Below are 72,089 nucleotides of genomic sequence, written 5' to 3' on the forward strand. Positions count from 1 at the left end.
GATATTAAGCCTAGTACCCATTAGTTATTTTTCCTGATCCTCTCTTTCCTCTAACCTTCCACCCTCCCATTGGCCCCAGTGTGTGGTTTTCTCCTATATGTATCCATGTGCTCCCATCATTTAGCTCCCACTTGTAAATGAGAACTTGCAACATTCAATTTTCTGTTCCTGCATTAGTTTGCTAAAGATTATGGCCTCCAATTCCATCAGTGTTCTTGCAAAGGACGTGACCATCTTCTTTTTTATGACTGCATAGTATTCCGTAATGTATATGTACCACATTTTCTTTATTTAGTCTATCATTGATGGTCATTTAGATTGATTCCATGTGTTTGTTATTGTAAATAGTGCTCCAGTGAACATATGTGTGCATGTGTCTTTATAACAGAATGATTTTGGGTATATACCCAGCAATGGGATTGATGGATTGAATGGTATTTCTGTCTTTAGGTCTTTGAGTAATCATCACATGGTCTTCGACAATGGTTGAACTAATTTACACTCCCACCAATAGTGTATAAGTTTTCCTTTTCTCCACAATGTTGCCAGCAACTGTTATTTTTTGACTTTTCAATAATAGCCATTTTGGCTCTGTGAGATGGTATCTCATTGTGGTTTTGATTTGCATTTCTCTAAAGATTTGTACTGTTGAGCTTTTTTTTCATATGATTGTGACCATCCACAACCTATATTCACTACTTCTTTTCTTTATTTCTGCTCAGGAAATGTTTTGCTTATAAGCTTTTGAAGTAATATATTCCTATTACTATTAAATTTATCCCTTGGGCAATCAGATATTTCTAAAAAGGGAAATGGACTTACTATTCTTATTAGATACATACTGGATGCCAGATACAAATGAAAAGCAAACAATATAATTAATTCTCCTGTGGATGGGGGTGTGTGTGAACTGTATCTTGTTTTAGACTCATTTTCAAATCACCATGTGTTTTGACATACTCATGTTATTAATAACATTTAGTTCCCTGTCACACATATTTTTACTTATATATAAAATAAAATAGTTTTTAACATTCAATCAAAATTGCCAATTATCTGCATTTAACTAACAATCACCTGACATGGGATATATTAACAGAATGACAACATAGAAATAAAAATGGATGAAAAACAGTGAAATACTGTTTTAAAGATATCTTTCTTTTGACACTGAACCCTGAAATTGTGGCTACTTAACCACAGTAAGAAAAAGCATTTCCAATGATTTTATTCATCATTCCATGTAATAATCATATTATATTAAATTAAATGTTATTTTTTCATTATTCTGATAAATAATCTGGTAAAAAGTATACGTATATTGTTAATAGTATTAAGTTTATCTACTGAGCAAAGCACATTGCCATAAATAATAGACCATTTTGGACAGCTTAATATTTAACTATATAGAGTCATAAAAATATTTCAACTTTTACTGAGCAATAAAAATATTGCTTGCCAAAATTGTTTTCAATTTTTATCAGTGCCATTTTTATAGGTGGATTAGGGAGATGGAAGCTTACATTTCATATATTTGCAAACAAATAGTTCTATACAATATACAAAAAATCATACCCAATGTATCTCATATAGACTATTGTTGCTAGACTTTCTCAAGTCTTAAATGGGATCATGATCCATTTATACTAAGGGAAATTTATATCTTTATATCCTCTATCGCCATCTAGCTCACTGCCTAGGTATTAACTTTTATGCTTATGCATATGTATGTGTGTACGTTTCTGGATGTGCACACAAATTTTTTGCATGTGCACGAAAGAATATCTTAAATACACCCCATGTATATTGAAGTGGTACTATTTTTACAGCGGATGCTGGTTAAATTTCCTTTTCCATTATTATCACTTGAGATCAACAAAATAATGTTTTCATTTTCACAAAAACAGAGGTCGTTCCTGAATATATGAACCCATTTGAACATTCATAATCCTTTGGTCCACACAATTGTATAAATGTCATAACAATGAAATTGGACTGAGATTGCTGCACAAAATCTTGAAGAAACACATAACCATGATGTGTTTTTATAATAAAAGATGTCTCAGCTACATATGGATTTTTCTTCTTTCCTGAATAATAATTAAAATAGATACACTCTTAGATAATTTTTTAAACTACAGAACTACTTTTTAAGATGTTTCATGTGTCTTGTTTAGGGTCATTGAATGCATAGACAAAACTTAATTGGCAGAGATGCATTTATTCTACAGCAAAGAGCAATGACCATCTGCTTGATTTGAGTTCCACGCTAAATTATTAGGCTACTGTTGCAATAAACTAGATAACAAACTACTCAAAATTTAGTTATCTATAATAGTAAGCAATTATCTTTTGTACTCGTGGTCTGTGCAACAATTGGAGCATCACCACATCAGATTTCAGGGAGCTGGACTTGGCTCTGGGCTTTGAGTAGGGTTCAAAAGAATTCCACAGGGTCCATGATCCCCTTGGACAAACACTTCCCAGGGCATATTTTTCTCATAATGGACATAGAGTAAAAAGTGGACAGTGCCTGGCACAGTGGCAGATGCCTGTGGTCTCAGCTACTCTGGAGGCTGAGTGGAGAGAATTACTTGATTCCAGGAGTTTCAGTACAACCTGCAGCCTGGATAACATAATGAGACCGTCAAAAAAACAAAACAAAACAAAAAAACAGATATCAAATCAGACAAGAACCTAACTGCTCATTGGACAAACCACTTCACATGACAAGTCCATAACCCGGGCAGAAGAAATTGTAGTGCACCCTGAAAAATATACAAAAGTGGATGAACATTTGCAGAAAATATTTACATGTATGCACACACAAGCAGGTCTCTGTTTAATGCCTGATACCTGCTACTTTCTAGTAAAAGTTGAATTATTTTATTAAGAAACTTATTTTAGAGCAGTTTTAGTTTTACAGAATCACTGTGAAGATAGAACAGAGAATTCTCATATACTCCATACTCATTCTACCTTATTATTAAATTCCTAGATCACTATGGTATATTTGTCGCAACTAATATTGATCTATTATTATTAAGTAGAGTTCATGCTTTATGATTCCCTCACTTTTTCCCTAATGTCCTTTATCTTTTGCAGAATTCCATCCAAGCTACTACATTACATCCAGTAGTCATGTCTCCTTAGACTCCTCTTGGCTATGACAGTTTTTCAAACATTCTTTGTTTCTGATGACCTTGACAGCTTGGAGGATCACTGTTTAATCTTTTTGTGGAATGTCCCTCAATTGGAATTTTTTCTGAATTTTTTTTTGTTTGTTTTCTGATTAGACTGGAGCGTTGTGTTTTGGGGAGGAAGATCACAAGATAAAGTACCAGTCTCATTACATCATATCAAGGATATGTACCATCAATATGATATACTTTCTATATTAATATTACCATGTGACCTCAGGTCAAGTTGTTCCTAGGAGAAACTGAGGGTTGGGCTGCTATTTCTCATGGCCCAATGATGAGATGCAGATGAACTGGGGAAGAAGAGAGTTTTAATTTCTGTAACCAGTTACGGGGGAAGGCCTGGAAATTATCACCAGACCAACTCAATACTACAAAGTTTTACAGAGCTTGTATACCTTCAGAACTATATGTCTACTTGTAAGTTCATCTAAAGTCATAAGTGATTAACTTCTTTTAATCTACATCTAAGGTCTGAGTCCTGAAGACATTCTTCTGGAGCCTTAGAAAGTTTAGTTAATCTAAATGGGTATAGGTGCTGGGGTAATTACCCTTCTCTTGTCTCCTACCAAATCATAATGATTTGGGGAGTTCCTTTAGACCCGAATGAACTTGTTTGTGGAGGCCTGGGGAGTTTCTTCAGACCCTCAGTAAAACTTGTTTAATCCTAAAAGGGTCCTGTTGAGAATTCCTTCATTATCTTGTCATGCTTCAGAGCCCAGGAAAAGCTTAGGCAAAACTCCTGGTGGGCTCTTTGTTATATTCTAGCCTTTGTATAAGGGTACTGGCTCAATCCTTTTTTTTTTTTTCTGAGACGGAGTCTTGCTCAGTCTCCCAGGCTGGAGTGCAATGGTGCGATCTCAGCTCACTGTAACCTCCACCTCCCAGGTTCATGCAATTCTGCTTCAACCTCCCCAGTAGCTGCGATTACAAGCACCTGCCACTATGCCCGGCTAACTTTTGTATTTTTGTAGAGACTGGGTTTCACCATGTTGGCCAGGCTGGTCTCAAACTCCTGACTTCATGTGATCTGCCTGCCTCAGTCTCCCAGAGTGCTGGGATTACAGGCATGAGCCACCGCGCCTGGCCTCAATCAGCTTTTAATGTTTAATTTAGCTATTCAGTCAGTGCTGGGATGGTTGTAATGGAGGTCTGAATTAGTGAGACATGGCCTGTCACAAAGTTACTCTATTTTTTCTTCATTTTCTTACAGTACTTCTTCAAAGCAAGTCACTATGCATGATCATACTTAAGGATTGGGGAGTTATGCTGCATCTCCTTAAGGACAACATATTTCCAGAGATAACTTTAAATTCTTCTATATGGAAAATTAGTCTTTCTTCATTTGTTTATTTATTTAATAATTTTTATACCAACCTGGATTCAGAAATATGTATTTTCTACTTATATGTTTTTTTAATTTGCATAGATTTAGTGGGTACAAGAGCAGTTTTGTTACATGGATACATTACATAATACTGGGGTTTCGGCTTCTAGTCTACTCACCACCTAAATAGTGAACATTATCCCCAATACTTAATTTTTAAATCCTCACTTCTCTCCTGCTTTGCTCCTTTTTGAGGTCCCCAGCGTCTATTATTTCCTTATTTATTTCCATGGATACCTATTTCTTAGCTCCTACTTGTAAGTAGGAACATGTATTTTAAATTCTGTTTCTGCATTATTTTACTTATGTTAATGGCTTCCAGCTCTATCCACGTTGCTGCAAAAGACATAGTTTTGTTCCTTTTTATGGCTTTATTCCATGGTATATATACCACATTTTCTTTATTTTCTCATTCATTGATGCACACTTAGGTTGATTCCATAACTTTGCCGTTGTGAAAAGAGCTGTAATAAGCATACACTTGCATATATCATTTTTATATAACAGTTTATTTTCCTTTGGTTATATATTCAGTAGTTGGGTTGCTGGGTCAAATGGTAGTTCTGTTTTTAGTTTTTTGAGAAATCTCCATATATTTTTCCATAGAGGTTGTACTAATTTACATTTCCATCAACATTGTGTAGGCATTTCCTTTTCTCTGCACCCTTGCCAACTTCTGTTGGCTTTTTAGTTTTTTAATAGTAGCCATTCTTACTGGTGTGAGATGGTATCTTATTGTGGTTTTAATTTACGTTTCTCGGATGATTTGGGATAGTTAACTTTTTTTTAACTAGTCACTTATAAGTCTTCTTTTGAAAACATTCATTATGTCTTTTGCCCACTTTTCAGTGTTTTTTTTTTTTTTTTTCTCAATGAGTTGTTTAAGTTTGTTGTGGATTCTGGATAGTAATCCTTTGTAAGAAGCATAATTTGTACATATTCTCTTCTATTCTTTAAATTGTCTGTTTACTCTGTTGATTATTATTTTGGCTGTGCAGCTGCTTTTTAGTTTAATTAAATTCATTTTCCTATATTTGTTTTTGTCACATTTGTTTTTAAGTTCTTAGTTATAATTTATTTGCCTTGGTTTTTACAGAGGTTTTAGAATGTCCTGAAGAGGTATTTTCTAGGATTTCTTCTCAGTTTTTATAGTTTTAGGTCTCACATTTGAGTATTTAATTCATCTTCAGTTAATTTTTATATATGATGTGAAATATGGGTCCAGTGTCATTCTTCTGCATGTGGCTAATTTTGCCAGCATCATTTATTAAATAGGGTATACTTTCCCCACTGCTGCACCTCAATGAAATAGAAATATGAGAATAAACTAGACACAAAGCTAGCAGAACAAAAAAGTAACAAAGTTCAGAGTAGAGCTAAATAAAATTGAGAACCAAAAAAATACAAAGGATAAATCAAACAAAAAATAGCATCTTTGAAAAAATAAACAAAAGAAAAATGTGAAGATTCAATTAAGTCCAATTAAAAATGATAAAGGTGACATTTCAAGAAATAGCACTGAAATACAAAAGATTATGAGACTACTAAAAGCATCTCTATGTGTACAAACTAGAAAAACCTAGAAGAAATGGATACATTCCTGGAAAAAGATGAACTTCTAAGATAGAATCAGGAAGACACAGAAACCTTGAACAAGCCAATAATGAGTAATGAAATTGAAGCAGTAGTAAAAGAAAAAATGTTCCAACAACAAAAACCAAAAGGCCTATGACTAGATATATTAACAGCTGAATTTTATGAGATCTACAAAGAAGATCTGGTTGAACTTACTGAATCCAATCTTATTGAAACTATTCTATACTTATATTCTAATATTATATTATTTATTTTGTTACTCAAACTTTTCCCAGAAATTTCAGTCTTCCTTTACTTTTCTATTCTGGTATATCAATGTGTACATGTGTGTCTGCGTGTTTTCAGTTTCTTACTTTGTGACACTGTGGAATGCTCTATACTCATCTTGCAAATTTTCTGTCCTTTCTCCAACAGCCCTGGTTTCTTCTATGGAGGATGGTATTAGAAACCAAGATATGGGCACTATATATGGTTGTTACTACTGGGATTGTGTTGACTTTAACTACCTTTGATTATAAAAACACCAGTATCTCTAAAAAGACATGTAAAGATAAAAAAATTAATGTTTAATGCAAATATATTTATTTTCAACAAGTTGCACTTTCCTTAGAGTCAAAGTAAGCTAACTGCGGTGTAATACACACTTGGAAAAAGTGTAGAGACAGCAAATTTGGGATGTATTTCTAGCTAAAGGGAATCTTTACATATATATGTGTGTATATATATATATGCACATGCATGTATGTGTATATACATGCATATATGTGTATATACTTACATTTATAGAGATGTGTATAAATATGCACTCACATATAAATAAACATAGACAAATATGCCTACGTGTGTGTGTGTGTGTGTGTGTGTATATATATATGAGAGTGATAAAGATAAATCATTTGAATTGTCATTAAAATTTTGCCTAAATTTAGCCATGGTCATTTCTTTATATGACAAAAATATATGGGTCATTTTGATAGGTAAATAATTGTTATTTTTAAAAGGATAATAATAAATATACATGCAAATTTAAATGTATACTTTGATTTCAATTTGGGGAATTAGTTAAAAATTTCTCAGCGATTAAGAATATAGACAATTTTGATAATGGTGGTTGTGCTAATGCTAAAGTATGTAAATTCAACTTTCTAATTTCATCACCAATACACTATATTTTAGATGAACACTTTCTAGTTCCTCTTTTTGTCTTCCCAGACCAAGCCCAGATCCTCATTATAAGCCAAGGGAGTGAAACACACTGATTCCTGGGAATTTACTTCTGAATGATTTTCTTCATTCTAATATTTTATTCTAATGACTCTTGTTTGCTCCTTTGTAACTCTGTTGCCTCTAAAATAAGATTTTTGTAATTCTCCGTATTTCTAGTTGTTATTAGTGAAAGTGATAGCCTACTACAATCCTGCGATCTGTAACAGGAAGTATAAAACTGATAGTACTTGTTCAAACAGTTGTTAATGTGTGCCACACTCCCCTTTACCAAGTAAATCCAATATGGCACATGGAATATGTATGTTACAACTATTTAAAGTGTCATCAGGCATTATTGTCATTGTTGTCAAAGGGATCTGATAAGGACATCACATTATGGTCTTCCTTGAAAAAGTAGGTGAACATCAATTACATATAGGCACAACTTTATGGCAAAAAGAGCAATATACTGAGATTGAGGTACAAAATTGTTTTCTGTTCCTAATTCCACCATTAAGTTGCACTCAACCTTGAGAAAATCACTACATTTCTCTGAAATTCAATTTTCTCATTTTAAAATCTAGGATAATGCTTATCCTGGCAAAAAGTTTGATGATATTTACATGACTGCATAGAAAGGAGACAGCTTGAATAGAATAGCAGAGCCTCAAGGTATTCATTATGCACTTTGCTCCCACAACATTGTGAAATATACTGTCCTACAGGCTTTTTATTTATGTTAGATTACCTTTCTTATTAATATTTGAAACTTGTTATAAATAGAACTAGTAGTTACTCAGTTACCATTCACTGCTATACTATCTGTAATAAGGGAATAATAAAATGATTTAATACAGCAGAAGAAATTAGTTGAATTTTTGTTCCTAACCATGTATCTTGTGAAATTTTAGAGGATATGATACCGATTTATGGATAATAAAGTTATTTAAACAAAACAAGTAGCCTGTGTCTTTATATCTTAAAATAGAGCTATTAACTTGAAGTGGAATCAATGATGAAGGTTTTACTTAGTGCTTTTGAAAATGTATAAATGGCTTTTTCTAACAATGCCTCTCTTACTTTGAATATATAATAAATGAATAATGTAAAAATTATAATTACCACAATATAAGGACAAAAATAACAAAAGTATTAGAAAGGTAGAACATTTTGAAGATAGGTTCCTGAGAGCAGTGGTAGGTTTCTGTGAGTTAGAAATAACTTAAGTTTTACCAACACATTTCCGAATTTTGCCGCAAATCACTATAAACTTTTTGACAAGCCTCATTAATAGTATAAAGTCTGAAGTCTATTGAAAACAAATATTGGAAGCATAGAGTAGTTATATACTGTGTAATAAGAAGTATCATCCAAAAGCCCTTATCTCAACCCTTCATTAAATCATGCAAAGTGAAATTATTTCAAGACCACTCTGTTGGGTGAGCTTTAGATACAGTATAGGATAGACCACTGTACTAATGTACATATGTTATAGATTGTAGAAGATTTGTCAAATTCACTTTTTTCCTGAGTATTTTTATGAGGTTTTGATAAATACAGGATCAAATATAAAGACAGCAGATCTGCCACCATGTTTTAGTCTTCATTGGTGAGTCAAATTTGGGCTAAGAAGAAGGATGAGATGAAACAGTTGGGACAAATGTTTAGCCATGGTTAGTGGAAATTTTTCAGTTCTTCAGCATCTGTTACATTATATAGTACTTGTGAGTTAGGATATTAGAGAAAAATATGAGCTTATTTTTAGAACTTAGGTTTTTATTCCTCAATAATATGAATATTATTTTATCAAATAACAAAAGCATCATTTCAGGCTATGGGCAATATTGAATTTAGGAAAAAAAGACTGTGAGTTTTTATTAGGAAAGACTGGGACCACTGATGGTAGCACATTGAAATTATGTGTGTATATATATACTAAGTGTCAGACTATGTGACAAAATATTGTTAGACATTTGCATTATGGCTTATATTGTAACAATGATAAATAAGTACCTAGAGACTGAAAAATAAGGAAGATGTGATTCTTCCATAGGAAAATTATGCCTAATCATAATTACATACAATTTAATCATGTTAGATGCTATTTCATTTTATTGTTTATTTTTTTCTGTGAAGAAGCTTTTTGTTTGTTGTATTCCTACTTGTCTATTTTTGCTTTCTTTTGCCTATGTCATTTGTGTCATCCATAAAACATCCTTGCCAAGACCAAAGTCAAGCAACATTTTACCTGTGTTTCCTCATAAGAGTTTTATGATTTTGGGACTGATATTTAAGTCTCTAACTTATTTCAAGTAAATGTTTATTTATAGCGTAAGATAAGGGTTAAATTTCATTTATTTGCATGTGGTTTTCCCAATGCTATTTATTGAAGACACTATCAGTTTTCCATTGTGCCCTTATCAGTTTAGTTGTTCATATATGCATGAGCTAATTTTGGGCTTTCTACTCTGTTCTTTTGGTCTATGTGTCAGTTTTTTATGTTAGTGCTATACTGCTTTGATTACAATAGCTGTGTAACATAGTTTGGAATCAGAAAGTATAAAGCATCTAGCTTTGCTTTTTCTTCTCAAGATTGCTTCGGTTATTCAGGGTCTTTTGTGATTTCATACAAATTTTATAATTTTTTTTAATATTTCTGTGAAAAAATGTCATTGGAATTTTGATTGAAATGTGTTGAATCTGCAGATTCCTTTGGGTAATGTCAACATTTTAACAATATTGATTCTTTCAGTTCATGAATACCAATGGTTTTTCCACTTGTTTGTGTCTTCTTCCACTTCTTTCATCGAAGTTTTGCAGTATTCAGTGTTCAGATTTTCCATCCCCTTGGAAAATTTATTCCTAAGTATTTAATTTGTTGTTACACTATTGTAAATAGCATTGTTTTCTTAATTTCTTTTTCATAGTTTCTTATTAGTATATACGACCACAATGGATATTTGAATGTGGATTTTATATCATGTAACTTTACTGAATTCAGTTATTAGTTTTAACAGTTTTATTTTTGATGTACTCTTTAAAATTTTCAATAGATAAGACCATGTCTCTGCAAAGAGAGACAATTTGACTTTTTCCTTTCTAATCTGAAAGTCTTTAATTTATTTTGCTTGCCTAATTGTTCTGGCTATGACTTCCATTACTATTATCAATAAAAATGGTGAGAGTGAGCATTCTTGTTTTGCACCTAGTGTTAGAAGAAAAACTTTCAGCATATCACAATTCAGTATAATATTAGCTGTGGGCTTGTCATATATGCCTTTTATTATGTTGAGGTAGATACCTTATATACCTAATTTGTTGATAGGTTTAATCTTGAAAAAAATGTAGAACTTTTATCATGAAAGGATTTTTGTTTAATGTTTTATATGTGTCCATTGAGAGGATCATGATTTGTATGCTTTATTCTGTTAATGTGATGTATCACATTTATTATATTTTGTAGGTTGAGCCATCCTTGTATGGCAGAGCTAAATCTCACTTGATCATAGTGTACAATCCTTTTAATGTGTTGTTGAATTTTGTTTCCTACTCTTTTATTGAAGAATTTTACATCTACGTTTATCAGGAGTATTAGTCTGTAATTTTTTTCTTGTAATGTCTTAGTCTTGCTTTGTTAACAGGGAAATGCAGGTCTTATAAATTTAGTTGGAAATATTATCTTTATTTATTTTTGGAAAAGTTTGAAATTATTGATACTATTTCTTCTTTAAATGCTTCGAAGAATTTACCTGTGAAACCATTCTGGACTTTTTGTGTTTGCTGGCTTTTCATAACTGCTTCTATCACCTTGCTTGTTATTGGTGTCTTCCGCTTTTCTATTTTTCTTTCTTTCTTTTTTTTTTTTTTTTTTGAGACAGGTTCTCACTCTGTTGCCCAGACTGGAATGCAGTGGTAGGATGTCGGCTCACTGCAATCTCCACCTCCCAGGTTTAATTGATTCTCCTGCCTCAGCCTCCCAAGTGGCTGTTATTACAGGCGCTCACCACCACACCTGGCTAATGTTTATATTTTTAATAGACACAGGGTTTCACCATGTTGGTCAGGCTGGTCTCGAACTCTTAACCTTGTGATCCGCCCTCCTCGGCCTCCCAAAGTGCTGGGATTGCAGGTGTGAGCCACTGCATCCAGTCTATATTTCTTTATGATTCAGTATCAGTAAACTGTATGTTTATACAAAGTTATCTATTTTTTTGAATTTACCAAATTTGTCAGCATATAATTATTTATAATAATTTATTTTTATCATTTCCATTCTGTGTTATCAATTGTAATATTTCTTCTTTATAACTTTATTTACTTGAGTGATCACTCACTTTTTTAATCTAGCTAAATGATTTTCAATTTTGTTTATTATTTCAAAAAACAACTCATTGATCTTTTATCGATATTTTTCTATATTCTCTAATCTGTTTTTTTTTTTTTTTTAATTTATGCTTAAGTCTTTTGTATTTGCTTCTTTCTACTAACTTTAGGCTTAATTTTTTTTTTATCTCTCTCTCTTTTTCTACTTCAAAATATGCAGTCAGGTTTCTTAAGATTTTTCTTTTGTCTTAGTGTAGGTATTTATGGCTCTGCATCTTCCTTTTTTTATTTTTATTTTTTTAATTATACTTTAAGTTCTAGGGTACATGTGCACAATGTGCAGGTTTGTTACATATGTATACTTGTGCCATGTTGGTGTGCTGCACCCATCAACTCGTCAGCACCCATCACCTCATCATTTACATCAGGTATAACTCCCAATGTCATCCCTCCCCCCACCCATAATAGGCCCTGGTGTGTAATGTTCCCCTTCCAGAGTCCAAGTGATCTCATTGTTCAATTCCCACCTATGAGTGAGAACATGCGGTGTTTGGTTTTCTGTTCTTGCGATAGTTTGCTGAGAATGATGGTTTCCAGCTGCATCCATGTCCCTACAAAGGAAATGAACTCATCCTTTTTTATGGCTGCATAGTATTCCATGGTGTATATGTGCCACATTTTCTTAATCCAGTCTGTCACTGATGGACATTTGGGTTGATTCCAAGTCTTTGCTATTGTGAATAGTGCCGCAATGAACATACATGTGCATGTGTCTTTATAGCAGCATGACTTATAATCCTTTGGGTATATCCCCAGTAATGGGATGGCTGGGTCGAATGGTATTTCTAGTTCTAGATCCTTGAGGAATCGCCACACTGTCTTCCACAATGGTTGAAATAGTTGACAGACCCACCAACAGTGTAAAAGTGTTCCTGTTTCTCCACATCCTCTCCAGCACCTGTTGTTTCCTGACTTTTTAATGATCGCCATTCTAACTGGTGTGAGATGGTATCTCATTGTGGTTTTGATTTGCATTTCTCTGATGGCCAGTGATGACGAGCATTTTTTCATGTGTCTGTTGGCTGTATGAATGTCATCTTTTGAGAACTGTCTATTCATATCCTTTGCCCACTTTTTGATGGGGTTGTTTGTTTTTTTCTCATAAATTTGTTTGAGTTCTTTGTAGGTTCTGGATATTACCCTTTGTCAGATGAGTAGATTGCAAAAATTTTCTCCCATTCTGTAGGTTGCCTGTTCACTCTGATGGTAGTTTCTTTTGCTGTGCAGAAGCTCTTTAGTTTAATTAGATCCCATTTGTCAATTATGGCTTTTGTTGCTGTTGCTTTTTGTGTTTTAGACATGAAGTCCTTGCCCATGCCTATTTCCTGAATGGTATTACCTAGGTTTTCTTCTAGGGTTTTTATGGTTTTAAGTCTAACATTTAAGTCTCTAATCCATCTTGAATTAATTTTCATATAAGGAGTAAGGAAAGGATCCAGTTTCAGCTTTCTACTTATGGCTAGCCAATTTTCCCAGCACCATTTATTAAATAGGGAATCCTTTCCTCATTTCTTGTTTTTCTCAGGTTTGTCAAAGATCAGATGGCTGTAGATGTGTGGTATTATTTCTGAGGACTCTGTTCTATTCCATTGGTCTATATCTCTGTTTTGGTACCAGTACCATGCTGTTTTGATTACTTTAGCCCTGTAGTACAGTTTGCATCTTCCTCTTAAAACTGCTTTTGTTGGCTGGGCATAGTGGCTCACACCTGTAATTCCAGCACTTTGGGAGGCCAAGGTGGGCGGATCACCTGAGGGCAGGAGTTTGAAACCAGCCTGGCCAACACAACAAAACCTTTTCTGTATTAAAAATACAAAAATTATACGGGCATGGTTGTCTATACCTGTAGTGTCAGCTACTCAGTAGGCTGAGTTAGGAGAATCACTTGAACCTGGGAGACAGAGGTTGTAGTGAGCCGAGATTGCACCACTGCATTCCAACTAGGGCAACAGAGTTAGACTCTGTCACAAAAACAAAAACAAAAACAAAAATAATTTTCTCTTTTATTCTTTGGTTGTTCAGGAGCATGTTGTTGAATTTAAACATATTTGTGAATTTTCCATTTTTTTCTTCTATTATTCTAATTTCATCTCATTGTGGTTGGAAAAAATACTTTAAATAATTTATATCTCTTAAATTTGTAAAGACTGTTTTGTGGCCCAACATATGGTCTATTCTAAAGAATTTTCTATGTGCACAAGAGAAGAAATAGGAATTTGCTACTCTTGGATGGAATACTCTGTACAAGTCTTTTAGTTCCATTAAGTCTACAATTTTGTCCAAGTCCTCTATTTCCTTATTGATTTTCTGTCTTGGTTATCTATTCATTGTTAAAATGGAGTGCTGAAGTTTCTTACTATTATTATATACTGCTATCTATTTCTCTCTTCAGCTCAATTAATATTTGTTTATTTAAGGTCTTCAATTTTGGATGCATATATATTTATAATTGTTATAGCCTCTTGATGAATTGACCCCTTTATCAATATATAATGATCTTATTTCTCTTGAAAAATTATTCCATTTATATTTACAGTAAGTATTGATAGTTAAGGACTCAGTATTATTATTTTGTTAAATATTTTCTGTTTTGTGGGTTCTTTCTTTCTTTCTCTCCTGGTGCCTGCCTTTGTGATTTGATGGGATTTTCAAAATAGTATGTTTTGATTCCCTTCTCTTTGTCTTTTTTATATCAACAATATATTTTTCCACTGTGGTTGCCATCTGGTGCCTGGTCTTGGAAGGTATCCTTCATGGATAAGGAGAAACAACAATACTTTCTCTTCAACTTTAACTATTTCCTTTATTATTTCTTGTAAGGCAGGTCTGGTGGTGATGAATTCCCCAAGCCTTTGCTTGTCAGGAAAAGTGCTTATCTTTCTTTCATTTCTGAAGGACAGCTTTTTCTGGTGTAATATTCATGCTTTTCTATTTACTGCTTTTCAACACTTTGAATATATTATTTTTTTCTCTTCTGGCCTGCATCATTTCTGATGACAGGTCTTATAATGAGATTCCTTTCTATGTAACATTCGCTTTTTCTCTTCCTGCTTTCACATTTTTCTTTGTCTTTTACTTTTGAGAGTATGATTATAATGTGACTTACTGAAGATCTGTTTCTGTTTAATCTATTTGGTATTCTTATGAATGCTGGTTTTTCTTTTCATACTTGGGGAGTTTTCTGTTATGATTCTTTGGAATAAGCTTCCTGCCCTTTCTCTATCTCTACTACTTCAGGAATCTCATATTGCACATGTTGGTTTACTTTGTAGTGACTCAAAAGTCTCATAGGCTTTCTGCATACTTTATCATTCTATTTTTTTCTCCTCTGGGTAAATTCAAATGATCTCTCTTTTTGTTTGCTTATTCTCTTTACTTGAATGAGTCTGCTGTTGCTGTTGAAATGGAAGTTTTCTTTTCAGTCTTTGTGTTCTTCAGCTCCAGAAGTTCTGTGTAGTTCTTTGTTATGTTTTTAAATCTCCTTATTGAACTTCTCATTTTGTTTCTGTATTATATTCCTGAGTTAATTTAGTTGTATACCTCTCTTCTCTTATACCTAATTGAACTTCCTTAAGAAGATTATTTTGAATTCTTTCTCAGGCATTTTGTAGATCTTCATTTTGTTAAGGTTGGCTACTGATGCCTTATTTTGTTCCTTCAGTGTTGTTATGTTTCCACGATTATGCATAATCCTTATTATTTTTATAGGTGTTTGTGGATTTGAAGAACTAAACACATCTTCCAATATTAACAGACTAGATTTGGTAAATAAAACACTTAACAATTAGCCCCTCCAGAGATTATGGAAAGTCAATTCAGGGGATTCTAAGGTTGTTATGGTGCTAGAATCCTGAGAAGGGCTGACTTAGTGCCTGGGGACTTAAGAGTGTGCCTTGGGCCTGTGTCTGCAGGGGCCACCCTAGTGCCTGGAGTTATGGAGGTGGGCCTCGAGCTAGGGGCCACAGTGCTTTGCTTGGTATCAGATGGTCTTGGAACCTAGGGCCACAGGGACCAGCATGAAGCCTGGGATTATGGATGCCAGCTTGATCCAGGGGCCAGTCTATTGCAATGAACACTGAGACAGGTCTGATGCAAGGGCTTGCAGTGGCTTCAGCTGCTAACTTCAATCTATTTCCCCCACATGGAAGATAACTCTCTTCCTGCTCTACCAAATGGGCTTGGGGAAAGTGTGACATGAATAATGTAAAACTGTTTTTCCTATCATCTTCAAGACATCTCTTCCTATTTCTGTGTTCCACTCAGGTACTGTAATCTCTCACCTGAATTTCTCAGCTCCTGTGAAGCTATTTTTGCAAACCGGTATTTATTCAAATTGATATTTTCATGAAGACATGAGTGCTGAAACTCCTATTCCTCCATCTTGATGATTTTACTCACTGCCTAAAATTTTACACTGGATTCTGTTGCTTAATTCAAAGTTTAGACTGATCTTTAAAATATCAGACATATCAAATTTTGAAAATGTCCTAAGGTTTATAAGAATAGGCTCAAAATATATTTTAATACATGTATACTCTGAAATATAAGAAAACGCAAAATGTTTAAGATCCATGAATGACTTGGTCAAATGATGTGAAGAACATTGTTGGCAAGGGTAAAAAGAAAATAATAATAAATGAAAACAATGAGTAGTCTTACACTGAATAAGGTTAAAGTCATTTATAAGATGTATTTGCTTTCAAGAAATTCACTTCAGGAATCATGAACTTGAAAGTGCCCTGAAAGGTTCTGATTTTGTGAGGTTCAAGAGTAATAACCAAAAGAAAAATGTGTATGTATGACAAAACCTCTCAGAGCTTATCACAATGGAACTAGCAAAAGACTCAAACAGTTTCAGTCAGCAATTCCTCAAGATGCTCAAGGAAAACTTAATGTTACGAAAAAGGTCCAGTGCCTTGTGGTTGCACTTGAAATACTGTTTTTGCCTTTCAGTTGCATTAAGCAAGTAACCCTAAGGTCTGCAAAAGTAGCTAGAGTCAGAATTTAGATACAGACAGAGACAAGAGGATATAGAAACCAAGGCATAGAAGAGGGAGAGAATGAGAAAGAATGAGAGGACGTCATACTTCGTTGTCCAGTGTCATAGCCGTTAGCCACATGATGTTATTTAAAATGTAATTAACTGAAATAAAATTTTAAAAATTCAGCTCTTCAGCCTTGCTAGCCACATTTTCAGTGTTTAAGAGTCACACATGACTAGTTGTCATTATACTGAATAATGCTGATGAAGTATATTTACATTGTTGCAGCGAGTTCTGGTAGAAAAAGCTGATTTAGAAAATAAGAGAGAAAGAAAGAAACCAGAGGGGACGTAATCACGGGCTTAAACTGATAGATGAGTGAAATAACAAGAGTTAGTGAGAGTAAGAGGTAGACATTAGAGAGATCAATTTTTGTTTTATTTTTATTTTATTTTAATAGTTCGGGGGTACAGGTGGTTCTGGTTACATGGATAAGTTCCTAAGTGGTGATTTCTGAAATTTTGTTGTACCTGAGCAGCAAACACTGTATCCAACAGGCAATCTTTTATCCCTCACCCCACCTCTCACCCTTCAATTTTTCAAAGACTTTCTTGTGTAACTTACAGAAAAAAATTAAAGTAAGATGCAATGTAGGAACAATAAATAGGTACAGAAAAAGTGTGAAAGCCTAAAAAGATCTGACCTGTTTGGTTTGTGGTTTAAAAAAAAATCCATGACCATCACCCCAGCATGCACAATATTCAGTCTTTAAAAACTAAGGACTGAAAAGGTCAGGGATATTATAAATTAAGCTTCCAAATCGTTTTTAATTGCATCCATTTGACTTTTAGAAAACACAAAAACTTTACAATTTCAGAATCCCTCTCTTCATTTGTAGATAAAATAGAGCTACTATCTTATCGGGCAGAAAACAATGGGTGTTTTTTTTAAAAAAATAAGAGAGACACTATAAGAAAAGCAAAACCAAAATTATTAATACATTAAATTTTTGCTATAATTTGATATCCTGACACTTTTCAAACTTTTCTCTGAAAAAAGGAATATAAATTGTATATGGAAAGTTAATTATTTTTTAAACAAAATGTATTTTAAAGATTAAGAAACATAATTCAGAAATGAAAGACAATCATCTAAATGTTATGTAGGAAAACTACAATATTTAAAAGAATAATAATTCAGTTAAATTCCTAACTAGGAAATTTATCAAATAGGATATTTTGGGCAGGAAATTTAAAGGGAATTTCTTCAGTTTTTAGATTACATTTTGCTTATTATTTAACTTGACATTTATACATTTGCAACTTCTGTATTTTATATTTATATATTATATATTTTCATATTTAGGGATATGAAATAGGAAATCAGATTATATATACAGGAATTTAAATGTAATGTAATCAATATTTGTTGCCTGCTGTTTTGAATAGTTATTTACCTACATGTTCACCAAGGATTACACTGGGAGCTCATTTGATTTTTATATTGAAAAACCTCTGAAAGAGGGATTACATGAGAAAAACACACTCTACAATGAGGACAAATATGGAAATATCGAGTCTCCTTGGAGGAAAAGAAGTGCAGAGTCTCTGTGAATGGGCTTTATAGTGGAAAATTTAAATTAAGGAGGAAACTTTAAGATACTGGATTCAAGAGAAACAATATGCATAAAAAATAGGTTATTGTTGCCAAGTAAAGGAACTGACAATGGTCAATTATCATCCTTTCATCCTTTCTTTCTTCTCATCCTTTGTTTTGAAAGAGTAGTTTATATTTACATTCTGTGTCTTTCAATTTGCTCCTTAAATTAGTAGAATAAAATTGGATTAAAATTCTATTGACATGACCATATAAAATAATGTACAAAATAACCATATTAAGATAATCTACTGAATTATTTTTATTTTCAAAATTCTTAAGAAAGTTCTTATTTTAATCCCCAAAACTTTTCAATTCTTATGTAAATGGTTTGACATCAGCAAAACTTTTCACTTTTCAGTTCTTTGATAACTTGGAAACTTTGTGACCATGAAATAATTTCAAGAGCGTTCTGACTTTTTTTGTTTGTTTATTTGTTTGTTTGTTTTTGAGATGGAGTCTCGCTCTTCCTCCCAGACTGGAGTGCAGTGGCGCGCTCTCGGCTCGCTGCACCCTCTGCCTACCAGGTTCAAGAGATTCTCCTGCTTCAGCCTCCTGAGTAGCAAGGATTACAGACACGCGCCAGCAGGCCCGGCCAATTTTTGTATTTTTAGTAGAGATGGAGTTTCACCATGTTGGTCAGGCTGCTCTCAAACTCCTGATCTTGTGATCCGCCCACCTCGGCCCCTCAAAGTGCTGGGATTTCAGGAGTGAGCCATCGCACCTGGCTGACTTTTTCTTCTTAGACGTTTTCAAGCATTCCTCTTCATGTTTCTTAAATACTAGGGTTCCCTAGCATTCCCTTTTCTAGCCATTAACTGGTTGTTTCATTCAATTTGCCCGTGTCCCTTGTAATTTATTGCTGATGTCAATTACATTTCCAAATATACTTCCTGGGTAAAACAATCCTTGAGATTCTGACATGTTTTTCAACTCCTAGATTTCTCTACCTAGATAGAAAAATTTAGAACTCACCACATCATTTCTTTTCTCATATACTTAATTTTCTTGTTCTTTCTCATTTATACCACTGTCTCTTCTCCTTTTCTCCCCGTCATGTCTCTAATTGGTACTGATGTCTCTCATTTGTGTGTCTGTATTAACGGAACTGCATATTTGTGGAATTATCTGTAATCTTACTCTAATGTTCAACATATTGTATTGTACCATCATCTTAAATGCCTGTGACTTCCAGTAAGCTCCCTAAAATAAAGAAGTCATATTATTTTTTAATTGTAGAGGAATTTGTGATGAGTTGAACCACAAAAGTACATTGAGATTATTTAGAAGATGCCCATGTAATTTTTCAATAAATCATTTGGTTTCCTTCACAGTGGTAAAATTAATTCTGTTAAATAAATTATGAGACTGAGCTGGATGATGATTTATGATTCCTGGGCTTCTTTCAAATGGCTTTGATCATGCAAAGAAATATTATATTTTTAACTATCTCAGTCTATGATTAAACTGAAATCATGAAGGATTAGATATTTAGAGTGGAAGCAGAATACTGACAGACAGAGAAAGCAAGTAAGAATAGCAGAATAACTTTGTTTAATATTTGATAAACATGTTAATTAAAAGCAGAAATGACTCAACATAATTAAACAATATGAAGCAAGATTTATTTTGAACCACTTTGACAATCTTAGATCTAAGTTTAGGCTTTTTGAGAATGAAATGCAATGACATTTACATCATTATGAAAAGAGTATAGTCTACTTTAAACCTCAATTACCAGAAAACTAAAATAACTTGAGATAAAATGTCATCCTTCAAGACCATATTAATGTATCTAAGTGCTTAGTAACAAATATAATCACCATGTCTGTGTGAAATTTTGATAGTTTTTGCTAAATGCTGCTTTCATGGTATCTATATCATGCTCAGACCTAGAAGATTTTCTATAAAATTTGAACATTCATACTATCATTTATGGTTCAATCACAGTTAATTGAGTATGCTCTTTCCCAAGCGTGAACTAGGGCTGCAAATATAAATAAGGTCAAGGAGCCTAGAGTGATATAGCCAAATGACAGAAAATATGATACGTTTGGATGTAAGTAAAAAGAAATTGCATTTTTTTTTTCTTGTGATAGAGTCTCACTCTGTTGCCCAGGGTGGAGTGCAGTGGCATGATCTCTGTTCACTGTAACCTCTGCCTCCCAGGTTCAAGCAATTCTCCTGTCTCAGCCTCCGGAGTAGCTGGTATTACAGGTGCCCACCACTATGCCTGGCTAATTTTTGTATATTTGTGGAGACGTGGTTTCACCATGTTGGCTAGGCTGGTCTCAAACTCCTGATCTCAAGTGATCTGTCCCCTTTGGTCTCCCAAAGTGCTGGGATTACAGGCGTGAGCCACTGCGCCTGGCCAGAAATTGCTAATTTTTATAGAGGTACAGAGAAGTCTTGCTTCAATCCACTTGCAAATTGGAGAGAAACAGATTTAGGAATTGGACAAAACATGCAGGTAAGTATGAAGGTCGAGATAAGAGCACGGGGCAGATGGCTTTTGTTTTTATCTGGACTCTGATTTCTCAATTCTAGAAGATGGATACCAATAGGATCACTCTAATTTTTTTTTAAGAATGTAGAGTTTATATATATATATATATATATATATATATATATATATATATATATATATAGTGTGTGTGTGTGTGTGTGTGTCACACAGAAGTATTCTGGCACATTATTAGCACTCTATAAACACTGTTGTTATTGTTACTTATCTGTGACATTATTTATTCTCATACTAACAAGCAGTATCCCTTACATTAGTATCATGCATTATATTTTGTTTGCTGAAGATGCACAGAATAATTAGCGTTTAATGTTGAGATGATGGACTTTTTTATTGTATAAGTTCGTGCTCTCAAAGAGAAAAATCCTAGGAGAAAATAAGTAAAATATAAAAATATACAAAAGTGCTCTCATATATTTAATTATAGATGATTCTAAGCATATTACATGACAAAATCAATACAAGCAATTAACATAATAGATTTTTAATGTTTTGTAGACATTTCACCCAAATATTTCTCAAAACTAAGCACTAGTTCTTACTGAGTTTCTAAGACAGAGAGCGGAACAGCAGTAGATAGTTACCTTGAAATGAACATAGACTTTGCATTCCAGTTTTCCTTCTCCCATCATAGTAGACTAATAAAACTTCATGAGTCTTTGGAGGGTTTTGTTTGTTTGTTTAGTTAAATGTGATTAGTGACACCAACATACAGTTTCCCTCTGGTTATCAGGTAAGAATAAAATAAGTTAAAAGACTGTGGCAGTATAGTTTAAATAAAATTTTAAATGATAAATTAAGGCACTTTGAAGTACAGCTATAAGACAAATTGGTACCAACTACCTAGTATTTTATGTACTCTGTGGGTGGCAACACATCCCATTTTGTTTATCTACTAAATACTGTAAAATAAAGTAGTATGTTTTGAAAATGATTTTCTGCAGATACCTTATTATGGATTTTAGCTGCTGAAGATTTCTCTGAAAATTCTCTGGTTTGGTATGAATATGGTATTTCCACATCGGGAATAAGATTCTTCCAAGTGTATAGCTACTCCATAAAACAATAACTGCAGAGGTTACAGCAACAGCTTCTGAAAACACAATTTAAACTACTCAACCTGAAAATACACATGTATTTCAAATAAGTCAATTTTGGTAGGAAAAAAAAAAAAGAGGATCAAGTGCCATGTTTACATGTATTTGAACATTGGTGCCTTTGGGATCAATCTACTACTACCTTTCATATGATACTGTAATATTTGCTCCCTACAAACAGGAGGGGAAGCTGCCATCACAAATTGTCTAATGCACTGTGCTTTATGCAATCAACTTCATTTTTTTGACACCAGATATGCAATGCCACATTATCCCTTTCAAAGTTCAAGCTTGAAGCCAGGCATGGTGGCTCATGCCTGTAGAATTATAATCCTAGCACTTTGGGAGGCCAAGGTGGGTGGATCACCTGAGGTCAGGAGTTCAAGACCAGTCTAGCCAACATGGTGAAACCACGTCTCCACTAAAAACACAAAAATTAGCTAGGTGTGGTGTCGCACACCTATAATCCCAACTACTTGGAAGGCTGAGGCAGGAGAATCTCTTGAACCCGGGAGACCAAGGTTCCAATGAGCTGAGATCAGGCCACTGCACTCCATCCTGAGCGACAGAGCCAGACTCCACCAAAATAAAATAAAATAAAATAAAATAATTGTTCAAGCTTGAAGAAGAGTGATGAAAACAAGTTAAGGGGAAGGGGACATGAGGACATCTTGGTCAAAGAATACATAATTATAGTTAGATAAGATTAATTTTTAAAAAGACAGAATAGACAAATACATAGCAACAGAAAGTTGATAAGTGATTGCCCTGGTCCAGTTTATAGTGAGGACATAAATAAGAAATGACTATTAATGGTTGTGGAGTTTCTTTGTCAGGTATTAATGCTCTAAAACTGTAGTAATGGTTGTACAACTTTTTGATCATGCTAAAAATCACTGGATTATACACTTTAAAGGGGTAAATTTTATGATACGTAAATTACATCTTAATTGTAGATTAAGTTGTTTAAAAATATTTTTTCTGCATTTACCTTGCACCTTTTTATTTTGTTTTCTAACACAGGAATAAATATTTATGAATACCTAATATGCTATCTTTTAAAAATATTTATAATAGTTCCTGGATCAACATCTTGGTATTTTAATTTTAAAAAAAAGGGAATTCTGTTACTTTGATATATTTCAGATCTATTAAAACAAATAATATAATAATTAATAAAATGAAATTAATTGTGAAAGCTAACACCTAATGAAGATAGATAATTAAATTTGTATGTTCATGTATGTAGACAATATATAGTATAGGCTTATTACCAAAGTTACTATAGACAATACTAATATATATATATACACACGCACACACACACACACACACACATATATATATATTTATCCTCATTTACTTTTAAATGAAAAGAGGATAACAATGTTAAAGACTAATTTTTAAACTTATTTAACAAGTTTTTTTTTTTTTTTTTACGTATTTATTCCCTTTATTTCTCTTAAAAATTCTTAGTAGGAAAATGAAAATAATTTTTATTCACTAAGGTATCCATTTTGTAAAATTAAAAACACTGATGGCTAGTCATTCATTAATGTAGTTTTCCACATTAATAAAAGGTCTAAGGAAACATTGAAAAGGTACCTTGCAATGAAAACAAAATCTATAATCACGGTTGAATGACAAAGTATATTTACATTTTCAAATTTTTTTCCTGTAAAAACTCCCTTTCCCCATGCAATTTTGGAAACTTTCTTTTTTATCTTAATTATAACTTTATGGTTTAATATTTGCCTGTCCACATTAGAATAGGGTGACACTACCACTTGCTCACAAATTATTGATGCAGAGGTGAGAAACAGGCACAGCATATACCATTAAATATTTAAGTAATTGAATTAGCACTTTAAGATGACCCTTATTATTTGTGCCCTTTAATACAGTGGAGATTTCAATTCAGGAGTTATTGATGTGGGCCAATGTGGATTTAAAAATGAAATTGATTTCCAACAGGTGAAACAAAGTATATGAAATAATAGATGTACACAAATAGAGTTTGAAAGATTTTTAAAATATGCTTTTAGTTGAACACTTTTTGGGTTTCCTTAGTTATTCCATAACTTTTATTATACCTTTTTGTTTTTTAATAAAAAGTAGTAAACATAATTTGAAAATTTCATAGAAAATTACACAATACAGGTCTTAAAGCATGGTCAAATGGATTAATATAATTAGTTAATACAGATGTTTCTCCTAGGATTCTTATAGTTTGAGGTTTTACATTTAAGTCTTAATTCATCTTGAATTTATTTTTGTATAAGATGATAGGTAGGACTGCAGTTTCATTATACTGCATATAGATAGTCAGTTATCACAGCATCATTTATTGTATAGGATTTCTTTCCCTATTGCTTAATTTGATGATCAAATGGCTGTATACGTGCAGCTTTATTTCTGAATTATCTTCTCTTTGATTGATCTCTATGTATACGTTTGCACCAGAACCATGCTCTTTTGGTTACTGTAGCCTTGTAATATAGTTTAAAGTCAAGAAATGTGATGTATCTGGCTTGATTCTTGTTAGGATTGCTTTGACTATTTGGGCTCCTTCTGATTCCATATAAATTTTAAAATAGTTATTATTTTTTTCCTAATTCTGTGAAAAATGACATTGGTAATTTGATAGGCATAATGTTGAATCTGTAAATGTATCTAGGCAGTACCATCTCACACTAGTTAGAATGGTTTTGGTTAAAAAGTCAAAAAATAGGCGGGGCGTGGTGGCTCACTCTTGTAATCCCAGCACTTTGGGAGGCTGAGGCGGGTGGATCACGAGGTCAGGAGATCGAGACCAAACTGGCTAACACGATGAAACTCCATCTCTACTAAAAACCTAAAAAAATTAGCCAGGCGTGGTGGCCGGTGCCTGTAATCCCAGCTAATCAGGAGGCTGAGGCAGGAAAATGGCATGAACCCAGGAGGTGGAGCTTGCAGCGAGCCGAGATCATGCCGCTGCACTCCAGCCAGGGCAACAGAGCAAGACTACATCTAAAAACAAACAAACAAACAAAGTCAAAAAATAACAAATGTTGGCAAAGCTGCGGAGAAAAGAGAACACTAATACACTGTTGGTTGGAATGTAAATTAGTTTAACTACTATGAACAGCAGTTTGAAGATTTCTCAAATAACTTAAATCAGAACTACCATTCAATCCAGCAATCCCATTACTGGGTATATACCCAAAGGAAAATAATTATTCTAGCCAAAAGTCACATTCACTTGAATGTTCATCACAACACTATTCACAATAGAAAAGACACGTAATCAACACAGGTGCCCATCAAGGGTGGATGGAATAAAGAAAATATGGTATCTATATACCATGGACAACTACTCAGCCATTAAAAATAATGAAAATCATACCCTTTGCAGCAATATGTATGTAGCTGGATACCATTATTTTAAGCAAATTAACATAGAAACAGAAAACCTTAAATACTTAATGTTCTCGCTTATGAGTGGAAGCTAAACATTGGGTACACATGGACATAAAGACGGGAACAATAGTCCACTGAGGACTCTTAGAAGGATGAGTAAGAGAGGGAGGCAAGGGCTTAAAAACTACGTATTGAGTACTATGCTCACTACCTGGATGATGGATTTAGTTGTACTCCAAATTTCAGCATCACACTATATATCTTTGTAAAAACTTCCACATGTACTCTGGTTCTAAAATGAAAGTTGAAAAATAAAATAAAATATGTCTCTATATGTGCTATAATATCACATTATCTAACCTCTATGTAACTAGTATCCCAGAAGAATATATTTAAAAAAAGAAGAAGACAATCATTGGAAGATATAAGGAATGGGAATATTCCCAGTAGATGAAATATATTAATTATATATACACGAACTTTAGTAAAACTCCAAGCAATTTATAATATACAAATAGATGTACTATTTGTGTAATATACAAATAGATGTACTATTTGTGTAATATACAAATAGATGTACTATTTGTGTAATATACAAATAGATGTACTATTTGTGTAATATACAAATAGATGTACTATTTGTGTAATATACAAATAGATGTACTATTTGTGTAATATACAAATAGATGTACTATTTGTGTAATATACAAATAGATGTACTATTTGTGTAATATACAAATAGATGTACTATTTGTGTAATATACAAATAGATGTACTATTTGTGTAATATACAAATAGATGTACTATTTGTGTAATATACAAATAGATGTACTATTTGTGTAATATACAAATAGATGTACTATTTGTATATTATAAATTAAGTGATTTAAACCAAAGAAAAAGAGAAAATCTCAAGGGGCAATAAAAGAGTACTCAGTACATGTGCATGTGTCTTTTTGTAGTGGTACAACAAAATAAATGACTAGTGACTTCTGATCAGGAAAAAAAATAAAGATGAAAAGAAAATAGAATTTCAAAATGGCAGAAAGAAAATAAATCAGAATTTCAACCTAAAATTTTATATTCAGAAAAGGTATTGCTTTAAATTTCAGCAGGTTTCAAAAATATTTCCAATCAAAACCTCACAGTATTTCATCCAATAAATTTATGACAAAAATTAGTTAAAAAGTTCCTCAAGATGAAGGGAAAAACTAACAACCAGATGTACACTATGTAAGTAAAAGCTCCATTAAAAGAATATACCTACAAAAATGTAAAAACACAATTTTTTAGTATTCTTTCATATGTAGAGTTGTAAAATTATTAATGGCTTAATATTATTTTAAATTAAGTAAAATAGAGAGTTTATATTGCAAAAGAAAGTAAAATATAAAACAACAAGTACACAAAACTTGGAAGAAAATAAACCTGTTTTACTCATCTAAAGTTGCTAAAATGATTATGAAATAGAATAACATTTGCATATTAAAATGCATAGCATAACGAAAAGAAACATAAATAGTTAAATCAATATATGGTATATTCACAACAAAGAAAACAGTGAAGACAAATAAAGAAAAACATTTTAAAAAATCAGATAAATGAAATCCAAATGGCAAGATGAAAGACTTAAATCAGACATATCAATTCTTAATTGTATATGTTTGAATTAAGCTTTTCAACTGAAAGGCAAAGATGCCAGACATAATGAACAAGTAAGGCCATATTATATATTGCTTACAAGAAACACAATTTAAATACATAGATATACTCAAGCTGAAACTAATATATTGGGAAATGACATAGTATGTGAACACTAACCTAAAGTGGCCCAGAGTGGCTATATTAATACCTATGTGGTATAACTTCCACAGGAAAGGAGCTTCCTTAACCTAACAGAGGGCACCTTAGGGCATCTAAGACTGTATTTATGATTAAAAAAATGAATGCTTTCACTTTGAGCTCAGCAGCAAGACAAGCCTATCTGCCTTCACCTTTTCCATTAAATGTTGTGTGAGAAAATATGTGAAATATATATTATATCTGATTCTTTTTAACAGACACAGTGTTCTTTAAGTCTATAAAGTAATATTTATTTTACATGCATAAGTTAATTATATCAAGTTGCTTCTTTTTTTTCCCAATTACTTTAGTTTCTGTTTTTGTAGTAGTTTTCTTCCTGGTGCTCTTGATCTATTCTCTCGTGTACAAGACAGGGGTACTAAAACAACAAGTTCAAGTAAATGCATGTGGGGATACTTGCTCATTGCGTTCTTTACTGTAGGATGATGATGATCTTTCTGCCACTTATCATTGTGAAAATCACTGCTGATGATATTTTTCTTTTTTTTTTTTAATTTGATGTTGGGTTTGTCATACATTTTAGAGAAGATAATGCCCATTTCTCATCACTCATTTAAATAAAATGTTAACAATTAGACCATCAAATAGTAGAAATATTTGGCTAGCCCTTAATCTCCCTGTGAACAGGATGTTCTCCCAACATTCAGGTTTTCATCTCAGGCCAGATAATTTTTGTTTGATGCTCTCTAGAGTATAATCCTATCTTCTCTAAAGGAAGTGTTTGGTTGCATGAGTGAGTTATTTAGTGTTGATTTGTGCGATTTTGGTGCATTGATCACCCGAGAAGAATACACTGTCCCAATTTGTAGTCTTTTATCCCTCACCCTCCTCCCACCCTTTCTTCCAAGTCCCCAGAATCCATCGTATGATTCTTATGCCTTCTCATCCTCTTAGTTTAGCTCCCACTTATAGTAACAACATACAATGTTTAGTTTTCCATTTCTGAATTACTTCACTTAAAATAATGGTCTTCAGTTCCATCCAAGTTGCTGCAGATGCCATTATTTCATTCCTTTTCATAACGGAATAGTATTCCTATCTTCTTTCAAGCAGAGAAACTGCTATCTCCTGCATGCATGGAGTAAAGAGAAAGAGAAAGCGTTAGGTAGAATTTATTCTAAATTAGGCCTTTAACTAGCCCTTCTGGTTTTAAGGTTACCTTCCTTCACCTTTCAAAGTTTACTGTCACCAATTACTATGGTTTCTGGAAAATGTATTGGGGTATATTAACTACCATCTTGGCTTTTCCACTGACAAACTAAGATACGTCTTCTCAAGTTCATTGCATTTCGTGAAAAGACACTCTGTTATCTCTTCAATCCTTTTAACGAGACTTAGGCTATGCGCAAGTGTGCTTGTGTGTGTTAATGTTTTTTTTCTTTTTGTCATTCTAAAATGTTATGCTCTTGGCATAACATTGGCGTTGACTTTGAGTTTAAGGCCAATAGCTTGAGGTCTCCTGGTACATTTGACTGTTGACTTTCACTTACTATGAATGTTGTAATTTTTTTATTTTGAGCTTATGATCTCATCTTAATATGGCATCTTTTGATTTTCCCCTTTGTAAATCCTACATGAACTAACACGTTCCTCCGGATAATTTTTTCATTTGATTCGTAGACCCCCCCAAGGGTTTTCACCACACCAGGATCATTTTTTAATTGCCAGCTTCTCAGCTTGTGGTATCCCCACATTGTGAGGACAGTGTAAGTCTGTGTTCAAACACGTCAAAGTTGCAGGGCTATTCTTTTGCTTTCTGTTGAGAATTTCTTCCCACACACATGGCCAGGTAAATTTCATTTTATCTGGTGAGAGATTCAATTCATTCTTTTATCACTAATACTAGAGGTCTTTGCTGGTACCAATTCTTTAGGATTTTTGTAGGCATGAAAGCTCACTACTCTAACCATTACTATTTCAATAACTTCACATGGCTACTGCTTTATTAACTTATTTACCTCTCTGTCTAGGTCTCAGAATATTCTTCACTTCTGGCATCTACAATGATCCAACATTTTTTGTAAAGTACAGTGCAATTTGTTTAAATTAAAAATTTATCCAGAACATTTAGTTTTTTTTCAGAAAAAATAAATAACTGTAATTATATTACTCTAGTTCACTACACATTATAAGCAGTATTACAAAGAGATAACTGTGTATTTGTGTTTCTCATTAGTGATACATGTTCCTCAAGAAAAATGACTTTCAAAGGCCGACCACAATGTGTTTTTGTATGTGTGTGTGCATGTGTGTGTCTTTCCTTTTTCAATATCCTTTTTGAAAATCTCAGTTTTCAGTGCTATCATATTTGTTCATGTGCTAGTCAGTCCTTGAAACTTACACTTGCATTGGTTGTTAGTTCGCTGCACTAGGTAGATTTTCTCGGTCATTAAAATAAACTCTTCATGATTTTGCTGTATCTTCTCACCTGTCTTCCAAGTGGATATCTTCTCAAGTGTCTTACATTATATCTTTTTGTTTGACATGGTAGTCCCAGTATGTCGCCAAGCAAATTATTTGCAATAAACCAAAAAAACAGATGGTGGCTTTTCCTACCTTCATGCATCTCTTTAGAAATACATTATTAGTGGTATGGTTGACTTGTGAGGCAGTCTTTCCAGTTGATGGTGCGGCTGGTTCAGAGTGACACTTTGAAGCTACTCAAGAATCTGAATGTGACATCCATGGCAGGTCAATGTTTCACAGAAGGAGAGATTTTGTGTTCAGCTTCGCTCTATTGACTTCTTGTTCAATTTGTCCTTTCTTGCCATAAGCCATGATTCAGAAATAGATGCTGGCTTTTTCTATTATAAAAGTATCTACCACTTGCCAGATAATGTACCTCATGACAGGGTTGCATTAGAATACATTTGTGTATTTGAAGACATTGCCTGATTCTTAACAGAAAACACTAGCGTGCCCACATTTTTCTTGCAGGTGATATATATTGTAAAACATGTCAATTCAATTATATTCAAGTACGTATGCGCACAAGTATGCATAATTGTACAAATACACACATATACAAATTTTATGCATACGTAAATGTGTGTGTGTGTGTGTGTGTTGAGTATCTGTAATCCAAAAACCTAAAATTCAAAATGCTCCAAAATCCAAAACTTTTTGAGAGCTGATATAATGCTCATTGGAGCATTTTGGATTTCAGATTTTTGCATTATGGATATTGAATATTGTAAGTGTTTAATATCCAGTGAAAAAGAATATCCAAAATTTAAAACACTTCTGGTCTCAAGTATTTAGGATAAGGGATACTCAAACTATATATAAACTGTATGTTTGTGTGCATGTGTGTGTGCATCTACATTTACTATTTTGGTGAACTCATGTAATTTTATGGTATTAAATATCATCTTTATGTGGACATTTTAAAATTTATATTGCAAGCAGTATTTTACCTTCTAAACATGAGTCACACATTTCTAACTTACCATTTAATAGCTATTTTCAGCTCTTCAATCACTATTTGGTAAAAATCTCAAATTTCCCACCTTCAAAAATCACTGGTTTTCTTTCTTCTCATTTTCCCATCTTCCAGTCTTCCCCCATTTCAATTGATCCCAGCTTCTATTGATCAGTTGAAAAACCTTGCAGTTATCTTTAACTCTTGCCTTTCTCTCATATTCCATAGCCAACCTGTCATGATCTTTTATTTGTATTTCTTCAAAATATGTGTAAAATCTAAAATTTCCCAACACTTCCACTTCTAGAACAAGACACTCATTCTGTCTCAGCTGAATTATCGTAATAGCTCCCTTCAGTGCCCTTCTTGTTTTTGCTTTTTCATGCTTTCCTCACTCTAGTCATAGTAAACTTTTAACGTAAGTCAGATGATACACTACTCTGCTCAAAATCCACAGCTTCCCATTTCACTCCGCAAAATAATACTTACAAAAATTTCTATGGTGTCGGCAATATTATTATCACAGTTTTACAAATAGAGTATCTAAAGGACAAAGAAAATCAGTTTGTGGATCCAGATTACTTGGCTAAGCATGGTAGCATAGGATTTGAATCCAAGCAGTCTTTTTCCAGTATCTGTGCTTTAACTGTAACAATATCTTGTATCCTGGCAGTAAGAGACCAGAGGCTCTGCCTGACTTGCACCCACTCTCTCCTCTAGCTCCCAGTGGTCTATCTTACTTTACTTCCTTTTCGTCTATTGCTTGTTCTGTCAAATTGAACTTGTCTATATTTCCCAGATAGTTCAGGCACAATTCTGCATCGAGTTCTCTGTACTGGGTTTTCTCTTCTGCTATGATGTTCTTCTACCAGAAATCCATTTGGTTCACATTCTGAACACATACCACTACTAAAATAATATTTAAGAGTAGTATCTTCTCATTGAGACCTAGCCTCACTTCCTTATTGAAAATTTTAACATCCCCTCCCATAGCCTCAGACTACTCTAATCTGCCTTACACAGTTCAGTGATTGTCCACCAACCCACCATCTTCTAATAGAATATTAATTTTACTTCCAAATTAATTACATTTAGTTAATTTTGGTGTCAAACAGAACAAAAAATAAAGAAGAAAAATACAATTAGTATTGCACCAAAAATCAAACACCGCATGTTCTCACTCATAAGTGGGAGTTGAACAATGAGAACACACGGACACAGGGAGGGGAATGTCACACACTGGGGCCTTATCGGTGGGAGGGAGCCTAGGAGAAGGATAGCTTTAGGAGAAATACCTAATGTAGATGGTGGGTTGATGGGTGCAGCAAATGACCATGGCACTTGTATACCTATGTAACAAACCTGCACGTTCTGCACATATATCTCATAACTTAAAGTATAATAAAAAAAAGAAAAAAAGAAATAGAATAATAAAAGTTAAATTATATATATTCTAATCACTCTTTAAATTTATATACAGGCTTTTCCTCTGACTTTATTGTAAAATAGTTAATAACATTTTCAAATTGTAGTAAGTGCAAATGAATTTAAATTTGTAAAGAAAAGTTAATAATTGAGGTCAGAATTTCTAATTTTTTAAGGCTGACTTTAGGGACAAAATAAACTAAATCTAATGAAGCATGCTAAAATTGGTGCTTTATCATTTCCAGCATCACTGTGCTTTTTCCTTCAAGCAATTTTCACCATATATAACTCTTTTTATAAATAGATATAAAGGTATTTTGAAAAAAAGCTAATAGCAAATATTTATTAAGCACTTGCTAAATCTAAATCTAAATATGTTAATACAGGATTTCATTTATGAATACAAATATTCATGAGGTTCTATTATATCCTATATTTTATAAATAAGAAATTTAGTTTACAGAGTTTAAATGGCTCAATTGAGTTTACCCAATTAGTGACTCATCCAGAATATAAATTCAGTGTTTCCTCCCAATGGAGAAAGTTTCATTGCCCACTGAAACCCAAAATTTTCTTTCCTAATTCTTAGTATTCAGAAATATAAAAACTATTTATACATATAAATTAGTTTTAGAATATTTATTGCCATGGCTAGTATCATTTCACAATACCCATTTTTATTAATAAATTACATGTCCTCTTAAACTATGACCATAACTCTAGTCTGCTTATTACTTTTTCTATCAGTTTAACTTCTTCTCAGGAAATCAAATATGTTTCCAGGTACACATATTATTTCTAAAAGGGACATATAAGGTGGGATAGGTTACTTTTACAGGCATACCCATAATTATAGAAATATAATTCCTGCTTTTTCTTACACATTTTCTATCCCTTCAATTCTTATAAGATTGAGTGTTGCCCATGTATATATTTCATGGTCTCTGATTTTCAAGGATGTATTTTCAACTATCTGTATCTTCCTAAAGTACATTCACCTGTGGTGAATTAAAGTTTGTAACACAGAGCAACTTTTAGCTTCCACAGCATTTCTTGAAAGCTACTACAAATCAATTTATAATGAACATATTTATGGAAAGACTAATATCCTACAAATAAATTACCAGCATAAAAGAAATTTTCTATTCTTTACATATATAATTTATTAATACTAAGACATTTTACATTTGAATTTACTGTCCAATGTCTGTGTAAATTTAAGGCTTAAAAAATTCAAGAAAAAATACAAACGAGATTGAAGATTAACATGTTTCAACTATTTTTTTCTACTTCTTTGCCTGATTGGAACATTATTTGATATACAACCTGGATATATCATCAAAACATGTCACTTCACTTCAGGAAGAAAATGTTTATATGGTTTATGTTATGTTAAAATGTATCTTCGCAAATGTAAATTATTAGAGCATTAAAATGATTCTTTGAAATATTTATGCAAATGCATATGAAAATAAACTGTAATATCATTTAAAGCCTATTATTGGGAAAATGAATTGGATTAAAGGTTGATGGGTGATTTTTATAGGAAATGATATTCAGAACCAAGTCGATATAAGACAAGGAGTAGTGACAACTACTACTAAAAGTACAAATAATTGTTAATTTTTAATTGTGAAAAATGAAGAACAACAGTTAATAACAAATACTGAATTAGCAGTATAACTGGTTAAATTCAACTGACTTATTATTTGCTCATCTGTAACATGGAGATAATAATACCTGCCTGGCCTTCCTCACTGAGATTTTATAACAGTAAAAGGGTTGACAAATATGAAAAAATAATACAAACTACAGTCACTGAAATATCAAAATCCTTGATCTATTTATGCTGGCCTTTCTGTTGTGGCTTACTCCTGTATTACCAATCTCACTATTAAACACATTTATTAAACATAGGCTGCTATTGAAAATGAATTTATTGGCCAGGTGTAGTGGCTCATGCCCATAATCCCAGCACTTTTGGAGGCCGAGGCGGGTGGATCACCTGGGGTCAGGAGTTCAAGACCAGCCTGGCCAACATGGCAAAACCCCGTCTCTACTAAAAACATAAAAATTATCCGGGAGTTGTGGCACATGCCTGTAATGCCAGCTATTCAGGGGGCTGAGGCAGGAGAATTGCTTGAACCTGGGAGGCCAAGTTTGCAGTGAGCTGAGATGAAGCTACTACACTCCAGCCTGCGCAACAGAGCCAGACTCAGTTTAAAAAAAATAAAATAAAATAGAAGTTCAAACTTGAAGAAGAGTTATGAAAACAAGTTAAGGGGAAAGGGACATGAGGACACAAACCAAACTCCCAGGAGAATTGCCTGAACCCGGGAAGCGGAGGTTGCGATGAGCTGAGATTTTGCCATTGCACTCCAGCCTGGGTGACAAGAGCAAAGATCCTTCTTAAAAAAACTGAATTTATTATATTCTGTTACTAAAACAAACTGTAACCTTGTATACCTTCTTGCCTATGTGCCAATTTCCCTTCTCGAAGTTGCTTCTTTGTTGGTGATGGTCTCTATTCTATTCACTACACAAGGAGACTATTCTGCACCAATCAGTGTATAAGCAGGAGAAATGAAAACCCTCTGGACATTTTAAGCATAGAAGGATTTGGTCAACAACCTATTTGGAAGCCCTGAAGTTGCAAAAGAGAGAAAACATATTTCACAGATATGTAGAAGCTGCGATCACCCTAGCCCACAAGCCTTTACTTGCAGCTTTGTGTGGCCGGAGCCTTTCCTGTTGCCACTGCTGATAAGGATGTTGGAGCCCACAGATTCCTGGAGGTGCCAAAATCTGCTGTTGATGTTTCTATCACAGTCAGAGCAAGAAATGATCTGTTTTCTTTTATCTTCCCTTCCAAATTTCCATCAGGAGACTCCTAGTCACAGCAACTAAGTAGAAATCAGCTGTCAAGGATGTCTCCAAAATATAACTTCTAGGTTCTTAGCTCTGTGTAAAACTGTTAAGATCTAGAGAGGGTTGGAATGTAACTTGGAAAAAAACATATAGTATCTGACAGAGTGTTTGCACTGGTTTTCTAGGTCTGCCATAATGAAGGACTATAAACTCTGAGGCTTAAACAACTAAAATATATTATTGCACAATTCTGGAGACTAGTAGTTCAAAATTAAGGTATTGGCAGAATTGGTTTCCTCTGAGGACTATGAAAGAAAGGTTTGGTCTAGGCCTCTCTCCTTGGCTTACAGATGACTGACTTCCCCCTATGTCTCTTCACTAACTGTTCTGTCAATATATGTCTGTCCAAGTTTTTCCTTCTTATATGAACACAAGTCATATTGGATTAGGGGCCACCCTAATAACCTCATTTAACTTGATTATGTCTGTAAAGTTTCTATCTGAAAATAAGGCCATCTTTTGAGATATGGGGGTTAGGGTTTTATGCATATGAATTTGAGAGGAACACAATTCAACCCATATCAGTGTCCTGATGTACCAAGTGGATACACGAATCAAAGTCCATTTGAGAGTTTATCCAACTTCCCTAGCATGTTTTATTCTCTGCTACTCTAGAAGAAATCTTGTTTTCCTACTTTTTTTTTTTAACTTTGTCTTGTTGAACACTGTGGGCCACATTAGAAAAATTTAATATATGTCAGTTGATCTGTCATTATAGATGATTGAACTGAACATTTAATGTTACCTTCATGACTTCCAAAACTTACATTTCAAAAATCTTCAGCATTGTTTTCCTATATCATTTTATTAATATGCTTAACATACATCTATTGATACCCTATGCATCAGACATGATCTTAAAAAGGCATTGAGATTATACATGGAATATACAAATTCAATTAAATGTTATTACTTCAAAAAGTTTATAGTCAATAGATAAACAAAGAGTTCTAAATTTAAATTCTTAGCACAGCTTAATAATTACACTATAGATGAATGTAATGCTCTGTGGATAGAACAAAGCTAACCAGGGGCTCATCTTTCTACAGTACTCATTTCCACTCACACATATGAATCGTACTTTTTATCCCACCACAAATGCATCCACACTACTCTCTTCCTATGGACGATGTATCCCTCAATCCTTAAGTTATTCTTTTCTTTATCTCTAAAAGCTAACGCATACTAAATTCCCCACCAGAGAGCCTAGAGGTTTCTTTCTATGTTACTTTCCTCTCTTTCCCTCTCCACTCATTTGTTCTGCTTCATCCTCTCTCGTTTTACTCACTTTCTATACCACTTCATTTTATATATTAATAGCAATTCAGTCAGTTTTTCTGTAATGCAAAATCCATGTGTATAGAAATCAATGTGCTATCAAAAATAATGTCATAAAACCATGAGGTTTTGGGAAAATGGGATTTAAGGGCACAATACCCAACAACTTTGTCAGTGATACATTTAAAAAAGCAAATTATTGTAACATAATAAAAATAGCAGAATGGTTCCACACATATTAAATAGTTAAGAAGTACATTTTTAAAAACACAAGAAATATAACTATAGACCTAAAAAAAATACTTGAAATTTGCTTGTGGATGTGAAAAGTGGAAGAATTGAAATGGGTGAGTCATTTTGGGGTGGTGGAAGGAAGTTTATCCGAAATTGGATAGACAGTTGTAACAGCAGAAGTGGGTGGCTCATAACACACACTGCTATGGTAAATAGTATATGTTTGATGTATACATGTGCTTGTATATTCCTATGAGTCACCTAGATGAAGTTTTCTGTTTTCACCTAGGGTATCTCTTGAATTTGCAGATAAGTAAACATGATTTCACTTTATGCTCCAGTTGTTCCCTAGTACATCCATTACATTTGAATAAAATCTCATTCTCAAAAATAGTGTGTGATAGCAGAACTTACTGTCTTCTTTCTATAACTTGTGTAATAAATGGAATGCTGACACAAACATAATTCAGATGATAACATTATTAACTTGGACACTTACTGATATAGTTTGGCTGTGTTTCCACCCAATCTCATCTTAAATTGCAACTCCCACAGTTCCCACGTGTCATGGGAGGAACCCAGTGGGAGGTGATTGAATGATGGGGGTGGGTGTTTTTTCTGCTCTTCACATGAAAGTGAGTAAGTCTCATGAGACTTGATGATTTCGAAAATGGGAATTTCCATGAACAAGCTCTTTTCTCTTTGCCTGCCCCAGCCATGTAGGATGTGACTTGCTACTCCTTGCCTTCCGTCATGATTTTGAGAACTTCCCAGCCATGTGAAATTGTAGTCCATTAAACTCCATTTCCTGTGTAAATTACCCAGTCTTGGGTATGTCTTTATCAGCAGCACACTTCCTAACATAAAGGCTAACCCGCATGAGAGAGAAGACCAAATGGGTAACTTGGATGACAACGTGGGAGATGGGAGATTTGATTTTGATAACATGAAAAAGAGGGTATCCCTTCACTGTTTTGGCAGGGCTTTCATAAATCTTGGCCAAGTGTATTTTCTGAATGAATCCTGGATTTTTAATAAAATCATGTATTTTTTCACTTAGTTTTTATTTTTTGAAATATTTTTGATTTATGAAAGTGTTGCAAGGATAATACTGAGTATTGACTTACACTTTTCCTAAGAAATTAACATTGAGACAATCTACGAAAAAAATTAGAAACTTCATTTAGGATTTCTCCAGTTTCTTCACCAATGATCTTTTTCTGTTCTAGGATCGAATCCATGATGTATTCTATTTTTTGACAATTTCTACATCTGTTCTTGTCTTTCACAACTGCATTTTGAGGAGTACTGATGAGGAAATGTGTAGACTGTTCTCCAGTGTGGATTTTTCCAATGTTTTTGCTTGAATAGACTGAGGGTATGGATTCTTAGGAAGAAATATCAAGGTAAAGTATTATTCTGATTGAATGATTATTATCAGATGTGTGGTACTGACACAACTTATTGCTAATGATATTAACTTTGATTACCTGTTTAAGGCAATATCTGTCTGTTTTCTTCACTGTAAGGTTACTATGTTTCTCTTCCCATACTCTGTTATTTGGAAGTTAGTCACTAAGACCAATCTACACTGAAGGAGGGGGAATTAAGCTATAACTCTTCACTGAAGGAGTATCACATAATTTGAAGACATATGTTAAACCAACACAGTAATATCATTAACTGTAGTAATTTATCAGAGAAGCTGCAGCAATTACTACTGTGTTGTTTTGGTAATTTGCTATTTTCTAAATTTCTTTAACATTTGCTACTTAAAATTATTTTAAGAAATATACATTCTCGTCTACTTAACAGTGTAGTTTTTATTAATGTAAACTCATAAATATCCCTTTTATTCTTTGAGTTATAATCAAATAAATACTTCTAAGTTACTTATTCTATTGCTTAAATTATTTTTCCAGATTTGTGGCCTTTCCAAACTCAAGATAGGACTTAAATTGCAATGAATTGGAAAATATCTTTCATTTTCTAATTATTAGCTAGGATTCCTATGTTACCTGAAAAAAGAAAAAAAAAACCCTTATTTCTAATATTTAGAAAACTCTTTTTGTATATATTTCTTCAAAACTAGATTACCTACATTAAAAACTTAGTAGGGTATCATTCACAACCTATATAAATATTCCTCAGGTGACATTGAAATAACAGAAAGTAGACACCACGCATATTATTCCATAAGTCATGAAAAATTTAAAATGTGGGCATACTACAATATACAGAGAGACATAAAATAGTCAAGTGAAAAAAGAACCTTAAAAACATAATAATTTATACAAATATTTACAACAAGATTGTGCATTTGTGTGTGTGTCTATGTTGTGCTCTATCTTTTTTATGGATTTGTCCACTGTATTTAATTTTATTTAATTGACTGGTTTAAACTTACTGATAATGATTATAAGAGGGTCGTTTTTAATGTTTTTAATGTCAGCGAAATGAGGAGGAATAAACTTTTTACTCGTGAAATTGAGATTTTGTGATTTACTTTTTCAGTTCCTCCCATTTTTTGATTCCAGCTCCAATTTTATTGAGTTTCATAAAGTTAATTTCTGCTGTTTATTGTTTTATTGTACAACTTGCTGTTTTCAAATTTTTAAAATTGTCTTCTTACAATTATTGTTTCCATTTTCCTATGTCCCCAGGATTTAAATTGCTGATTATTTGCCTAAATTTATGACACAGTCATTAGCATAATTTATTTCAAATTATACCTTTTCTATAATGTACATATTAAATAATAAGCTTGTGGAATAATTACAACAATGTGTGTTAGGGTAAAATAAAGGGTGTTTCTGGTTTCTGTGTGTTATTTCAAGTGCCTGGGAAAGACTACATTTGTCTGGTTAGTTGATGTAAACATAGACCTTAAGGCAATATAACAAAATAAAATTTAAATTTTTGAACTTCTTTGGGTTGCTCTAAAAAAAAGATATTTAAAAAGATAGAGGGATGGAGATATGGAGTCCCAAAATTTAGAGTGGAGTTAGACCATAAAAGTTATTCATTTATCCTCTACCATTATCAGGGACCAAAAATGTATAAATACATATTTATATAAATATATAAATGATACATCTATAAATATTTAATTATATATTATATTTAACTTAATAAATATATATCTAAATAAATGAATATATATATAATATCTGCCATAATAAATATATACATATATTAATAAATATATAATTATACAAAAGTTATGAGTGGTCTTGATATTATTGAACAATATAATGGCTATGATCCATAGGCTGGAAATAGCAATGGAACTGAAACTGGGCTCTTGGTAATAAATAAATATTCTGAGATTTCCTCAACCTTTAAACTCAACAATCCTTCAGTAAATTAAATCTTCAGTCACTTCTTTGAATGTATTTGCTGTTTTAATCTGGTAACCTTATATTTCAAGCTGAGTACAATAAGATATACTGCTTAAATATAAGTCCACTGAATGATATATTTGATGCCCTCTGAAGATTTTAACAAGCTGGGTTATAAATTGGTAGCACAATATTTCTGACTAATTGGAATAAATTAAGTGAAGCTTTTTTGTTTATCAAACTTGAATTGTTGTTTTCCCTTCATTAGTCAACTAGTATAAAATAATTTCTATTGTGGCAAATGTTTACCAAAAGTCACAGCAGGAAAGTAAAGAGTCTGCTTATGCAGCATACATACATCTTCAGATGCCTGGGCTTAGCCATTTTTGCACACCTTTAATTTGCATTAAAACTAATAGTACTTAATTTAATTACTGGGTGGCTCAAGGTAAGTTTGAAATTGATACAATGAATTTCATGTTTACTTAAGGTTCACATTGCTTACCCATAGAAAACCAGGTACTAAAACCCAAGAAAAGACAAGGTATTGACCTAAAATGAGTCTTTATTTACAATTTTATGGATTGTCGTGGGCTCAATACCATGTGTAATTTTTCATAAACAAATGGATATTGTGTATCCATAACCATTAGGTCCATATAGTCAAATGCTTTCACCACTGTGAGAGAAGTCAGAATTTATTCTCATCCTCTGAATGCATTCAGAGCTGGACCTGTCTTTCCCATACTCAACAAATGGGTAAAAGAAGTAAATCTAAATAGGATATATTTTTCTTCAAAATGTAATTGTCCCACTCAAGTTTAGTGTAATCAGTGCCAGAACAGATAAAGTACACCATTCTGTTCATCAATTAAAAAGTAATATTTCAAGCCTTGACCACTGGATGCCCAAGAAACTTTAAAGATCTAGTGGGCTATTTATTCAGAGAAGCATCTCTGTCTTTTGTGACACTTGTTTTCGCCATAGCCTTACAAACGTAGAACAGCTGGACAGTTGCTCTCCAGGTTGTCCAGTGATGATGTCATCAAAATTTTGAAGAGATGAATATTATCTGAGATGGTGAAAGGTTTTTTTTTTTTTTTTTCCTGGAAACTCAGTTTTGGAACAGAAATGAAGTGGTGATGCATTCTCTAAGAGTAGAGTAAACTGTAGCTGTTCTTATTCGGCCATCTTGGTACCAAAAAATAAAAATAAAATAAAGAGTAGAGTAAAATATGTACTTACACTACTGCCTTACAAAAACATTTCCTTCTCTCATTAGTAATTTTTATGACGAGAGGAAAAATCTGATCTCATCAATGGATATACAAGATACAAGCAACCTTATTAATTTTCTCCGTTAGGGAGACCACATCTGGACAGCAGCTGTAATGAGATTCACCACCCAATTAAACTGATGATTGTTTACTGTCATTCTCCAAGTCCCATCTGTCTATTGAGCCAATTGAAGTAGATAATTAAGTGAGGATGTGTTAGCAACCATTGCTTTTATGTCTTTCAAGGTTTTAATAGGGACAAATCTCTGCAGTTCTACCAAGAATAATATATTTGAGGGGTGTGAGTTGTGTGTGTGATGGTGATGGTGGTGTTTGTTTTGATTTGTTTTTATCTTTGTTATAGTGAACAGACTGTTGGGGTTTCCCCTTGATTGTTCTTCCAAAACATTAATACATTCCAAAATGAAATATATATATATAAAATATGTGTTTAAATTTTATAAAATCCTAAGAAATTAAAATGAGGGTATATGTAGTTTACTTTGAAGCATAGATCAAAACTGTAATTATTTCTTAACAACTTCCATAATTTTTCATACTTACTTGTAGGTTAAAAAAAATGTCTTTTGTTCATGAGAATTTATAATAGCTTAGATTCAGGTCTACTATTTCCTGAAAGTATTAGTGTTTTTTTGTTTTTATTTTTTCCCATATCCAGTGATGTTGATAATGCCAAGATTCCATTGGTGATGACTAAGAAAAATAATATCAATATATATTTGTAGTATAATATGATTGTGTGTTTTTTCTTCAGGAATGTCAAAACTATAATTTTCTCAATTGACTTTAGGTGCTTTGATTTACATAGGTCTTGGAGTTGGCTTAGGAGTCACAGAAGTATTATGGTGGCTCAAGATACGTTTTGTAAACCTGAAGATTTGAGATCACATAAGCCAAATCGAAACTTAATTGGCATTCGTAACTTTTGGTTCCAGAGACTTCATGATCAACTATGAGTGACCGAACATTTCCCATGTAGACTATTTTGACCATGCTGACTCTGCTGACTCTTTGGTTACTGTATTCACTTCACCTCTAGAAATTAATTCTTACTAATGGATGTCTGCCACTGTAAGATCCTTCTATCCTCTGAAATAGGGAGAACATTTTAACTTCAGTAGTTTAAACTAGTGTCATAAACTATAGCATTCAAAATGAGATAGGATATGCTAAAGTAATATACAAACCAAAAATCCCAGTGACTAACCAAAAAAGTTTTTCTTACTCATTTTACATATCCAGTATAAGTCAGTAATAGAACCAGAGACACCCAGAGACCAAGGATGAATTTATCTGTCTGCACACATAGTTCACAATGCCTGAGTGAGTTGTGCTTTGGCCTTTAAACTTCCACTCATATTTAATTGAATAAGGATTTTGCTCAAGTGCCATTTGATGATCTGTTTCATGACCATGATCAACTTTAAGAGAACTTGGAAGTACAATCCTCTAGAGTTTCTGGAAATAGCAGAACTATAATATTTGAGAAAAATATTTTTTAATGTATAAAAAATTGGCAGGGTAGGCTAGCAAGCAAGAGATCTAGAAAAAAGTTGATTTGCAGTCTCAAGACTAAAGGCAATCTGCAGGCAGAATTATTTCCTTCAGGGATCTCACTCTTTTAATATAATCAGCTGACTGGATGAGCCCTACCATATTTTGGAAAATAATCTGCTTTACTCAAAAATTACTGATTTTCATGTTAATCTCATCTAAAAAAATACTTTCAGAGCAATATTTAGACTGGTATTTGAATATATATCTCGTATGGCCTAGCCAAGTTGACACATTAAATTAAGCTTTGGAATACCATTTTAAATTTTTTAATACAATTTCATCATTTATTTCAGATTCAGGGGGTATGTGTGAATGCTGGTCACATAAGTATATCACATGATGCTGAGGTTTGGGATACAAATGATCCTGTCACCCAGATAGTGAACATGGTACACAGCAGTTTATTTTTAAACCATTGCCTTCCTATTTTCCGACCCTTTCTGTTAGTCCCAAGTGTCTGTTGTTTTGCTATCCTTATTTCCACTCGTACCCAATGTTTATTCCCCACTTATAAGTGAGAACATTTGGTATTTGGCTTTTTGTTCCTGTGTTAATTTGCTTAGGATCCTGGTCTCCAGCTGCATCCCTATTGCTGCACAGGACATTATTTTGTTATTTTTAATGGCTACATAGTATTTCACAGCATAGGAACCACATTTTTTATTCAGTCCACCACTGATGGGCATGTAGATTGATTCCATGTCCCTTCTATTGTGAATAGTGCTGGAATGAACATAAGAATGATGAGTGTATGTGACATTTTGGTGGAAAAACAATTTTTGGTGGGCATATACCTAGTAATGGTATTGTCAGGTCAAATGGTAGTTCTGTTTTAAGTTATCTGAGGAATCTCCAAACTGCTTTCCACAGTGTCTGAACTAATTTACATTCTCATCAACAGTGTGTTTAGTATTTCCTTTTCTCTGTAGCCTTGACATCATCTACTGTTTTTTAAAATCTTTAAATGATAGCCATTCCAACTGGAGAGACGTAATATTTGCATTTATCTGATGATTAGCAATAAAGAGCATTATTTCATGTATGTTGGCTGCTTGTATGTCTTCTTTTGAGAAGTGTGTGTTCATGTCTTCTGTCCATTTTTTAATGCAGTTATTTGTTTTTTGCTTGTGGAATTGTTGAAATTCTTTATACATTCTGGATATTATACCTTTGTCAGATGTATAGTTTGCAAATATTTCCTTTTATTCTGTAGATTGTTTACTCTGTTGATGGTTTATTTTGCTGTGCAGTAGCTCTTTAGTTTAATTAGGTCACAATTGTGTTTTTTTTCCAATTGCTTTAGAAGACATTGTCATATTTTTTTTCCCCGAGGCTACTGTCCAGAAAGGTGTTTCCTGGGTTTTCTTCTAGGATTCTTACAGTTTGAGGTCTTACAAATTAAATTTTTAATCCATCTTGAGTTATATTCACATATGATAAACAATAGGAATCCAGTTTCATTCTTCTGCATATGACTAGCCAGCTATCCCGTCACCATTTATTGACTAGGGGGCTCTTTCTCCATTGCTTAATTTTGTTGTCTTGGCTGAAAATTAGATGGCTGTAGGTATGCAGCTTTTGACAATAATATGCTGTCATGCTTTACATCTTTTATGGCTACTTCAACTTACAAAATGTCGTAAATACATATATAATATTTACTTTAAGGGAAGTCAACAGTTTAGACAAATAGCATTGTAAAGGACTACAGAAGGGTAGAAAGTTTTCATATTTGTTTTATTCCATTATATGTTGTCAGTTTTTACCTCCTTTTGGTTCAGAATTCTTTAAAAGTATCTAATTAGCATAGGTATTTTCATTAGAAGTAAAAAAAAAAAAATGCCAACAAAATTAGGAGATGTAATTAATCTAACTTCAGAGCAACAGGGAACATAATGCAATTTGAATTCACCTTAATATATGCTACTCTTTTCTCCAATTTCTTACTCCTGGAAAACAATTCTGGTGTATGTGTCGGTGTTTGTGTGAGTGTGTGTGTGTTTAACATACCCTTTTGTTAATCATGTAATTAATTGTCTTTTAGATTACATTTTACTAACACATGCTGAAAGCACAACAGCAATGCCAAATAGAGTTATCTTTTTTTCTTTGTAATTTTGTTAAATACTGCAATATTGATGCTAGATTTTAACATGGTTTGTGACTTATCACTTACCATAAATTAAGACTTGTTAAGCAATAAAAAATAAGCACACAGTGTTTTCCTTTACAAACTACTAGCTTTTTCTGAATAGAGAAAAACATTTAAACAATATATGACTAAAATTTAAAATACAATGAACTATTTTACTACTGCTACATATTTTTGAGGCTAAGCCTATTCTCAATAAATACATTTCTTCTTAATGTTATACCTTCAACTTACTGAATTCAAAAAAAGGAAGAGTTTACATATTTAAGAGAAGTGAGAAACTCTGAAAATTATGAATAATTAAGTAAAACTACAGTAAAATCTTATAATTATGTAGGTGTGCTATTTGAGCTTTTAGGATTAGCTTTATTTTCATAAGAAATATAAACTTTTCAGAATTATTGAATGTTATTTTATTTATCTGTTTAAACCAATTTAAAAACAATATTTTGCTCAATGTAATATTATGATTAAATAATTCCTATGTAGACTTTCCTTCTGGGGAAATGGTGCTCTGGAAGAACCACTCTATCTCTCTTGTCGTATCTCTGCCTTGACTCTTGGAGCCCAAGCTAAAGCTGCCCACACTCTCCCAGAGAAGTGGTGCCTTGAAAGGGTTACTCCATATTCCCTTCCCAGTCACTGTTACGCTTTGCCCCTAGGGAGTTGAACTGAACTGAACTTGGATATGGCATCCTGATATGAGGCCTTTGCAGAACTGCTCCAAGACCTTCTCCCCATCATGCTGTACCCTGCCCAACTGTGCTGGAACTGAAATAACACCAGCCATCCCAGGAGAATGGTGCCTTAGAGGTGTTGTGCTTATGGCAGTCTGTGCCTGAGCAAAAGTGATACCCTGTCTCCTGGGAAAACAGTACCTAGGATACTCAGAACAGTCATGCCTCACTGATGCCTAAGTTGAACCACTTCTCTGCCTCCCAGGAAAAGGTGTGTTGGCTGCCCAGAGCAGCCATGGACCCCAGAACCTAAGATAAAGTGGAGCCTTGAATATCAGGGAAATGCTGGTTGGGCCACCCAGAGAACAGTCACATCTTCTGGGCATGAGTCAAAAAGGAACATTGCCCACGGAGGAAATGGTGCCTTGCTAAGCTAAGTAGCTACACATCCCAGGACTGAGCTGACATAGTACCCTATATTTCAGAAAAACAGAGCAGTGGCTGAGCTGAGATACTCTGTCTGACAGCCCAAACTACTCTAGTACCATGCTTCTGTGAAGTGGGAATAGCCATCTAGAATCTGAGCTGAGTCACCCCTCTCTGTGGGGAGTGGAGTCATCACTGTACTGTTTCTTATCCCTCCCCTGCCCCCAGTGTCCAGACAGAAGCTGTGCTCCATTATTCTGGGATACTTTCTTCCAACGAATCTGACTTCACAGAGTCTGGGATACAACTCAACCCCACCATCCCAGGGTCTAGAGTCACCACTCTATGTGCCTTAACTCCTGGAACCTGAATTGCCCCTGAGTCCATTGGCTCTGGTTCCTGAGTTGCATTCATACCCTGCACTACAGGCCCAAACCTCCAGAGCACCTCTTCTTTCCTGGAGTCAGACTAGTCCTGTGCCCTACACTCAAGGATCACAGCTACAACTCAGCCTCCCTGGGCCTGAGCTGCAAGAAGATTTCTCAGAGTCACAGATTCTGGCTCTGTGTGCAATGTACATCCACTCTACCACAGAAAGAAAACCTGCCAAGAACCAAGTGACACAATAGGTTTGTGAGACTCTGAACCTAGGATCCTGATCCCACAGCTGCTCCAAGCACCTGTACATGGAACGACTGCAGCTACTTTTAGGTCATGTCAGACCTGACACCAAGAGGAATCTTTTCAGCTAAATCTCCCAATTGTGTAAAAAATTGTATAGGTTTCAAAAGTTCTTGCAATTTAAGACAATAGCAGCTTAGGTCCACTGCTGCAAACTTCTGCAACCTAGGCCACTTACATACCCACAGCTATTGCTGACACTTCACACAGCTGAAGAAACTTAATGGAGATTATGTCCCTGCATCTATCCAGAAGCAGTCACCACACCCATCCTAACGAGCCTCCTAAGATTCAAAAGCAGATGAAAGTAATTCTCTATAAAAGTCACCATAGAAAGTTTGGAAAAGGCAATTGTTTCACCAGAGGAACAGACATCAATGCGGAAATACAACAAACATTAAAAAATTAAAAAAACAAAACACTACAAAAGCAACACAAGAACTCTATAGTTACACACCACAATGAAAAGGAAATATGAGTTGCCAATAACAAAACTCAAAGTAGACCAGGTGTGATGGCTCACACCTGTAATCTCAGCATTTTGGGAGGCTGAGATGGGAGGATCACTTGAGTCTAGGAGTTCAAAACCAGCCGAGGAAGATTAGAGAGACCCATTCTCTACAAAAATTTTTTTTAAATAGCTGCATGTGGTGGTTCACATTTGTTTTCCAAACTACTCAAGAATCTCAGGGAGGAGGATTGCTTGGGCCCAGGAGGTTGAGACTTCAGTGAGCTATGGTCACCCCACTTCACTGCAGCCTGTGTGAAAGAGAAAGACCCCATCTCAAAAAATAAAGAGTAATTCAAAATAATAATCTTATAGGAACTAAACAAAATACAAGGAAATACGGACACTTAGTTCATCATAATCAGAAAACTAATTCACAACATGAATAAGAAATTTAACGAGGAAATAGATATTGTAAAAAACAAACAGGAAAATGGCAGCTAGAGAAGTCAATTAAGAAAATGAAAAGAGAAGGAAAGCTTCAACAGCTGACTTGATGAAGCAAAAGGATTTCTGAACATTCAGATACAGGAAGCTCAAAAGTTCTCAAATAGATTAAATCCAAAAAATTCTTCTACAAGGAATACTATAGTTGAATTGTCAAAAGTCAAAATCAAAGATGGATTTTTTAAAATCAAGATAAAAGCATCAAGTGACATACAGTAATTCCCATTAGACTAACATCAGAATTATCAATATAAGTTTTTCAAGCCAGGCAAAAATGAGAAGCTATATTCAAAGCACTGAAGGAAAAAAAAAAATACTAGCCATGAATACTATACCGAGGACATCTATACTTCAGAAATGAAGGAGAATAAAGTCTTTCTCAGAGAAGCAAAAACAGGTAATTTATCCCCACTAGACCAGTCTTAGAAGAAATGCTCAAAGAAGTCTTAAATCTGGATGTGAGAAAATAAAAATCACCATCACAAAAACATACAAAACTATAAAACTCACTGGTAAAGCAGATACACAAAAAAAGAGAGAAAAGAATCAAACCTTATCAACATCTATACTTCAGATATGAGGGAGAATAAAATCTTTCTCAGACAAAAAAGAGGTAATTTATCCCCACTAGACCAGCTTTACAAGAAATGCTCAAAGAAGTCCTACATCTGGATGTGAGAAAATAAAAATCACCATCACAAAAAAACACAAAACTATAAAACTCATGGTAAAGCAGGTACACAAAGAGAAAGAGAAAAGAATCAAACCTTACCAATACAGAAAGCCACCAAGCCACAAAGAAAAATAAGACAGAAAGGGCCAAAGATATACAAGACAATAAGAAGATAATTAACAAAAGGACAAAAATAAATCCTAACTTATCAATAATAATCTTAAATGTAATTAAATTAAATATCCCACTTAAAATATACAGACTAGATAAACAGATAAATAAATAAAATTACCCAACTACATCAGTCTATGTAGTACACATATATAGATTGAGTGAAATTATAGAAAAATTATTCCACAAAACAGAATCCAAGAATGAGCAGAATTAGTTAAACTTATCTAAGATAAAATAGACTTTAAGTAAAAGACAGTAAGAAGGGACAATGAAGGTCTTTATATAATCAAAAAGGGATTAATGCCTCAAGATGATATAACAATTATAAATATATATGCACCTAAGAGCAGAACACCTAGGTACATAATCCAAATATTATTAAATATAAAGGGAGAGAGACTCCAATACAATAACAGTGGGAGACTTCAACCAACTTCGCACTCTCAGCATCGGACACATCATCCAGACAAAATTAACAAACATTAGACTTAAACTGCACTTTAGAACAAATGAACCTAAGAGCCAGTCATGAAACTTTTCATCCAACAGTTGCAGAATACATATTATTTTCATAAATACATGAAACATTTTCCACATGTTCAGCCATAAAACTAATTTTAACTGAGAAATGAAATTATACCGTGGCTTTTCTGATCACTATTGAATAAAGCCAGAAATAAATAACAAGAGAAACTTTTAAAAGTGTGTGAATTCATGAAAATTAAACATCACACTCCTGAATGATCAACAGCTCAAAGAAGAAATTAAAAAGAGAAGTTGAAAATTTCTTCAAACAAATAAAAATATAAAGTCAACATATCAAAAACCATGAGATACAGTAAAAGCAGCATTAATAGGGAAGTTTATAGCAATCAATGCCTACATCAAGAAAAGTCGAAAGATTTCAAATAAACAAGCTAATGATATATCTCAATAAACTAGAAAAGCAAGAACAAACCAGCTGAAAAAAGTAGTAGAAGAAATAAATCATAATAATTGGATCAAAAATTAAAGAAATGGAGACTGAAAACACAATACACATTATCAATTAAACAAAAAGTTGTTTTTAAAAGATAAAGAAAATTAAGAAACCATTACCTAAACTAAATAAGAAAAAAAATATACCCTAATAAGCAATCAGAAACAAAAAGAGACAATACAACTTATTTCATAGAGATAGGAAGACTTATTAGAGTCTATTATGACTAACTGTATACAAGCAAATTGGAAAATCTAGTAGAAATGGATACATTTCTAAGCACATACTATCCACTGAATTTCAACTAAGAAGAAATATGAAACCATAACAGATCTATTATAAGTAACAAGATTGAATCAGTAATGCAAATGTTCCTATCAAGGAAAAACCCAGGACCCAACAGCTCAGCTCCTGAATTTTACCCAGCATCGAAAGAAGAACGCATATCAATTCTTCTCAAATTCTTCCAGAAAACTGAGAAGAAGTGAATTTTTCTAAACTTCTTCTACAAACCCAACCATGCTCAAACACTAAAACCAGATAAGGACTCAAATGCGCATATGCACACACAATCCATAACACAACTATCAGTCAATTTCTCAAATAAATATAAATGCAAAAATATTCAACAAAATATTAGCAAACAAGATCCAGCATCACAATAAAATTTACCACAATCAAGTGGGATTTATTCCATGGATACAAGAATGTTTATAAATACACAAATGAATAAAAGTATTGTGATGGGATATATCACATCAATGAAATGAGGGATAAATACCATATGATCATCTCAAAAGATTTAGAAAAATCATTGGATACAGTTCAACATTTATTTGTGATAAACTCTCAAAATATAGATATAGAAGGTATATGCCTCAATACAATAAAAGACATATAGGGCAAATACATAGCTAACTTTATGCAGAATGGGTAAAAGCTGAAAGCTTTTTCTCTAAGAACTGAAAAAAGACAAGTATGCCCACTCACACCAATCACTAAACAGTACTAGAAGTTCCAGTCAAAGCAATTAGGCAAGTTAAAGAAATAAAGGTAATTCAATTTGAAAAGGAGGAAGCTTATTTTTTTTTTCTGTTTGTAAATGACATAATATTATATATAGAAAACCCTAAAAGGTCCACTGAAAAAACTTTTAAACTTACAAATTCAGTAAAGTTAAGAGACACAAAATCAGCATACAAAAATTATTAGGGCTGGGCGTGGTGGTTCACACCTGTAATCCCAGCACTTTGGGAGGCTGAGGTGGGAAGATCACAAGGTTAGAAATTCAAGACCAGTCTGGCCAACATAGTGAAACCTCATCTCTACTAAAAAATACAAAAATTAGTCAGGCATGGTGGTACATGCCTGTAGACCCAGCTACTCAGGAGGCTGAGGCAGGAGTATGACTGGAAGCCAGGAGGTGGAGGCTGTAGTGAGCTGAGATCGCACCACTGCACTCCAGTCTGGGCAACAGAGTGAGACTCAATCTCAAACAAACAAACAAAAATCACTAATATTTCTTTAATGACAAATTTGCAGAAATAGAAATGAAAAGCAATCCCATTTATAATACGAACAGAAAATACAATACTTAGAAATAAGTTTAACTCAGTAGGTGAAAGATTTCTACAAGATATACTATAAAACACTGATTCAAGGAATTGAAGATCACACAAAAAAATTGAAAGATATCCCATATTTATAGATTGGAAGAAGCAATATTGTAAAACTGACCATACTACCTAAAGTAATCTACAGATTCAGTGCAATCTCTATAGCAATGACAATCTTACAAAAAATAACAAAAACATTTCAAAATGTATATAAAACAACAAAAAAACCTGAATATCCACAGCAATACTGAACAAAAAGAACAAAGCTGAAAGCATCACACTACCTGACTTCAAAATATACTACAAAGCTATGGTAACCTAAGCAGCATGGTACTAGCATAAAAACAGGCGCATAGACCAATAGAACAGAATAGAGAACCCAGAAATACATGCGTATGTTTGCAGCCAATTGATTTTTGACAAAGGTACCAAGAATATTTATTTGAGAAAGCTCAGTATGTTCAATAAATGGTTCTGGAAAAATTGAATATCTATATGCAGAAGAATGAAACTACATCACTATCTCTCAGCATTTAAAAAGCCCAATATGGATTAAATTTTTGAATGTAAAACTCAAAACTGTGAAACCACTAGTAAGAAAACACAGGGGAAATGATTGAAAATACTAGTCTGGGCAAAGTTTTTATGAAGAATACCTCAAAAGTATAGACAACAAAATAAAAAATAGACAAATTATATCACGTCAAATTAAAAAGCTTTTACAGACGGGCATGGTGGCTCATGCCTGTAACCCCAGCACTTTGGTAGGCCAAGGCGGGCAGATCACAAGGTCAGGAGATGGAGACCCAACCTGGCTAACCTAGTGAAACTCCTTCTCCACTAAAAGTGCAAAAAATTAGCCTGACATGGTGGCACGTGCCTGTAATCCCAGCTACTCAGGAGGCTGAGGCAGGAGAATCGCTTGAGCCCGGGAAGCAGAGGTTGCAGTGAGCCGAGATTGCATCACTGCACTCCAGCCTAGACGACAGAGCAAGACTCCATCTCAAAAATAGACTTAAATAAAATAAAAATAAAAAGCTTTTCTACAACAGAGTCAATAGCCAATAGAGTGAAGACAATTAGCAGATAGGGAGAAAATCTTTGCAAACTATTCATCCGAAAAGGATTAATATCCAGAATATACAACAGTGTCAAACAACCCAACTGCAAAAAACAAATAACCTGATTTTTTTTAAGGAGAAAACTAGTTCAATAAATATTTCTCAAATGACATACAAATATCCAACACATGTATGGAAAACTGCTCAACATCATTAATTAATAGGGAAATGAAAATCCAATACACAATGAGATTTTATTTCACAACAATTAGAGTGGCTATTATCAAGGAGTCAAAAAATAACAAATGTTGGAAAGGATGCAGAGAAAGGGAAACTCTTATTTGCTGTTGGTGGGAATCTAAATTAGTACAGCCATTATGATAAGCAGTATGAAAGTTCTTTAAGACACTAAAAATAGAGCTCTCATATGACCCAGCAATCCTTCATTTGGTTATATATCCAAAGGAAGTAAAACCAATATGCCAAAGAGATACCTATACTTTCATGTTTATTACAGCACTATTCATAATAACCAAAATATAGAATCAAACTAGGTATCCATCAATAGATAAATGAATAAAGAAAATGTGGCATATACTCATACTGGAATACTATTCAGCCATATTAAAAATGAATTTCTGTCATTGTGACATCATTGATGAATTTGTAGAACATTATATGAAATAAAATAGACCATGCACAGAAAGACAAACACTGCTAATCTATTCCATAGATGGAAGCTAAATAAGTTGATCTCATAGAAGTAGAGAGTAGAACAGTGGTTACTAGATAGTGGGATGGGCATAGTTACTCAGAGTTTGGTGATGGAATACAAAATTATAATTAACTAGGAAGAATAAGTTTAAGTGTTCTGTGGCACTGTAGGTTGCCTTTAATCAGTAATTAATTACATATTTTCATATAGATAAAAGCAGATTTTGAATGTTCCCAGCATAAATAAATAATAAACGTTTTAGGTGAAAGGAATGTTAATTGCTTTGATTTGGCCATCAAAAATTGTATACATTTATCAATATTTTACATTGTGCCTAATAGATAAAAGTTTATGTGTCAATCAAAAATAATAAAAGCAGAAAAAGTAGATTTACTATTACATAACATACAACTCACAAAAATTTTTACATTATACCATGATAAAATAATTGACCAATTCTGTCAATGTGAAAAAATAGAAATCTAAACCTAATAGAGATTAACTGAAATTATCTATCAGTAGAAAACAATATTATTGCATAACATCATGTTAAGATTATATAATTCATATGTAATTCTTGTGGATTTGCACAAATTAGTTATATTTCAAAATTAAAGTGTAGTAGGAATAATAATGACCTCCTTGTAAGATCTACATGCAAAAGCCTGTATTTTGTGAATACTTTCACTTGTATGGCAAAGGTGATTAAGATTATAGATGAGTTTAAGTTTGATAATTCATTGACCTTGAAATACAGATATTATCCTGGATTTTTTAGTGGGCACTATATAATTATAAGGATCCTTAAAAGTGAAATTAGGGAGCAGAAGCAGAGACTCAAAGGAAAATTTGACAATGGAAAAAGCACAACAAAAATACCAGGGGTTAGGTCTAGGTCCTGTTGCTAACTGCACAGAAGGCCAATCACTGAGACAATGAGTATTGCCAGGGAAGAAGATCTTTATTTGTATGACATCCACAGGGAGACAGGGATTCATTCTCAAATCTGTGTCCCTAATTTACTAAATTTGGAGGTTCATATAGCAGGGAAGAAATGTAGTTACATGTGGATAGAAAGAAATTAGAGAGAGATAAGGAAAATAAGTTGTCTGTTTGGTCATCTGGTTAGTTTCAATTCCTTGATACTATCTGGAATGCCCAAGGGTCAGTTTTTCAAGAAAGTGACTCAGATAAGAAAAATACAAGTTTTAAGCTTTAGAACTAGAGAGGTCAAATTCTATGTTTTGTTTGTTTGTTTGTTTTTAAACTGTACATATCAGTTCTACCGTGGAAATGGGTAGAGAGTGATGTAATATTGCTGGCTTTAAAAATAAAGGAGAGGAAGGGCTCTGGAACCTGTATAATACAAGCAGGCAGATTTTTTTTTTTTTTTTTTCAAAAACTCCTTAAAAAGAAATACAGCCCTGCAAACTCTGACTTTAGCCAATGAAAACCACATCAGATGTGTGATCTATAATGCTGTAAGGTAACACATTTTCATGTTTTTTAAACTGCTACATTTGTGAAAATTCACTATGGCAGTATTAGAAAACAAACGTGAATTTAAAGTAAATTTAAATTTTTAAACATATTGTAAAAAAGCAGGCTTAAAGTGCATTCAAAACCTTTTCTTGCTATCTCCTTTATGAATGTAGGATGGAAAGTAAGAGGATAGTGGAAGAATCTTACTTGGGATTTCTGAAGCATCAGATATCAAGATGTTCCAGGAATTCAAAGTTAGAAAATACACAAATGACTAAAATTTTGGTGACATGACACGTAAAAAGTACACAATCATAGTTTGAGAAACTGTTTTTCTATTAAAGAATATCTGTTATGCTGAGGAGTAGAAGGAGGAGACATTTCTCAGTCTTCCTAATCTCATAGGAAAAAAACTTACATTTCACAATCTAAATTATTCACAATCATTTAATATTGAGATGGACTGTATTATGGTTTGGCTCTGTTTCACCACCCAAATCTCATCTCTATTATAATCTCTACATGTTGAGAGAGGGACCTAGTGGAGGTGATTGGATCATTGGGTCAGATTTTCTCTTTGCTGTTCTTGTGATAGTGAGTGAGTTCTTTTGAGATCTTGTTTGATAGGTGTCTGGTGCTTCCGCCCCCGCCACCGCCCCCCCCCCGCTACCCCCCCCGCCACCCCCCCACTCTTTCCCCTGCTGCCATGTAAGTAAGATGTGCCTTGCTTCCCCTTTGCTTTATGCCATGACTGTAAGTTTCCTGAGGCCTCCCAAGCCATAGGAAACTCTGAGTCAATTAAACCTCAGTGCTTTATAAATTACCCAGTCTCACATAGTATATTTACAGCAATGTGAGATTGGATTAATAAAAAAGAATTGGCACTAATGTGTCCAATTCTTGGTGTCACTGACTTCCAGAATGAAGCCGCAGACCCTCGCCCTGAGTATTACAGCTCTTAAAGATGGTGTGTCCGGAGTTTGTTCCTTCAGAAGTTCAGATGCGTCTTGAGCGTCTTCCTTTTTGTGGGTTCATGGTCTCATTGTCAGGAGGGAAGCTGCAGACTTTCGTGGTGAGTATTACAGCTCTTAAAGGCAGCGTGGACCCAAAAGGTGAGCAGCAGCAAGATTTATTGCAAAGAGTGAAAGAACAAAGTTTCCACGGTGTGGAAGGAGACCCAAGCTGGTTGCCGCTGGCTGGCTGGGCAGCCTACTTTTATTCCCTTATCTGGCCCCATCCACATCCTGCTAATTGGTCCATTTTACAGAGAGTTGATTGGTCCACTTTACAGATAGCTGCTTGGTCCACTTTACAGAGAGCTGATTGGTCCATTTTGACAGAATGCTGATTGGTGCATTTACAATCTTCAAGCTAGACACATAGTCCCAGAGTGCTAGTTAGCTAGATACAGAGTTAACTAGATACAGAGTGCCAATTGGTGTATTTACAAACCTTGAGCTAGACACAGAGTACTGATTGGTGTATTTACAAACCCCGAGCTAGACACAGAGTGCTGATTGGTGCGTTTAGACTCCTTGAGCTAGACACAGAGTCACAAAGTGCTAGTCCTCCAAGTCTCCACTAGGTTAGCTAGATACAGAGTACTGATTGGTGTATTTACTAACCCTGAGCTAGACACAGAGTACTGATTGGCGTATTTATAAACCCTGAGCTAGACACAGAGTGCTGCTTGGTGCACATAGGATCCTCCAGCTAGTTATAAAAGTTCTCCAAGTCCCCATCCAGTTCAGGAGCCCAGCTGGCTTCACCCAGTGGAACCTGCACCAGGGCTGCCTGTGGAGCTGCCCCTGAGGAGCTGCCCCGGAGTCCCCAGTCCCCAGTCCCCAGCTGGCCTGCACTCCTCAGCCCTTGGGCTGTCTATTGGACGATTGGACTGGCTGCCACGGAGCAGGGGGTGGCGCCCGTGGGGGAGGCTTAGGCCACAGGGGAGCCCACCGCAGAGGGGGAGCTCAGACATGGCAAGCTGCAGGTCCCAAGCCCTGCCCCGCCAGGAGACAGCTAAGGCCCCCTGAGAATTTTGAGTGCAGCAGCGCTGGCCAGCCGGCACTGCTGGGGGACCCAGTGCAACCTCCGCAGCTGCTGGCCTGAGTGCTAAGCCCCTCACTTCCCTGGGTAGGCGGCGCCGGCTAGTCACTCGGTGTGCCGGGCCGCAGAGCCCACGCCGGTGCCTGCCTGAACTCACACTGGCCGGCGAGCGCCCTGCGCAGCCCCAGTTCCGGCCTGTGCCTCTCCCTCCACGGCTCCCGGCAAGCAGAGGGAGGTGGTGGGCTGAAGGGCTGTTTAAGCTCCGCCAGAGTGGACGCTGAGGCAGAGGAGGCGCTGAGAGTGAGGGCTGCTAGCACATTGTCACCTCTCACTGGGAGTGGGGCACTGCTATAAAGATAGCCTGAAAATATGGAAACAGCTTTGGAACTGGGTAACAGGCAGAGGTAAGAACAATTTTGAGGACTCAGAAGAAGACAGAAAAATGTGAGAAAGTTTGGAACTTCCTAAAGACTTGTTGAATGGTTTTGATCAAAATATTGATAGTGATATAAACAATGAAGTCCAGGCTGAGGTTGTCTCAGATAGAGATGAGAAACTTATTGGGAACTGTAGTAAAGGTCACTCATGCTATGCTTCAGCAAAGAGACTGGTGGCATTTTGCCCCTATCCTAGAGAACTGTGGAACTTTAAACTTGAGAGAGATGGTTTAGGGTATCTGGCTGAAGAAATTTCTAAGCAGCAAAGCATTTAATATGTGTCCTAGTTTATTCTGAAAATGTTCAGTTATATGCATTCTAAAAGAGATGTTCTGAAATTGGGATTTATGTTTAAAAAATAAGCAGAGCATAAAGGTTTAGAAAATTTGCAGCCTGACCATACAGTAGAAATGAAAAACCCATTTTCCAGTGAGGAATTCAAGCTGACTGCTGAAATTTCCCTAAGTAACAAGGAACTGAATGTTAATAGCCATAACAATGGGGAAAATGTCCCCAGGGCATGTCACAGACCTTCATGGTAGCCCCTCTCATCAGATGCCAGGAGCCCTAGGCGGGAAAAATGGCTTTGTAGGCTGGACCCAGGGCCCTATTGCTCTGTGCAGCATCAGGACAACTTATACAAACTTATACAACTTATACAAACTAGCATCATACAACTTATACAAAAATTAATTCAAGTTGGATTAAAGACTTAAACATAAGACCTAAAACCATAAAAACCTAGAAGAAAACCTAGGCAATACCATTCAGGATATAGGCATGTGCAAAGCCTTCATGACTAAAACTCCAAAAGCAAGGCAACAAAAGCCAAAATAGACAAATGGGATCTAATTAAACTAAAGAGCTTCTGCACAGCAAAATAAACTACCATCAAAATGAACAGGCAACCCACAGAATGGGAGAAAATTTTTGCAATCTACCCATCTCACAAAGGGCTAATATCCAGAATCTACAAAAACCTTAAACAAATTTACAACAACAAAAGAAACAAACAATCCCATCGAAAAGTGGGCAAAGGATATGAACAGATATTTCTCAAAAGAAGACATTTATGTAGCCAAAAGTCACGTGAAAAAATTCCCATCATCAGTGGTCATCAGAGAAGTGCAAATCAAAACCACAGTGATATACCATCTCATGCCAGTTAGAATGACAATCATTAAAAAGTCAGGAAACAACAGATGCTGGAGAGGTTGTGGAGAAATAGGAACACTTTTACACTGGTGGTGAGAGTGTAAATTAGTTCAACTATCGTAGAAAGCAATGTGATGATTCCTCAAGGATCTAGAACTAGAAATACCATTTGACCCAGTGATCCCATTACTGGGTATATACTCAAAGGATTATAAATCATGCTACTATGAAGACACAGGCACATGTATGTTTATTGTGGCACTATTCACAATAGCAAAGACGTGGAACCAATCCAGATGTCCATCAATTACAGACTGGATTAAGAAAATATGGCACATATACACCACGGATTACCATGCAGCCATAAAAAAGGATGAGTTCATGTCCTTTGCAGGGACATGGATGAAGCTGGAAACCATTATTCTCAGCAAATGATCACAAGGACAGAAAATCAAACACCACATGTTTTCACTCATAAGTGGAAATTGAACAATGAGTACCCTTGGACACAGGGCGGGGAACATCACACACCAGGGCCTCTTGGGAGGTGGGCTGGGGTGGTATAGAATTAGGAGAAAGTCCTAATATAAATGGCAAGTTGATGGGAGCAGCAAACCAACATGGCACATGTATATGTATGTAACAAATCTGCATGTCGTGCACATGTACCCTAGAACTTAAGAAAGAAAGAAAACAGAAAGAAAGAAATAAGAATTATAAATGAAAAAAAAATCGGACTCACTATTCTTGTATCAGGTAAAACAGACTATAAACCAACAACAATTAAAAAAAATAAAAAAAAGAAAAGATCAAGCAAAGTATTATATAATGAGAAAGGATTCAATTCAACAAGAAAGAGCTTCTGCACAGCAAAAGAAACTACCATCAGAGTGAAAAGGGAACCTACAGAATGGAAGAAAATTTTTGCAATCTACTCATCTGACAAAGGGCTAATATCCAGAACCTATAAAGAACTCAATCAAATTAACAAGAAAAAAACAAACAACCTCATCAAAAAGTGGGCAAAGGATATGAACAGACACTTCTCAAAAGAAGACATTCATACAGCCAACAGACTCATGAAAAAATGCTCATCATCACTCGCCATCAGAGAAATGCAAATCAAAACCACAATGAGATACCATCTCACACCAGTTAGAATGGCAATCATTAAAAAGTCAGGAAACAACAGGTGCTGGAGAGGATGTGGAGAAATAGGAACACTTTTACATTGTTGCTGGAACTCTAAACTAGTTCAACCATTGTGGAAGACTGTGTGGCGATTCCTCAAGGATCTAGAACTAGAAATACCATTTGACCCAGCCATCCCATTACTGGGGATATACCCAAAGGATTATAAGTCATGCTGCTATAAGGACACATGTGCACGTATGTTTATTGCAGCACTATTCATAATAGCAAAGACTTGGAATCAACCCAAATGTCCATCAGTGACAGACTGGATTAAGAAAATGTGGCACATATACACCATGGGATACTATGCAGCCATAAAAAAAGATGAGTTTGTGTCCTTTGTAGGGACATTGATGCAGCTGGAAACCATCATTCTCAGCAAACTATCACAAGAACAGAAAACCAGATACTGCATGTTCTCACTCATAGGTGGGAACTGAACAATGAGATCACTTGGACACAGGAAGGGGAACATCACACACCAGGTCCTATTGTGGGGAGGGGGTAGGAGGGAGGGAAAGCATTAGGAGATATACCTAATGTAAATGTCGAGTTAATGGGTGCAGCACACCAACATAGCACATGTATACATCTGTAACAAACCTGCACGTTATGCACATGTACCCTAGAACTTAAAGTATAATTAAAAAAAAAAAAAAAGAAAGAAAGACAGAAAACCTGTCTTAAACATAAACATAGCCAACACTGGAGCACCTAGAGTTATACACCAATTACTACTAGACTTAAAAAGGAAAAAAAAGAAAAAAAAATATGTAGACAGCCTAACAATGAAAGTGGGAGACTTCAACACCAGAGAGCATGAGATAGATCATCTAGGTAGAAAACTAACAAATTTTAGACTTAAATTTGGCACTTGACCAATTGGACCTACTAAACATCTGTACAATATTTCAGCCAACAATCACAGAACATATATAATTCTCATCTACACATGGAACAAACTCTAAGATTAACCATATGTTTGGTCATAAAGCAAATCTCAGTAAAATTTTTAAGAATTGAAATATCAAGCATCTTCTCAGACCACAGTGAAAAAAAAATAGAAATCAATATCAAGAAGAACTCTAAAAACAGACACATACATGGAAACTAAACAACTTTCTCCAAAATAATTTTTGGTAAACAACAACAGCAACAAAATATGATTGCATAAATTTAAACATTTTTTGAAACAAATGAAAATAATGACACAATAGAGCAAAACCTCTGGGATGTGCAAAATCAGTGTTAAGATGAAAGTTTAGAGTGCTAAGCTATGTAAGGAAGATTAAAATATATCAAGCTACCAACCAAATTTTGCACCTAATAGAACTAGATAAACAATAACCAATTAAACCCAAATGTAGCAGAAGAAAAATAATCAATTTCAGAACAGAACTAGATAAAATTGAGAAAAAGAAAACCATTCATTGGATATCTGAAATGACAACATGGTTTTTTTGAAAGGATAAACAAGATTAATAGACCATTAGCTAGATTAACAACAACAAATAAAGAGAAAATCCAAATAAGTACAATCAGAAATGACAAAGGTGACATTAGAAATGACCTCATAAAAATACAAAAGATACTCAGAGACTATTATGTGCATCTCTGTGGGCACAAAGTAGAAAACCTAGAGGAAACAGGTAAATTCTAAGAAACATACACCCTCCCAAGATTAAAGGAGGAAGTAATAGAAACCTTGAACAGACCAAAAATGACTTACAAAATTAAATCATTAATAAGTATCTCCCAAGCGAAAAGAACACCAGACCAGATGGATTCTCAGCCAAGTACTACTAGATGAACAAAGACATGGTAGTACCAAAAACACTGAAACTATTCCAAAGAAATTGAGGACGAAAGATTTCTTTCTAACCCATTACACTAAAGCAGTATTATCCTAATACCCAAATCTGGGAAAGACAAAATAAAAAAGGAAAACTACAGGCCAATATCTCTGATGAGCATAGAAACAGAAATCCTCATAAAGTTCTAGTAAATTGAATCAAAAAGTTAATTGACCACAATCAAGTGGACTTTATTTCTGAGATGCAAGTATGATTCATCATACAAAAATAAACAAATATAAAAGTAAAATAAATTCACCACATTATATATATAATTAAAACAAAACTGTGTCAGAATCTCATTGGGCTAGAAAAAGCATTTGATAAAACCCAATATTCCTTCATGATTAAAGAAACTCTCAACAAACAAGGCATCAAAGAAACATACCTCAAAATAAGAATCATCTATTACTCACATAAGTAATTGACAAACTCATGGCCAGCATCATATCGAATGGGCAATAGTTGGAAGCATTCTCCCAAAGAACTGGAACAAGATGAGGATGTCCATTCTTACCACTCCCATTCAACATAGTACTGGAAGTCCTAGCCAGTACAATTAGGCAAGAGAAAGAAATAATGGGCATCCAAATGGAAAAAAGAAAGTCAAATTACCTTTTCTCCCTGAAGATGAAACAGAAGAACCTTAGTGTAAAGTCTGTCTTGTATGCTCTGTTTGCACAGTTCTGACACTCCAAAAACGGTCGGTCAAACTTCCATTGTCTTTGTAATGTAAGTTTTATATTGCAATTGCTTAAGACACTCTTTCAGTAAAATGAGGTATTTATTTTTACTACCTTGACTTGCTACTCATTTGCTGAATTAAAATGAATGGCCAACCTGGGAACCTGAAGTAAAGCAAATTCATGTTGCTTTCATTCTGTTGACTTGATTCACTAGCAGAAAATACAAACTGGGGAATAAAATATAAGGAAGCGAAGAAAAAGCAGCAGATATGGGACACACAATTACTGCCTAAATCTGCCAAAAGGGAATGTGAGTTGACAAGAAAAAATTAGCTTCCGGAAAGATTTTTCTTTTTGGTTTCTCATTGTTTGTTACTTAACTTTAGGAATGGTCAACTCCTAAGAAAATAAAAAGTAGGAAAACAAAATCTGGTGAGTCAAGTGAATTTGACAAAGCACTGGCTTTATTCTCTGTTCCTCACCAGCTCTGGAAATTAGCATGACACAAACAAAAGGTAAATCATTAGAGATTCATCCTATCTGATCTCTACATACTCTTAAAAGAAAAGAGAAAGAAAGAAAAATAAATGTTCTACAACTGTTGAAAAAACCCAAACAGGGAATTTGGATTACTTTAAGCTTGATATAATTTTATGGTCTTACCCTTCAAAATCTTTCACAAATTTAGAAAACTATCCATTTTTTTTTTCTGAAAATATCAGCTATGCATCAATAAACATTTTCAACCAGAAGAGATACTGAATATTCCCTCAAATTTAATGAGTAGTTTAATCAGTCTTTCAGGATTGAGTCTTTCCTTGATTTCCAAGTGACATTGATATCTTTTTCAAGCAATGTTCTGAAGTTGCAGTTAGGATTAAATACCTATATAGAAATTATTGACCATTATTAGATTTAAAATGTATACAACATGCAAATTTTACTTACAATGATTCAAAAATATACACTAATGAATTAGAAGTAAATGTATAAACATAAAGTCATACATTAAATGTTAGCTAAAATAACAAGATGAAAAAGCTTTACCTAGAGATATATGTATGCATATGTATAAATTATTACTATTTTATATGATTCAAATTTAATTGTCTTCTTAGAATTATATCTATAAATTAAATTAAGTATGCTCTCATGTTATTGTATTAATATTACATTATCATATAAATTGTGTTGTAATAATAATCGTACATTTGCTGTGACCTTGAAATTCAGGTGTATTAATTTCTTAAAACATTTGTGAGCCTTGTAATAAAACACCAGGTTATTGAGTGGGCTAACTATAATTATACTTCTGGTAGCATAACTATAATTAAAAGTTTTAACATGTAGTCCCCCAATGTCCCTGAAAAATAGATAATTGATGAGTGTAAGTACAGCAATATAATTAGTGAAAGGAATTTTTATACTTATAACTCAGTGTTTGAAATACAGCATAAAATGATCTTCATTTTGAACTTCACAGCTTTTAAATAATAATTGGAAACATATTATATTGTAGGATAATAGTCATTTTCTGAATTCTTCCTAGTTTTTCATTACCATTCTTGTATTATATTTGAAATATGAATTTAAAATGTCTTTGTTCCCATGAGGAAAAAAATTTAGGTATTTAGAAAATTATACTTTATTTTATCACATCTAAGACATTTTCATTGTTTAGATACATGGATATGGAAAATAATGTTTACTTAAGTAATCAGAAAATACCACTTATTTGTTCCATTTCAAATTTCAAACTTCAAATTTCATTGTAAAGATCAGGCGGTGAGTTTAGGAATTGATCATTAGTTGTGCAAAATTTTGTCTTGCAATTCTTTTCCAAAATTTTTGCACCATAAGTAAAATTTTATTTTGACAACAGGCTACTATACATCTGGTCTCTCTTGAAATGAATTTGTTTCAAAAGGTCGTAAGGTCTATTCAATTAGAAAATCAAGTATAACATGTTAATTAAGAACATGGACTCTGGGAGCCAGACTTCCTGGGTTTGAATCTTTCTTCCAAAGCATACAGGTAGTCTGGGATTATCTGACATTAATTTTCTCATCAATAAAATGGGGAAAACATATGTACACCATAGAGTTGATGGGAAGATTGAATGATTTCATATATAACCATGGTAAGCACTATATAAATGTTTATATTTATATTATGATTACTCTCTAAATAAGTGTGTGTAGATGATGACCGATAATAGTATAGAATGATTAGCAAAGTATACAAAACTTTGCTTTCTTCAAATTTGCAAACAGAACCATTAAAGAAATGTGATTATCTGAATTTGTATTTGGCCTAACTAGACAGATGGTAAGATATTATTAGCATGCACTGATGGATTTATCTTATGCTCTGTAATAGAACGGCTTTGGAAAATGGAAACACTCACCATAATGACTTTTTCAAATCCTTTCCATGCAAAGTTAGTTTTTCTACCATGTGAGGCATATCTCCTTTTCTGCCTAGCTTTATGACTAGTCCATCTTTTATTTCTGTAAAAACTGCTCCCTCGTTTCTTTATTGATTTTTTATTTATTGTTCAATAAATGCACATATTCTTTCATATGCCTGTATTTCACCCTTTCTTTATTGTGTCTATTCTACCCAATAAATATAACAGTGGCTCCACAGATCTAAGTGTTATCTCATGTGAATTATGACAAATTCTCTGCATCCAGCTCAGATTAGTTTTCTGAGCTACACTTTCACAAATCAAACTGCCTGTAAATATTACTGAGGAGTTTTTTCTTAAATTTTACATATTGTGTTTCATATTATCAGGTCAGAATAATTTTGCAAATGAAAGTCAAATAAGTTCCTGATGATTTTAGACATTTTTTAATGATTAGAGTGGCTATGTTTAGCTACACAAAAAGTAACTGTAGGTAAATTTTTTAGGGAATTGGCGTATTAGGCAATGTAGTCAACACATAATTATGGTAACGTGGCTGGTCAGAAAACCGTATTGCCTAATGCCGTCACCAAGACTTCTGATTGTTTTGTTGATGAAGAGTTATAAAGCCTAGTATTAATGGAATTAAGATTGGCCACCAAAAGGAGGAGCTTAATGCTGCAACATAACATTGGCATATTATTCTTTGTCATTCATAATTCAGCAAAGAGCACATAAGTTAACTGGTAAAAATTTATTATTCAATATTGAAAAATATTCCTATTCAATCACTAATTTGAAATATTTTATGAAAAGTAAATGGGTAAACCTATAGATGCTCCTCCTTGTGTGAAAAATGTAATATTTCATGAAGTAAAATTTTTCACTCTAGTGAGCTCATTAGAAAGATATTTTTACATTATGCACATGGCCATCATCACTTGTATTTAACCTACCTTCAGCAATTGGAGACTAGAACCTGAAGAAGTTTTTGATAGCTATGCAGATGCTGCCTACATTGAATTGTGTGTGTGTTTATGCATGTGGTGGGTTTTGAAAGAGAAAGATACAAAAAGCAGCCTCTCGGTGGCCTGAAGCTCATTTCACAGATAATGAATTTTGCAACTGAAGGAAAAGCAAGTAGCAAACTATTGACATTTAGGTTTGTAGGTTTGAGTTTAGGCATTTAGGTTTGAAAAATTATTTCGTTTCTGACCCATTGCTAGGTCCATGGTTAACATCCTTATAACAAAAGACAGACAAACAACAGTAAAGCACACACATTTATTTAATATACGTTTTACACTACATGGAGCCTTTAGAACTGAAAACGCAAAAGAAATAGGGAAGTCTATGTATTTCATGCTATATTTATTTTTAAAAGTAGATAATTGTGTAGAAGTTTGATTGGATAAAAAAAAGTATGATTAGTGATTAACTTGGGGGACTTAGGTCTGTTTCTTCAGATTCTTCTCTGTTTTCTGATGTTTTTGATAAGAACATTCCTTTCATTCATGTGTAGGGTGGATACCTCTGAAATGAGGATCTTGTGAAGTGTTTTTCAGAAAGATCAGAAAAAGTCTTTCTAGGTTTTATGACCTGGCTCAGAGAGAAGGGTAAGGGGAAAATAAGAATGACATTCTTGATTCTGCTATTTTTTCAAATACCACACACACACACACACACATACCTTTTTATGTTGTGATATGGCATGAGTTACACCTAGGGGATCAGAGCTTTTAGGTAAGACAGTATATGGCTTGTTATGGTTTAAATATTTGTCCTTTCAAAAACTCATGTTGAAATTTAACCACTAAAGCAACAGAGTATTGGGAGGTAGGGCCTAATGGAATGTGTTTAGGTTATGAAGGCTCTGCTTTAATGAATAGATTAATGCCATTATAAAAAGGGCTTTCAAGAGTGGGCTCTCTGCTCTTCTCCCGTCTGCTATGTGATGACACACATAAAAAGGCCTTCACCATATGCCAGCACCTTGCTATAGGACCTCCCAACCTCCAGAACTATGAGAAAATTAATTTCTGTTCATTATGAATTACCCAATCTCAGGTATTCTGTTATAGTAGCACAAAATGGACTCAGACACTGATATAACCAATGATTTCTCAAATGTGACATAGCTTCTCCATAACCGTATGAAAATGACACTATTTTTTTCTGCGAGCATGTTTTTAAAAATTTTCTTTAAAGTATACATCCTCCAAGCTCATAGTTTTGATAGTACACCTTTCCAATCTTTATAGAATATTGAATTAATAGAACTTTTAGAAGGTCACATGAGACAAAATATAATGGTTTGCTTTATTCTACAGAATGAAACTGCATGAAAAAATTCAGGACACTTTAGCTTCATATTTGAATTCCAATTTTCACTGTTACAATTCTATGAAATATGTGCTCATTACTGAACAATATTATTGCTCAAAAGACATCTTTGCATTTTAAGAGGAAACCTGTTATGCAAAGATGCCCAGACATTTCTACATAATTTATATCTGCATCAGAAGCAGTAGGTCACCTTTTTTGAATAGTGTCCACCAAACAAAATAACTTGGGAAAGTCTCTTGTAGGTTACATTAGTACTATCTGACCTACATACCTAAAAGCAGTGGTTAATAGCTAGCTTTAGAAAGCTTATTTAATTTTTCAATTTAAATGCCTAGATAATGCTGGGGGCAGTATAGATATATAAACAACTTGTTATTGGCCTCAAGAGGTGTTATTATTGCTTAGGATGAGCAATTATTAAAGATATCTCCTGGGGATGTGCGATGTGACAGCACTCACACTGACAATGTTCAGAAGCAGCCTGCCAGATGGTCAGAACCTGCAGTGGTGGAATGAATGAGGATAGTAGGAAGGGACCTGGAGCAAAACAGCTTTTGTGTACCAATCTGATGGCAGCAGCATTTGGAAATTTGAGGGACTCATTCCCCGGATTTGAGAAAATGACATAAACGCTACAAATTTACATGAAAAATAGTTAGACACAAGGAGAAGTTAGACTAATTTCATGACTCAGTCCTTCCCTGTTAACATCTTCTATGGCCTAATACATTGGGCTGTTTTTACTTCACTATGACACACCATACAAGTTACAGTAACATTTTATATTTTCCTTTAAGAAGTGAATTATTCATTGCCCTGGGCCAAAATAAGTTGGATATTGCTCTGGCCATAATTTTAGCTGTTCTTGAAGTCGCTCCTGTTATAGGAATATTTTGCTATCTTCACTGTCCCCCTGTGTTCTCTGCAGTATGTGGTGCTCAAGACCATTTATTTCACTACCCAACCAGCATGTCATTGGTGAATAAGTATATATGGAAGGCGGCGTGAGTTACTAATGAATGTTAGAAAAAAGGGAGACAACATTGTCTGTTGTGTTTATATAACTCATTTTAAATGTTACTTTAGAGAAGCATGACGAGTGGTGGGCAAAGAGATATTTAAGAGAAACTCCATAGACCATTCGTTTGAGCAAATATATGCAATTGAATTAAAATATAGTATTTCTAATATTTCAAATGTTGGGAATGCTCGTGATAATATAAAAAAGAAGTTATAACTGTAGTAACATATCATAAACCTTAATTTCGATTTTTAAATGAAATACATTGCAATATAATTTGAAAACAATAAAATGCCCCCATGCTTATATCATACTGCCTTGATTACTCTTAATCAATTAAGATTACTCAACTATTTCATTGCAAGACATATAATGAAGTTTATATGTAATCAAGCCTCATTATATATCTTGAAATCAAATAGTTAAGTGTCTGTAAACTTTTAAATTCTTTTTCCAAGTAGTTGTGACTATTCTAGGCCATTTGCATTTACATTAAATTATATAAGCTTTTGTCACCTTTACAAATTTCTTGCTGAGATTTTGATCAGAATTGCAATAAGTTATGAAGTCTTCCAACTTAAAAACTTGATCATTTATTTAATTTTCCTTAATTTCTAGCAATCATTCCTAAGTATTTTGTTTTTGATACTACTGTAAAGAATGTCTTTGTTTTAATTTTATATTCCATTTTTTATCCCTGATATTTAAAAATACATATTCCTTTTATATATAAATCTTGCATTTTGTGATTCTGCCAAAAATCACTTATTTATGTTTTTAGATTTTTCTGTTTCTTAACATAGATACTTAGATGATTTGAAGATAGTTTTAGAGTGGGACATCTTTGCTTTGTTGCAAATCTTAGAAAGTATTCAGTCTTGCCATTAAATCTGATTTTAGCTCCAGAATTTTTATAAATGACTTTTATTAAATTGAGAAGTGTTTATTCTATTCCCAGTTGGATGATTTTTTAAATTATGAATAGATTTTGAATATTGCAAATACTTTCTTTGCACTGTTGAGATGACTTTATGAGATACTTTTTCTTTATTGTTAATGTGCTAAGTAACACTGATTTTCAAATATTAAAATATACTATTATATCACTAGGTATATTTTCAACTATTTTTAAGCTTTATGTTATTTTTAGATATATTGCTATATATGAATATTAGTATTGTGTTGAGGATTTTTTATCTGTAATCAAAAAAGACATTGGTCTGTAATTTTCTCTTTTTAATTTTTTTTTAAACTCTTTGCACATTTATTACAATAGATCACCAGCAGCAACAGGATGCAAGGTGGTGTGGAACACTAGTCACACTTACTTTTCAAGTAGATCTCGGGTGTCTGCCAGCCCCTGGGAACTCTTTGATCTGCCTTCAGCCACATGTACCTCAGGTTTCTCTGGAACCTAATCTGCTACCATCTAAGGCATTCTTCCTGGCCCTACTGCCCCAGGAACTAAGCCCTCATGACCAGTTTGTGGTATTTGTGGTGGCTCATTGTCCCACCATGGATTTTCAGTACATTTTCACATTACATGCCTACAGGGTGCATCCTAGACTCCCTCAGGCCTCCTGCTAGGCCTCTCCCTCCATTACCTGGCTAAGGGGACACATGTAGAAATGAGCTGGAGTCACAATCTCTGCAGTCCCAGTATCCAGTCTGGACAGGAGATATCAAAGAGGTAAGCCAGCTCTCCAGGGGGCTGATAGTCATCTTCTTGGAGACCAGACCTTCCTCAAGCTCCAAATGGGCCGCTTCAAGCTATAGTAATGATGTCTCCATTCCTTCCTATTATTAGTAATCTGTGTGCATGTATATTTTTTCACTTTAATAGTTTTGAAGGCTTATAATTTACTAACTTTACTAATCTTTTCAAATAACTACACTTTGCTCTTTTTTGTTTTTTCTTGTACTTTTAGTCTTTGTCCTTTTTTTTTTTTTTTTAAATTTTATATATTACTTTTCATTGTTACTTCTTTCCTTGTATTTACCATGGGTTAAATTGCACTTTATTTATTTGTTTATTTATTTATTTATTTATTTTTGAAATGGGAGTCTCGCTCTTTTGCCAGGCTGGAATGCAGTGGCATGATCTCAGCTCACCGCAACCTTCGACTCCCTGGTTCAAGAGATTTTCCTGCTTCAGCCTCCTAAGTAGCTGGGATTACAGGCACATGCCACCACACCCAGCAAATTTTTTTGTATTTTTAGTAAAGACAGAGTTTCACCATGTTGGCCAGGATGGTCTCCATCTCCTGACCTCGTGATCTGCCTGCCTCGGCCTGCCAAAGTGCTGGGATTACAGGTATGAGCCACTGCGCCTGGCCTAAAATATCTTTTTAATGTAAAAACATGTATCATTGCTTTGAAATATTTTTGCTTTCCAATATAGAACTTTCATAAAAAGAATTGCTTTTAAGTAATGCTGTATCCCTATCACACAAATTCAGATAGGCTATATTTTTATTATTAAACTTGAAATGTTTTCTAATTTCTCTAAACATTTTTTTGAAAATGTTTTATTTTTGATTCACTGTTTACATAGATATGTTGTTTAATTCTAAATAGTTGAGATTTACTAGATGTTAGTATGCATCTTAACTAAATCTGTGATCAGAGGAGAGACTGAAGTTTAATAAGTTCTGTTACTTGGCCTAGAAACTGGTCTATCTTGGTGAATGGCAATTTGTATTAGAAAAAAAAAATGTGGATTCTGTCTGTAACTGTTATTTGTAGTGTTCTCTAAATGCCAGTTTTTCTAGTTTTATTGATAGTTCTCACATGTTTTGTATTTTCTCTGAGATTCATTAATCATCAGTTTTATCAATTACTGAAAGAACTGCCTTAAAAATCTTTAATCATTTTTTTGTTTTACCATTTTGTTTTCAGAAATTTTGAAGCATTCATTAAGTGCATAAATATTTATGATTGTGTTAAAAATACGAGGAAGAGATTATGCACACATTACCCATAAGATGTTGTCTATAATTAAAAACACTTCCCAGATTCATTGAGCCTATTTGACCCGGGTAAGACGTGTACAACAAGAAAAACTGTAGATAAATTCAATTTAGCAGAGTTTATTTGAGTAAAGAACAACTGATGAATAGGCAGCACTAAGAACCAGGAGAGTTTTAGAGAGCTGTACCCAACAAAATGGACAGGCAGCATTTACAGACAGAAAATGGCAATACCATCTAGAAACAGTTTGATTTACTACAGCTCAGCATTTGCATTTTATAGCTATTGTCTGATTAGTTAGCAGCCTGTCACTGACCAAGACACCTATTTGTTACAAGAATGTACTCTTATTTAGGTTAGAATTTGCTTGCATCTTAAATTAGGTTGCAGTTCACTACATAGGAAGGCAGCTTTAGGCTAGATTTAGTTTAATTTAGCATGTGTAAAGTAATATTTGATAAAAATCTAGAGGCTTATGTATTTTGAAAGTCTTATATTTAAAAACATTCTCATATTCAGTGATGTGTTATTGCTTAATTAGTAAGATTGACCTGATGGCTGCAAAATATGTTCTTTCAAACACATCAAAGATATTCTAGCCTTTATTGTCGCTTAAAATTAGTAGAAATAAGTGTGCCTTGGGAAGTAACTTGCTGGAAACAATCAATTTCAACTCTGTCACCTTCTATGTGCATGACCTTGACCTTATTTATTTGTACCTTACATTTCTGATCTATGTACTTGGCTTGTTGAGAGAATTTAGTGAGTTCATTAATGTAAATATATTTTTTAGATGACAGCTACTTGTTAAGATGCCAAGTGTTACCTAATAAAGTTCATCATTAGCTTTGTAAATGTAATTATCAGTATTTTATGAATTATGTTCAAGCCAGGTAGATAAATAGGGACAAATAAAGAATGTATTAGTTCCTAGGCCAGGCATGGTAGCTCATGCCTGTAATCCCAGCACTTTGGGAGGCCAGGATGGGTGGATCCCTTGAGCCCAGGAGTTGAAAATCAGCCTGGGCAACATGTTAAATTCCCATATCTACACAAAGTACAAAAATTAGCTGGGCATAGTGACACACACCTGTAGTCCCAGCTACCCTAGAGGCTGAGGTGGGAGGATTGCTTGAGCCTGGGAGGTTGAGGCTGCAGTGAGCTGGGACTGTACCACTGCACTCCAGCCTGGGTGACAGAGCAAGGGTCTGTCTCAAAAAGAAATAAAAAAAGAAAAAAAAAAGAATGTATTAGTATGTATTAGTTCATAAACTTTCTTTCCTCAACACTTGGTTTCTTAGCTAATAAACACATGGGGAAAATCCAATTGTTTTATTTATTTATAGGATAAACATTATTCATCAGTTGTAGTGACCTACTTAAATTCAGATGTCCACAAAAAAATATCGCACTACTTGTACTTTGGGGAAAATCTCATTTTTGTGAGCAATAGAAAATAAGTGAACTATAAGCTTAACTGATTCTTTGAGAGGATTATTTCTGTTACTTTCAAGTCTTTACTCCCAGATATAATGAAATTAGTTATCTTAAAGCTTTTTGAGAGCCATTTCTTTCTCTGGCAATTCTTGTGATTATGCTAATACC

General features: G+C 34.0%; 1 long non-coding RNA gene across 1 annotated transcript; it reads left to right on the forward strand.

The window, feature by feature from the left end:
* The first annotated feature begins 15,645 nt into the window (after positions 1-15,645).
* On the forward strand, positions 15,646-41,396 carry LOC105473000 (uncharacterized). Its single transcript, XR_981991.2, has 3 exons — positions 15,646-15,712; positions 37,809-37,985; positions 41,203-41,396. It is a non-coding gene; the product is annotated as an uncharacterized lncRNA (long non-coding RNA).
* Positions 41,397-72,089: the final 30,693 nt, after the last annotated feature.

The sequence above is a fragment of the Macaca nemestrina genome, chromosome 6 (genome assembly GCF_043159975.1).
Source record: "Macaca nemestrina isolate mMacNem1 chromosome 6, mMacNem.hap1, whole genome shotgun sequence".
Classification (NCBI taxonomy): domain Eukaryota; kingdom Metazoa; phylum Chordata; class Mammalia; order Primates; family Cercopithecidae; genus Macaca; species Macaca nemestrina.